Here is a 71,777-nt window from a genome sequence, read left to right as displayed (position 1 = left end):
GCCACCAGGGAAGTCCTCTAAGGAGCATTTCATGATTGCAGCCACCATTTGCAGTGATTTTGGAGCCCAAGAAAATAAAGTCTCTCACTGTTGCCATTGTTTCCCCATCTATTTGCCATGAAGTGATGGGACCAGATGCTAAGATCTTAGTGTTTTGAAAGCTGAGTTTTAAGCCAGCTTTTTCACTCTCCTCTTTCACTTTTATCAAGAGGCTCTTCAGTTCTCTTCACTTTCTGCCATAAAGGTGGCATAGTCAACAAAAGCATCCAAAATGCAGTACTTGGGTGCAATCTCAAAAATGACAGAATGATCTCTGTTGGCTTCCAAGGCAAACCATTCAATATCACAGTAATCCAAGTATATGCCCCAATCAGTAATGCTGAAGAAGCTGAAGTTGAACAGTTCTATGAAGACCTAAAAGACCTTTTAGAACTAATACCAAAAAAAGATGTCCTTTTCATTATAGGGGACTGGAATGCAAAAGTAGGAAGTCAAGAGATACCTGGAGTAACAGGCAAATTTGGCCTTGGAGTACAAAATGAAGCAGGGCAAAGGCTAACAGACTTTTGCCAAGAGGATGCACTGGTCATAGCAAACACCCCCTTCCCACAACACAAGAGAAAACTCTATGTATGAACATCACCAGATGGTCAAAACTGAAATCAGATTGATTACATCCTTTGCAGCTGAAGCTGGAGAAGCTCTATACAGTCAGCAAAAACAAGACCAGGAGCTGACTGTGGCTCAGATCATGAACTCCTTATTCCCAAATTCAGACTTAAATTGAAGAAAGTAGGGAAAATCATTAGACCATTCAGGTATGACCTAAATCAAATCCAGTGGAAGTGACAAATAGATTCAAGGGATTAGACCTGATAGAGTGCCTGAAGAACTATGGACGGGGCTTCCTGACATTGTGTAGGAGGCAGTAATCAAGACCATCCCCAAGAGAAAGAAATGCAAAAAGGCAAAATGGTTGTCTGAGGATACCTTACAAATAACTGAGAAAAGAAGAGAAGCAAAAGGCGAAAGAGGAAAGGAAAGACATATCTCTATTCAGTTCAGTTCATTTCAGTTGCTCAGTCGTGTCCGACTCTTTGCGACCCCATGAATCGCAGCACACCAGGCCTCCCTGTCCATCACCAATTCCCGGAGTTCACTCAGACTCACATCCATCAAGTCAGTGATGCCATCCAACCATCTCATCCTCTGTCTTCCCCTTCTGTTCCTGCCCCCAATCCCTCCCAGCATCAGGGTATTTTCCAGTGAGTCAACTCTTCACATGAGGTGGCCAAAGTATTGGAGTTTCAGCCTCAGCATCAGTCCTTCCAATGAACACCCAGGACTGGTCTCCTTTAGAATGGACTGGTTATAGAGTTGTTTTGTTTTGTTTTGTTTTTTAATCTTCCATCATCTACTCCTTCTGCTCCTCCAACACCAATGCACATTCAAATAAGATAGAGTCTCTCTTTTTATTTATTTATTTTTGGCTGCGCTGGGTCTTCATTGCCATGTGCAGACTTCTCTAGTCGTGGAGAGTGGAGGTTACTCTCAAGTTGAGGTGCATGAGCTTCTCACTGCAATGATTTCTCTTGTTGGCTTTAGGGCACGTGAGCTCAGTAGTTGTGGTTTGTTGGCTTAGTTGCCCCAAAGCATGTGGGACATTCCTGGACCAGGGATCAGACACATGTCCCCTGCACTGCTAAGCAGGTTCTTAACCACTGGGCCCCTAAGGAAAGCCCAAGATACAATCTCCTATTGGTTTCTGACCAGGATGACTTTCTCTTCCCAAGTCACTATATTTTTAAGGTGCTCTGAAGAAAAGCAAATTTTCACAAATGTAGCAGCTTAAAACAGTACCTAGTTACTATCTCCCAGTCTCTGTGGGTGGGGAGTCTAGGCATGGGTTAGCTGGGTCCCCCACTCAAGGTCCCATGAGGCTATAGTCGAGGTGTCCACTGCGGTTGGGATCTCATCTGAGTTTCGTAGTCCTATTCCAAGCTCATGTGGCAAGATTCATTTCTTTGCAGCCATAGTGCTCATGACAACTTGCTCCTTCCAGGCCAGCAGGAGAGAACCTCTCTCCTCAACATCCTCCTGGCCCACCCAGGATAATCTCCCTTTTGATGAACACATAGTCAACAGCTGCAAAATCCCTTTACCCTTTGGCCTTATAATGTAACCTAATCTCACAAATGCAATCTCATCATTTTCTCAGTCCCACCCACACACTCAAGAGGCAGGGGTGATATAGGGTTTGCACACACCAAGGGGTGGGAATCCTGAAGACTAGAGTCTAGGTGGGAATCTAAACTATCAGGATTCTGCCTACTGCTATCCTATGTACACAAGTAAACAAGTAAATAAGATGCACTTCAGAGACAAGGGCAAAGCAACCTGGAGTCATAATGGGGTGGCACCTTCAACCTCTTGCTTGTTTTTACTACCTTCTTGGCTAAGAGTTCTACAGAGATTATTGTATTAAAGGACCTCCCATCATTTGTGGACCCTAGGCCACTCAGCTGGCTTGTAGTGGACCCTGGGGATCCCCACTAAGACAGGAAATGGGAGGATGTGGGGAGCAGATTGAAGCTGAAATAACACTGGAGACTGAGATCTCATTTCTGGGGAGCAATGAATGTAAATGTCAGATTTTGAGCAGCCAGAGTGTGACTTCAGTTCACAAATAAGGAGTCTTGAGTTTGGAGCCAGGGAAATAAGACCAAGAAGCCCAGTTTAGGTTCAAAAAATGTGATCATGGGTAAGAAAGAGTTGGGTAGGAGGCTGCATAATGGCCCCTATAACTTGTTAACTCGATCTGCCTTTTTTTTTCAGTTTAGGCAAAATTCACTTAACATAAAATTAATCACTAAAAGTTAATTCAGTGGCATTGGGACGTCCCTGATAGTCCAGTGGTTTGGACCTCACCTTCCAATGCAGAGGGTACAGGTTCAATTCCTGGTCAGGGAGTTAAGATCCCACATTCCTCTCAGCCAAACAGAACAGAATAGAACAGAAACAACACTGAAACGAATTAAATAAAGATTTTTTAAAGTGAATTCAGTGGTGTTTAGTACCTTCACAGTGTGGGCAATCATCTAATCCCCCCAAAATTCCATCACCCCTAAAGGAAACCCCATACCCATTCTTGAGCTGCTCTTATATCCTGGGTGGAGGTTGGTGTTGCTTGAAAGTGAAAGTTTCATGTTAATCACTCAGTCATGTCCAGCTCTTTGTGATCCCATGAACTGTAGCTTGCCAGGTTCCTCTGTCCATGGACTTCTCCAGGCAATCTTTCCAACCCAGGGATCAAACTTGGATCTCTCACATTGCAGGCAGATTCTTTATGGTCTGAGCCACCAGGGTACTGTCCTAACTTGAAATCAGCCCAATTTAAGAGCCAGAACAGAGGCTCAGGAATGAGAGTCCACCCTTTGGTGATGGGGAAGGAACAGTCCATATCATACCTTCAAACTGGGTGCTGTATCCGGGGCTGGAAATGGCAGCTTCAATGACCTTTTGAATTACTGATTTAAATAAAGACATCTACCTGCCAAGGCCTGTGGACTTGTGTAAACCCCTCGTGGGAGAATCTAGATTGTACTTGACCATATTTATTCAAACTCAGAAAGGTAGGTTATGAGGAAAGAAAAGTGAAAGGGACGGGACAGGACTTAGAGTTGCACAGAGTTACATTCTTTGATCAGCTTTCCCATCCCAAGATGGTTTGAAGCAGCATCCTTGTCACTCATGAGGATCCAGGAGAATCAAGACTATGCCTCAAGAAGACAGAGATGTCCTCATGAAAGTCGCAACCAGGGTGCCATTTATGCCTATCTCTTTGGTTAGTCTGAGAAAATTCTCTCCTTACAGAGAAGTCCCTGAGTCCAACATATCAGAGTGGTTGGAAGACATTGGTTGGAACAGCAGGGCTGGGGATACCAAAGCCAGTGCTGCTCACAGTGGGGATCGTCTAGCCTGCCACCGTCCAGACAGACACTGACCAAGAGCACCTATCAGCACTGCCACCTGTAGCAAGCTGCCTGTTCCCTTAGCACCCCCACTGCTAAGAGCACCTGCTCCCCTAGGCTCTGCCCTAGATGGGGAAGGACTTTACAATACAAACATTAGTGCAAGTTCCTGTGCCAGATGCACAGTGAGGCCAAACACACTGCAACATCAGAGTGTGGAGCAGGGAAAGGTTTATTGCAGGGCCAGCCACGCATGCAGACAGGTGGCTCATGCCCTAAAACCAGGAGCTCCCTGAAGGGTTTCAGCAAAGCAGTTTTAAAAGCCAGATTGGAGAGGGGAGGGTTGCAGGGTACTTGATCATATTGTGCACAATTTCTTGATTGTCTGATGGTGAGGTAACAGAGTGATGTCACAGGGGTTAACGTTACCAGTCCTTAGGCTCCAGGGGGCATGGGGCTGGGCGTTTGTGGTCGTGAAGTAGTTAACATCTTCCATTTGCTGAAGAGTTTTTGCATTGGCAAAACAACTCAGGAAATGAACATCAAATAATATTATCTAGGTACTTCATAGAGGAACTGTAGCAGAGGATATGGGGGAAGGGCCTGTCCCTGGGAAAGCCCCATGGGGTCCTGCCTGGTTACACAGATATGACATTCAAGGAATTCCCAGTAACTGGCTACATGGCCTCGTTTCTGTCTAGCTGATGGGTGGCTAGGGAGCTCTTCCTCCTTCAGTTACCCTCTCATTATTTTCAGGCAGCTTGCTGTATGCTGGGGAGGCATCAGAAAGCCGAGATAGTCAGCGAATGTCAGGATCCTTCTGCTTTGCAGCATGTTAGCTAGTGTCACCATGCGCTTGCTCAAGAACTTTCAATGACTCCCTACTGCATTACATAAAGAGCCCCAACTCTCTGTCTGGCTTACAAGGACTCTATTGGGATGAAAGAGGGCTGCTAGTCACTCCCTAAGTGTTCTGAGGTTCCACGTGTTTCTCCAACTAAAAGGCTTTTGGAACCTACCACTGAGTTAGGACTTGATGGCAGTTCTGTGACCTCTGATAGGTTTGGCTCTGAGTCTCTTCCTTCAGGGACAGTGACTTGCTTCCTTCTTATATATCCTTGCTCCTTCCACTTGCCCCCCAACCCTAGGTCTTGAAGGAGCTTCTGCTTACAGCAATGAGAACAGAGAGACTCAGAGGGGACCACCTACATCTAGAGACAGTGATTGAGAGGAGACACAGTTATGAAGGGGAGGGAGATAAAGCAACATTGATGCATCCCCAGAAAAAGAATTGGATGCAATTTTCCTTTCCTTTGTCAACCACAAATTGGCACTTGCCGTGGATGCTTGTCATCTACCTCTATAAGGATTAAATCCTGTGCCGCTGGTAGCTGCTGACCTCCAACATCCCCTGAAAGAGTTCAGGGTGGAGGGTAGAAATGAGGCACTCTGTGCTCCAAGAAATTGGCAGGACTGGGATTTCTTTGGAAGGACTGCGGCCCGGGACATAGCATCTCAGATAGCTCTGAGAAACTGCTTCAAAGATTTAGGGGGGAAAGACAGCATATATTTGACTTTGGCAAAGGGCGAGTATAGGCAATCAAGTACATACTTTTTGCAGAAATTTTCTATTTGTCTCATGAAGCTTCTGCTAGTCATGAGAAACAATCATCACCATGAAGGATATTAGTGCTTTTCTAGATGTGGGGAGATATAAGAACTGGGCTCATAAAATCAGCTCCTGAGAGTATCTAACTATCTAAATAGCATATGGATATGCTAGATATCCTAGATAGCATATTGAAAAGCAGAGACATTACTTTGCCGACTAAGGTCCATCTAGTCAAGGTTATGGTTTTTCCTGTGGTCATGTATGGATGTGAGAGTTGGACTGTGAAGAAGGCTGAGTGCAGAAGAATTGATGCTTTTCAACTGTGGTGTTGGAGAAGACTCTTGAGAGTCCCTTGGACTGCAAGGAGATCCAACCAGTCCATTCTGAAGAAGATCAGCCCTGGGATTTCTTTGGAAGGAATGATGCTAAAGCTGAAACTCCAGTACTTTGGCCGCCTCATGTGAAGAGCTGACTCATTGGAAAAGACCCTGATGCTGGGAGGAATTGGGGGCAGGAGGAGAAGGGGACGACAGAGGATGAGATGGCCGTGAGTTTGAGTGAACTCTGGGAGTTGGTGATGGACAGGGAGGCCTGGTGTGCTGCAATTCATGGGGTCGCAAAGAGTCAGACACGACTGAGAGACTGAACTGAACTGAACTGAACTGAGGCTGAGAAATTCTACCCAAGAACACAGCTTCCCTCTCACCTGATAACAGGATGTCCAGAGGTGTTTGTTAATTAAAAAACACCCAACCTGGGCTTAATGAACCCAAGTTTCCAGGAATGGGACCTGATCCAGAATTTCAAAGCTTCTTCACATGATAGGGTTAACATCTATCTTTTTCCTGGTGACAGTTGTGAAGATCTAGTGGAAGAGAAGCAGAGAAGGCAATGGCACCCCACTCCAGTACTCTTGCCTGGAAAATCCCATGGATGGAGGAGTCTGGAAGGCTGCAGTCCATGAGGTCGCTGAGGGTCAGACACAACTGAGCGACTTCACTTTCACTTTTCACTTTCACTCATTGGAGAAGGAAATGGCAACCCATTCCAGTGTTCTTGCCTGGAGAATCCCAGGGACGGGGGAGCCTGGTGGGCTGCCATCTACGGGGTCGCACAGAGTCGGACACAACTGAAGTTACTTAGCAGCAGCTTAGCAGTGGAAGTGAAGGATCTTGTCCAGGGTTGTTGCCACAGAAAATCTTGGCTTTTTCTGCTCACCGATGCTGAATAAAAAGTACGGAGACTGAGTTTGGAGGAAATAGAAAGATGGGTTTAATCCTCAGATGGCCGAGGAGAGAACAGTAGGCTAGTTAGTGTCTCAACCACCTTGCTCCCTGCCTCTAAGGGAACTTAGAGACTTTATATAGGCTGGGTCTTGTGGTCTTAGGGTAAATGATAAGGCTCAAGTAGTGAAAGTATTGAATTTTTCTTCTTCCCACATTATTTCAAAACAGTCATACTTAGTGTCAGACAGTTTGATAATTGGGTCCCTTTGTCTCTGGGTTATTGGCCTGTGGCCTTCTCTCTGAAATGCAAACAGCTATAAGGGGTGATTTGCTACAAGAGTGTGCAGGAAAAGTAAATATCAAGTACAGGATGTAATTAGCATAGAGTTAAAGGATAATAGATGCAGGATATAACTCATACAGAGGACGAGATGGCTGGATGGGGGCAATAGGGGGCAATAGGTGTAGGGTGTAGTTTACAGAGTGTCAGGTTAACTTTGGGAAAAGCAAACCTAGTTACAAACTACAGATTAGGGTCAGTTAAAACTAGGAGCAGTTAGCTCTCTCAGGCCCCTTTATGGTGGCTCAGTGGTAAAGAATCTACCTGCCAATACAGGAGACTCAAGTTTGATCCCTGGGTCAAGATGATCCCCTGGAGAAGGAAGTGGGTTTCCTGGGAAATCCCATGGACTGAAGAGCCTGGTGGGCTACAGTCCATGGGGTCGCAAAAGAGTCAGATGTGACTCAGCGAATAAACAACAACAAACAATGAGTAATTAGCTCTTCCAGGCCCATTTATGTTTCTTCTCCAGCCTAGTGACTATTCTCTATTTTCTTGGTTCTCTAGGAAAAGGAAAGAAAATAATAAAACCTCATTCCTCTTTTTTCCTTTTCACTGCAAAAGGGTCAGCAGAGGAGGTAGGATCCAGATTTCCTGCTACCTAGCACAGGGCTGTGGTGGCCAGCCCACAAATGTCAGGAATGGCCATTACCTCCATCCCTCCACTCTCAGAAACAGGTGTGTGGAGGGCCACAGTTCGGGAGAGACCTTCCGCCCAACTTTAGGACAAAGTCTGGTCAGGGGAGGGCCGCTGCATGACAAAGCAGCTTGTCATGGGTTGGGGCCCCTAGAAACTGAGCCTGAGACCAGGGTCTGTGTGCCTGTGATTTATAGAGTGAGAGCCCTTGGAAGTGAGAAATGAAATATTTCCTGCTGTGTCTGTAAGCAAGGATATCACAGTCATCAGCAGTTGCAGCCCTCCCTTGTGAGCTGTTGAGCCCTGAGGGAACCAAGGAAGATGAAGAATACCTGACATCTAGCAGCCATCAGACTGCAGCCACTCCCGACACTGAGCCCTGAGGAAATGCAGGATGTGAAAACAGAGGATACTGGCCCCAGGTAGCTGAGGTGCAGGTTAAAGAAATGATTTCTTTCATCTTAATTTTCCATACTTGGAAAAGTACTAAATTCCTTAATTTGGCTTATCTGGTTTCTTTTAATTTACAAAAAAACTTTTGACATTCAGACTATTTGCCCTTTGTTGCAAAAACTCTGTATTACCTGGCTCCTCCCCTTTTCTCCTGGGAACAGTTCTCTCAGGGGTCACTTGAGACGACCAGGCTTGAAGTCCTAAAAACTCCCACCAAATAAAACATAACTCTCAACTTTTAGGTTATGATTATTTTTAAGTTGATGGAAGAAACCAGTAAGGGACAGAGGGAAGCGGAAGAGGAAGGGGAAGGAACCCAAGACTGGTTTCAGAAGTTTAGCTGGGGCACATCCACAGGGAGCCCTGAGCACAACCTATCCCCCTTCCCAGAACCCTTCCCACATGAGTCAAAGGAGGGGGGGCTTTTTTACCCTTGACTACCTCCTCCCCATCAGCCACTGGCCCTTAGCATGTGGGACCCTAGGAAGTAGAACAGTGATATACTAGTGCCAAATCCTGCCAGCTGGTGAGATCAACTGCACACCTCTTTCTAACTCCCAAGTTCAGTGGCATCACATTGGGAGCTTGAAATTGTCAAGGGGTGAATATTTACACTGGGAAATTGGAAAATGCTACACACATCGGGACTTTTTTCCATGAACCCTTGTTCCAGCATACCCCTGACGGGAGGGCTGTGTGACTCTGGGGTGGTGCCTTCAACAATACAACTGTAAGCACCAGAGAAGGATATAGCTGTTAGGCAAAGCCCCAGAAAGAATGTAAGGATGAACATGTCTAACTCCAAACTGCATCTAGCGAAACCACAGCAATGTTGGTGTGGACGAAGAAGAGCACCTGCCATTTCAGTAATCGAAATATGTTGAGGCCATCAAGCCACTAGCCTCTGAGGCCGCCCCAACAGTGCACCCTGAAAGGATTCAGGATGGAGAAAAACAGGATATTGGCTCTAGATAGGGAAGGTGCATATCAAAAGAATAATCTCAATAAGCCCAGACTCTTGCATCTTTCACAGAAAAGTGCTAAATGTATTAACTTGAGACATCTGGTTTTTTTTTAATTAACAGTAATCTTTTAATGTTCCAGCCTGGTTTTTTCTACAGAATATCTTATATGTCTGGCTCCTCCCTTACCTCTTTGGAACAGTCCCTCAGAGCTACCTGAGAGGCTGTCCTGGGCTAGAGTCCTCAGTAAATCTACCAAATAAAATATAATTCTCATCTTTTAGGTTGTGCTTTTTTTTTTTCCAGTTGACAATGGAGAATCTCCTTTTGCCAAAGGACTCTTTTGGGAGGAAAGTGTACAGCTTTCTAGCAGGGATGGTGAATTAAAAAGAGCATTTACTCCTACTCCTGCAGTTGGAGCCACATTCTAGCAAGAGGCTCTGCCATCTGGTGAGAGCAGAGAGGAGGGAAGGACAGCCCTGCGGGTGCTGGATGGTTTCCTTGCTTCTGGCCCTGAGGCCTGCTCTTCTGGAAACAATCCACTCCACCCTGTCGGGTCAGAGCTGGTGTTCTGAGCGCTTTTCTTTCTGTCCACTTTCAGGGTGCTGACCTCTCTTTAAGAGTATGGATTCTGCTCCCAAAGTCAGGTGTGACAGTGAGGACAGAAATGCTGCAGCTGATAGGGACAGAATAAACAAACAAAGTAGGTGATTAAATAGTTAATCTCACTCTGTGTGTGTGTGTGTGAGAGAGAGAGAGAGAGCTCAGCCAATCAGTTGTATCTGACTCTTTTGTGATCCCAGAGAATATAACCCACCACAATCCTCTGCCTATGGAATTTTCCAGGCAAGAATACTGGAATGGGTTGCCATTTCCTTCTCCAGAGATCTTTCCAACCCAAGGATTGAACTTGTGTCTTCTGCATTGGTAGGCAGATTCTTAACCACTGAGACACCTGGAAAGCCAGCTGGTGATAGGTACAGAATAAAGGGACAAAGCAGGTGATTAAACAGTGAATCCCACTAGGGGATTATAAGTAGGAAAAAAATATGGGAGACTCTTGTAAGTTAATGATTACTTGGAAAAGCAGGTTTGCTTAACCACAAAGTCAAGCACGCTTGATCAGCAGCAAAACCATGCAGCTGAAGCAGGAGACATGCCCTCAAACAGTAAAACAATGGTGGCTTGAGACCCACATCCTGCCCAGGGAGCTCAGTGAGTTAGTGATTCCTAGGACATGCTCTCAGCAAACTTAAAAAACAAGGATTTGTGGACCTAGCTTGATCATGTAGGGACAAGATGACTCCCCTCTCAACCTGGAGGAGTTGAAGATGGAAGTATAATGTCCACTCAAGAAAGACAAGGAAATACTCCCCCCCACCCCACTGTTGTTTTGATTGCAAATCTGTAGTCCAGTAAGTTCTCACGGCATAGCATTTCTCGCTGGCCTGCTTGCAAACCTCACAAGCATCTTATTCTAATAAATCACTTATCTATCCCTTTGCTCTCCCTGAATTCTGCTCTGCCTGAGACATAAGGAGCTATAATACCCGAGCTCTTCAGAGCTCCTGATATAAAGCCAAACAGTTTCACTGGGAGATTCTCTAGTTGAACCTCATCAAGCATATTTTCTGGAAAAGAACCTAGGCTCCCAGTCTCACTCGAGGGACGGTGGCCACTCTGGGCTTTTTGACCCTGTGAAGGATTTCCTCCAGGGTGACACAGAAAAGGGCAGGTTTACATCTGAGTCCTTGAGTCTGAAGCATTCTTACCTACCCCTGAGGGTTCCTCACCAGCCCCAGGAGGAACTAGAAGTGTGTTGGGTGCCACTCTGCAGGCAAAGCCAGAGTGAAAGAGGGTGAGTGAAATGACAAATAAGAAGTCATGAGCCATCTTTGGGAACTCATGTACACCCGTGGCGGATTCATGTCAATGTATGGCAAAACCAATACTGTACTGTAAAGTAAAATAAAGTAAAAAAAAAAAAGAAAAAGAAAAAGACAGACACATGGATGCAGCTAGAGGTTATCATTCTAAGTGAAATAGGTCAGAGGAAGACAAATGCCAGATGAACCTATCTCTGAAGCAGAAATAGACTCACAGACATAGAGAACAGAGTTGTGGTTGCCAAGGGGAGGGAGCAGAGGAGGGAAAGACTGGGAGTTTGGGGTTAGCAAATGTAAACTATTAAATATAGGATGGATTAACAAGGTCCTATTGTATAGCCCAGGGGACTATATTTAATATCCTGTGATCAAGCATAATGGAAAAGAAAATAAAAAAAGAATGTCTACATATGTATAATTGAGTCACTTTGCTCAGAGAGCAAAGACTGGCACAGCAGTCTCTGGTACAGCAGAGACTGGCACAACACTGTAAGTCAACTATATTTCAAAAAAAAAAAACAACAGACAGACAATAGCAAGTGTTACTGAAGATATGGAGCGGTTAGAACCCTTGCCAATTGACTGTAGGGTGGAAAATGGTGTGGTTGCTTTGGAAAACAGTCTGGCAGTTCCTCGAAAAGTTAAGCTGAGTTACCAGGTGATCCAGCAATTCCACTTCCATATCTATACCCCAAAGAATCAAAAACATATGTCCACAAAAAGCCATGGGTTTTCCAGGTGGCATTATTGGTAAAGAATCCACCTGCCAATGCAGGAGATAAGAGATTCAGTTTTGATCCCTGGGTCGGGAAGATTCCCTGGATGAGGGCTTGGCACCCATTCCAGTATTCCTGCCTGGAGAATACCAAGGACAGAGGAGCCTGGTGGACTACGGTCCATATGGTCACAAAGAGTTGAACACTAAGGCAATTTAGCACACGTGCACATAAGAAGCCATACGTACACGAATGTTCATAGCAGCATTACTCACAGTAGCTAAAAAGCAGAAACAACCCAGATGTCCATCAACAGATGAATAAACAAAATTCGGTATGCCCACACAATGGAATATTAGCCATGAAAAGGAAGTACTGAAACTGAGCCATGATACCACATGAATTAGGGGTCCCCAGTTCCCAGACCATGGAACCAGTATGGGTCCATGGCCTGTTAAGAACCAAACTGCACAGCAGGAGATGAGCAGTGGATGAAACCAAAACCACCCCCCAATTCTAGTCCGTGGAAAAATTGTCTTCCATTAAACTGGCCCCAGGTGCCAAAAACTATTGGAGACCAACAATATGGATGAAACTTGAAAGCATTTTGCTAAGTGAAAGAAGCCAGACACCAAAGGCCACATGTTGTATGATTCCACATATATGAAGTGTCAGACGAGGCAATTCCTCAGACACAGAAAGCAGATTAAAGGTTGCAGGGGCCAGGGGAAGGGGAAATGGGAAGTGATTGCTAACAGGTATGGGATTTCTCTTCCTGATGATGAAACATTCTGCAGTTAGACAGTAGTGATGGTTGTGCGTCCATGCTCAGTCGCTTCAGTGGTGTCTGACTCTTTGCAACCCTGTGGACTGTAGCTCGCCAGGCTCCTCAGTACATGGAGATTCTCTAGGCAAGAATACTGGAGTAGGTTGCCATGCCCTTCTCAAGGGTATCTTCCCAACCCAGGGATTGAACCTGAGTCTCTTGAATCTCCTGCATTGCAGGTGGATTCCTTACTGCTGAACCACCAGGGAAATCCCAGCTATGGTTGTACCACCTTGTAAATATACTAAAACCACTGTGTACTTTATAAAGCTAGACTACATGGTATGTGAATTTTATCTTGATTTTTTTTCAAGTTTTTTAAAAAATATGTATTTATTTGTTTGGCTGCACTGGGTCTTAGCTGCAGTGCTTGAGATCTTCTATCTTTCTGTGCCATGCAGGATCTTTTACCACAGTGGGGCATGTGAACTCTTAGTTGCAGCATGTGGGATTAAATTCCCTGACCAGGGGTCAAATGCGAGCCCCTGCGTTGGGAGCCAGAGTCTTAGCCACTGGACCACCAGAGAAGTCTCTCTTGATCTTTTTAATGGGGGGGAAAAAGAAGCCAGGAGGCAACAGCATCCTCTTGGTCCCCAGAGAGGGCGGGGCAGCCCTGAACCAGCCCATTGGGGATTTGACAGAGAAGGCTGCGTGCCAGCTGGGAAAAGCTGGCTGGGCAGAGGGAAGAAAGCTGGATGGATGTGGAAGAAACTTCAGCCAGGGTCTGCGTCTCTCACCATGGATGGATGGCTAGGCTGTGCCCACAAAGGGCTTGGGTGGCTGTGTGCTGGCAAGAACCAAACACCTCATGTTGCTTTCCCCCTCCAGTCTCTCAGTGCTCTTTTGGTTTCTCCCTTGTTCTCTGTTTTATCCCTCCCCCACCCCCTACCTACCTCCTGGTCCCAGACCCACACACTTAGCCTGCTAACTACTGCTCAACTTTCCAGCTTCAGATAAAATGTCCCTCCAACAGTGTCAATGACAAACACATTGGCACTGGAAGTGGAAGTGAGTGAAAGTGGTGAAAACAGATTGTATTCAGTCACTACCAACAGTGAGCGAAGGGCAGAGCTCCATTTCCGTTGTGCAGAGGTGGTGGGGCATGTTACAGGTGGACTGAAGGAGCAGCTGCAGTGGGGTGGGTGGTGCAGGGGCTCAGTACAGTCAGAGAAGCCAAGAGTCTCAATGGGTCAGTGGGTTGGTCAGTGCCCATGCAGTTAGGGCAGCTGTGCCTACTAGCTGGCATGTGGAGGTCAAGGTTTCATCCTCTCACAGAGACTGAGAGAGAAGAAAAGGGAGAGGAGCCCTATCTTCCGATGATGACTTCTCAAGGGGATGGTCCTCAGGCCCAAAGGAGGCACCCCTGAGATGTAGGAGATATGTATATATCTCAAGGGGACAGAGGAAGGATTCACAATGGTAAGTACTTTTTAATAGATCACTAAGAAACAGAAGTTTGGCTCAATGTCAGGTGTTGGCTAGAACTGCAGTGAATTCTCTTGGCAGCCTGGAGGTGTCCAGGCAGGCATTTGATGGGGATTGGGATCTTCCTAAGGACAAGGCCTTAAGCTCCTAGAAACCCGGCTAGGGTTCGGTCCTCTCCCAGTTGCAGGGGTTTGGACAGAGTCTTTAGTTCTCACCAGGGGCCTGTTGACTTAAAAAAAAAAAAAAAAAGTACAATGTGAAAGTTGCAAGATCAGTTTTATTCGGGGCAAAATGAGGACTGCAGCCCAGGAGACAGCATCTCAGATAGCTCTGAGAAACTGCTCCAAAGCGGGGAGGCGGCGAGGGAGTTCAATATATATGTGATTTTGATGAAAGGGAAATACATTAATTCGAGCACATACATATTTTTTGCAGAAGGTTTTTGCTAGTCACAAGAAGGAGTCGTCACCATGAAGGATTTTAGTGCTTTTCTAGATATCAGGAGATATAAGAACTGGGCTCATAAAGTCAGCTCCTGAAAATATCTACCTATCTGAAGACCTAATCAGACTCAACCAGCACAGAATTTCTGCTCTCCACTCTGAACTCCTTTCAGAGAGGTTGAGAGTCAGAAGCTGCAGCAGCACATGATTTGATCTTTGTGAAGGTAGATTAAAAAGTGAAAGTCACTCAGTCATGTCTGACTCTTTGCAGACACAGTTCATGAACACAGGCCAGAACACTGGAGTGGGTAGCCATTCCCTTCTCCAGGGGATCTTCCCAACCCAGGAATCGAACCCAGGTCTCCCACATTGTGGGTAGATTCTTTACCAGCTAAGCCACCAGGGAAGCCCATGGCAAGTGCCAATTAGTAGCTGAGAGGACCTTTTCCTGGCTGCTCACCCTGAACTGGCCCTGCTCTGGGGCTCCCAGGCAGCAGCATTCCCCAGCATAAGTCATCACATTATTGTGCATCACTTGTTTGACTTGTTTTCTCTGATGGAAAGCTGCTGGTGATGAGAACCTGTTTGTCCTGTGTCATTATATATCCAGTGCCTGGCCCAGGGGATACATTTAACAAATGTTGAAGAAAGGAATGAGTGAGTGAATCTTAAGTCAGAAGCATCTAAGACAAGGAGGACTTGAGCAGGACAAATGGAGGCAAATGAGGGGAAAGTACAAAGCCAGGCAACCTGGGAGCTCGTCACACTCTCCCTAGAACTAGAGAGGAGTGGGGGTTGACAATGAGCAAGGCGGTGGCTTGAGGGGCTTGGGAGCTGCAGGCTTTTAATGCCCCACTTGGACTTCTGTCCCAGCCTGGCCTTTCCCTGGACATGGAAGTAAGAATGGGGACCAGAAATCACTGAACCAGTTAATTGCACATTGCAGCAGCTCTCCCCTCCCTTCACACTTGTTTCCCTCCAACAAGCAATCAAGCACTTTAGAAGATGCAGGATTAGTGAGAGAAAAAGCTCTTAGAGGGAACTCTGATCTGAGTGACAGACTGATCTCCATTGAGAGCAAATCTCCAGAAAATTAAGTAACCTGAATGCCACATAGCCTCCTCCCTCCAGAGGCAGATGGTGGACAAGGACAGGTGAAGAGCATCCCCTTCTCCCTCCACCCCTGGGTTTAAGGCTTTTTTTGCAAGGGAATCTGTCCAAGTAATTAATGGACGTAATTAGGGTCAGATGGTCATGAAAGGAAATCTTTCAATACCAAGCTGCCAATACCAAGGCTAGCTATGCCAAGGAGAGGAGAACACGAGGGAGGAGGACCCCAAATGAAAAAGAGTCAGTCGCTGCCCCCACCCACAGGACATGGTGATCCAAGGAGGGCTTGTTCTCCTGGCTCTCAGACGAAAGGCAGGGTACAAGGTCTAGGGGTTTTCATCCCATAATCAGCAGGCCACAAAGAGCAGAGGGGAAGGTTTCAAGCTGCAACAGAGATGGGCAACTGCTAAAGAAGGAAACACCACAAGTGGCTCCTGACATTACCGCAGCCCAAGGCTCAGAACTGTGCCCTCTGCAAGGTGAAGAAACACTTCCTTTTAATGTAGTCAGTATATCTTATGAATCCTTCCTTGATTATATTCCTCACACGTTATGTGTGGCTTTCAAGTCTTTGAAAGGGTGGAAATTTTTCCATCCACTCATTTATCCATCCATCCTTCCATTCATCAGTCCACCCACTCATCCATCCATCTGCTCACTTACTCACCCATCCATTCACCCACCCATTTATCTATCCATCCACCCACCCACCTTATCCATCTACTTCACAGATATTTATCAGATTTCTGCCAAGCCCTGGGCCTACAAGGCAAGCAAGGACCTTGCTCTTGCCATTAACAATTCAGGAAAGAGGAAACTGTACACAAGCAAGCAAACAAAACCCAAGAAGCCCACACATGAGTGCTGTGAAGAGAATGAAACAGGGTGTAGCCTTAAAACATATTCACAACATCAAAGTTGAGAACTGTATTTTATTTGTGAGGATCATTAGGACTTCCAGCCTGGGAAGCAGTCCATGTCCTATATGTAAAAAGCACTTAATTTTGTAACTTGAGATATCTGGTTTTCATTTACTTAATAATCTTTTGATAGACAGATTACAGTTGTTGCAAAGCTTGTATAAAGCCTGGCTGCTCCAATTGCTTCTTTGGAGCAGTTCTCTCAGGGTTACCTGAGATGCAGCTTCCCAGGCTGGAAGTCCTAAAAATGCCCACCAAATAAAACATAATTCTCAACTTTGAGGTTGTGAATATGTTTTAAGGCTACACCCTGTTTCATTCTCTTCACAACAATCATGTGTGGGCTTCTTGGGTTTTGTTTGCTTGCTTGTATACCCTTTCCTCCTCTCTGAATTGTTAATGGCAAGAGCAAGGTCCTTGCTCACCTTGTAGGCCCAGGGCTTGGCAGAAATCTGATAAATATCTGTGAAGTAGATGGATAAGGTGGGTGAGTGTGAAGAACTGACTCATTGGAAAAGGCCCTGATGCTGGGGAAGATTAAAGGCAGGAGGAGAAGGGAATGACAGAGAATGAGACAGTTGGTTGGCATCACTGACTTGATAGACATGAGTGTGAGTAAGCTCTGGGAGTTGGTGATGGACAGGGAAGCCTGGCCTGCTGCAGTCCATGGGTCACAAAGAGTCGGGCCTGACTGAGCAACTGAACTGAACTATGTATGGGAAGATGCAAGAGTCTAAACTCACAGAAACTGCTCCTTTGATACATGATACACCCCACAGTTATCTGGGACCAGTATCCTGCATTTTCACATCCTGAGTTTCCTCAGGGCTCACCTTAGGCTGCAGGGAACGGCTGCAAGGTAGCAAGTATTCTTTTCCTCCCTGAGTGCCCTCAGGGCTCACTGGTTCAATTGCTGATGATTTTGACATCCTTTATTTACTGATATAGCAGGAAATATTGCTTTTCCCAAGGGTGACAAGGCATTAGAGGGTGACAGGTGAGGTTTTCTTCAGCTGGGATTGGCAGAAAGACCTTTGTGAGATAGTGACCTTTGAGCTGAGGCTTAAACGCCAAGGAGAAGCAGAGGCCTAGAGGAAGAGCATTTTGGGCTGAGGGGAGAGCCCTTGATTGAAGGGGTGCCAAGTGGCTGAGAGGAGTGAGTGATGAGGACAGGGCTGGGGGAGGGGAGCAGTCAGCAAAGTCCAGGACCACTCACTGCAGCATCATACAATCTGAGGGCCTGCTGGTTACCCTCCCAGTACTCAGGCAGAGTGTGAACACCCTGGTACTCATATATCAGTAAGTTTTATTACTCTGCTATTTCAATGCTCCAACAATACTTCTTCCAGATACTCTGTTAGGACCATATCAGTGGTGGTAGGTCAAGTGCAATAAGCTGGCATGAACCCCAGCCTGCTCCTGCCTACTCCCTCTCTTGGACTCCCTTAAGGTAGACCACATGGTGTGAACCTCTTCAGATGGAAGAGTGTGCGTTTTCCCCTGTTTGTGCAACAATCGAGGTCTCGCATCTGCCAAACTAGTCAAAGATTGGTGCTTAGTGAAGGTGACCCACTGGCTCTGACTTTGTATGGAGCATCTTTGGGGACAGAGAATTCCATAGTGCCAACTCAGAGTCCCCTAGTAGGGATATCTTGTCCCTGCATTTCTTGCTATCCCAAGCAGCTTTCAGGATGTGGAGAGTCCAGGGCTCCCCTCAGTCTCAGCAGAACCTGCAGCCTCCCCCATCAATTAGGAAGGATGTCTGTATCCATGTCCCACCCTAGCTGCCTCTGGCTCAGAAGCTGGCTAATGGCCATGGCTGCAGGTAGGGGCAGCCCTGCCCAGGGAATCTATTTGTTCTTGTTGATAAACTGGAGTGGAAAACTGAGGGAGGAAGCCAGAGAGGTGGGGAAATTGGGAATTTCTTAGGGGGTCTGGTTCTAAGCCTGGCCTAGGGTCTAATCTAACCTAACCCTATGGAGGGGGTTGTCCCCACATCTGTGGGAAACACCCCAGGGATGTGAAAGAGGGAATGGCAGTCTGAGATCATACACCTGGACAGGGCAGGGATGGTGTGGGGAGGTGAAAAGTGAAATATTTCCTGCCATATCAGTAAACAAAGGATGTCATAGTCATCATCAGCTATCACAGCCCTTCAGTGTGAGCCAGTGAGCCCTAGTGGCGCTCAGAAAGAAGAATACCTGCAACCTATCAGACATCAGATTACAGCCATTCCCTACTCTGAGCCCCAAGGGAGCTAAGGATGTGAAAAACACAGGATACTGTCCCCTTAGCTGAGATGCATATGAAGGGAATGATTTCAGTGAGCCCAGACTCTTGCATCTTCCCATGCATAGAAACGCCCTAAACTCCTTAACTTGAGATATTTGGTTTTCTTTCATTAATAATCACCTTTTGACGTTCAACGGGCTTCCCTGATAGCCCAGTTGGTAAAGAATCTGCTTGCAATGCAGAAGACCTCAGTTCAATTCCTGGGTTGGGAAGATCCTCTGGAGAAGAAATAGGCTACCCACTCCAGTATTCTTGGGCTTCCTTTGTGGCTCAGCTGGTAAAGAATCCACCTGCAATGTGGGAGGTTTGATCCCTAGGTTGGGAAGATCCCCTGAAGAAGGAAAAGGCTACCCACTCCAGTATCCTGGCCTGGAGAATTTCATAGACTGTATAGTCCATGAGATCACAAAGAATCGGACATCACTGAGCGACTTTCCCTTTAACATTCAGACTACCTCCCCTTTGTTGCAAAATTTCTATATAACCTGACTCCTCCCCTTGCCTCTTTGGAGCAGTTCTCTCAGAGCTACTTGAGATGTTGCCTCCCAGACAAGAAGTCCTAAAAATTCCCACCAAATAAAACATAACTCTTAAACTTTTAGGTTGTGACTATTTTTTAAATCGACAGAGTGGTCCCCAAGGAGCCACAGTATGGCTGGTGGAGGCCATGCTGCCCAGGGCAAGCATGAATCCTGAGCAGAAATGACAGATGCTTGCTGGAAGCCAGTTCATGCTAGATTTCAAGCCTGAGAGACACTCCCCATCCCCATAAATATGTAGTGTCTGTAGGGCGGGGGTGGGGTATCATTGCTGCCATCAGACAGGCAGGATCCACCAGGACAATATAGTCTGAGTATTGATGTGGCCTCATTTGTATTCCTGATGAGTGGACCCCAGGGATATGCATGCGAAAGTGGCCTCTGACATTTATGCAGACTCGAGCCCCACATGCAGCTGGGTTTGACAGGCCACTGGCAGTGAGGCTGGGCACTGATTACAACATGTAGAAATGAGAACTGAGCTCCTATGATTACCCACTGGGGTTGTCAGACTGCTGGCTCTTGGGGCCTATTATCTGATGCTGGGATTCAAACTCTGGTCTTGATCTCTTGAAATGGCACCCTTTTCTATGGATGCCCAAGGATTCTGGAGAAGGAGGGAAGGGACCACCTTTGGTCGGGGGTGTGCGGTGAGCATACCTCCCATTGTTTCATTGTGTTCTTTCTCATCAATTCTGCCAAAAAGTCAGTGTCTCTCTAGGACTTGAGGCTCCCAGAGGGTCCCTGGCACAGCCCAAGGCATGAGCTATGGGCACAGGCCTTCGCTCCACTGGAGGCTGACCCTCCACCCCTGAGGGCTCCTTTTGACGCTGACTGACATCTGATTGCTTCATTCCAATTATGAATACATAATCAAAGGCTTGAATAGGGATGGTGGGTCTGTACTGGAAAAAACACTCCAACTCAGGCACCAAAGGCTCTCCAGAGAGCAACTGAGCTCATGACTAACCGCCCTGTGCATGGAAGTGAGGTTTCACCAGAAAAGCACATTGTATTTTTCCCAAGGCCAAAATATAACTCATTTACTCCCTGGAAAGTTATGTTTTCAGAAAATGGATCACATTTGCAAACAGCAGAGAACCCTGTTTATTTTTATTTCTAAAAATTATTTGGTATGGAAAACAATGTAAAGTTTGGATGTGTGTTTATTAGCCTGGAGTCTTAAAAAATCAGGCTACCTTGTTGGTTGCCGAAAGACAAAATCCACAGATGTCTGCTTTGGGGCAGTTTCAGTAGAGAACAGACCATTTGCAAAATATAAATCACTAATCTTAAAGGCCACTAGAGATCATTTTAAAAAATTTAATGGCAGAGGCCCAAGGCTCAGCGTCTGAGGTTGGCCAGTTGGTGGTGGTGGGATGTTAAGGAAACAGAGTCTTGATGTGTTCCAGGGTCCAGTTAAATGTAATAAAGGTGGAAAAACCACCTACCTCCAGCCACTGACATACCTTAAGTTTAGGCCTATAACACTGGTGTGGGGAGGAGAAAGAAGAGGAGGAGGGGAAGTCAGAGGGGGAGGTTCAGGATGAAGAAGAAGAGGGGAAGTAATGGAGAAGGGAAGGGAAAACATGAATATTCAATGCAAACCTCTCCATCACTGGTGATAGCAATCAGTGTGTGTGCCCTTTTTAGCCTTGGTGTATAAAGGCTCCTGTGGACCAGCCAAATAGGGAAGAAGCAGCGTGTATGCTCAGTCATTCAGTTGTGTCCAGCTCTTTGTGACCCCATGGACTCTAGCTTGCCACGCTCTCCTGTCCATGGAATTTTCCAGGCAAGAATACTGGAGTTGGTTGCCATTTCCTACTCCAGGGGATCTTCCCGACTCAGGGATAGAACCCACACCTCTTGCATCTCCTGCATTGGCAGGCAGATTCTTTACCACTAATGCCACCTGGGAAGCCCTTGGGAAGAAGTGGTGTCCAGTCCTAGGGCCACAGCCAGGGTGCGTGTCTGCCCTTCTGTCTCTGCTGTGGTACCCAGGCTTACCTGTAACATCTGTGAAACCTGGACAAGAATACAGATACACTCCACACACCCATACCTACACATTCATAAGTCATAAAGAAAGATAAACTGCTAAGGCAACATTCCACCCAGCTATCTTGACAAAAATACCTTCTTAATGACTTGGAAGATGTTTAAATGATGATTCTTGAATTCTTGGAAATTTGGTCACAGCACCTGTTGCCAAATCCTAGTCCATCAGAATATGGGAATGTGGGGAGAGCTAAGTCATCTAAGACCTCTCCCTTTCTCTTCCCAGCCCCTGCTCCATCTTGACCTCCTGGGGTCTTGTATACCTATACTGGATGCCCCAGCATGAAAATCCAGCCTCTGTTCACATGCCCTGCCAACATCCACTGCCTGGCCTTCAGTCCACCCTGTAGGAGGAATGCTTGGAAGGGTCCACCACCCCCTCTTCCCCCCACCCCTACCCCCAAGTTTGGAGTCATTTATCCAGGAAATTTTGATGTCTTGAGAATGTGCTAGAAGAGGGCACTGGTTCTGGGTGGATGTATATATGCCCTTGGTCCTTCAGATTCTTTACCCTGGCTTCTCTGTCCATGGGATTTATCAGGCAAGAATACTGGAGTGGTTGTCATTTCCTTCTCCAGGGAATCTTCCCAATACAGGGATTGAAACTGCCTCTCCTGCATTGGCAGGTGGATTCTTTACTGCTGAGTCAGCAGGGAAGTCCTGTACTTGTGGTATCCACTATCTTTACAATAAGATGAAATAATTTGTGATGTTGCTGGAATCCTCTGGTCATTAGATCTTAAGGAGGGCAAGGTGGTAAGATAAGATATTTTGATGGTTTTGACTGTCACAAATGGGTCTGCGATATTGAATTTGAGGCTCAAAATAAACTCATCCTGGTTGCACCCAGCAAATGCAGGCTGCTTTTCCTGAAGTACAACACACAGCCTCTAGAAATGTGCCACTCTGTGCTGTCCCTGCCAGGCCAGCCCCTGCTGACCTGAGACAGGAATGCAGTTGGGTAGAGAGAGGGTATGCAGCAGTCACAGCATCCTTTGCCAAATCCTACTCCATCACTTATCAACTATGTCCAACCGGGTAATTTATTCACAGGACCAAATCCCATCTCTCAATGACCACATAGAGGCAATGAACCCACAAAGGAGAAATGACAGTGGTACCTAACTATGATGATTTATTTTATGTGTCAAGTTGGCTGGGCCCTGGTTCCCAGATATGAGGTCAAACATTATCCTGGATGTTTCTATGAGAGTGTTTTTAGATGAAATTAACGTTTCAATCAGTGGACTTTGAGGAAAGCAGATTGCCCACCATAATGTGGTGGGCCTCGCCATATAAGTTGAAGGCCTTAACAGAACAAAAGACTGACCACCCCCAAGTAAGAGGGGATATGCAGCAGATGCCACCATACTTGAACTGATACACTAGCTTTTCCCTGGATCTCCAGCCTTCTGCAGATGTGAACTTCTTAGCCTCCACAATCACACAAGACAATTCCTTAAAATAAATCTGTTCATATATATATATATATATATATATATATATATATATATACATGCATTCTATTGGTTCTGTTTCTCTGGAGAACCCTGATGAATATACTGCCTTATGGGGGTGAGTTGCACAAAGGTCTTAGTCCAGCATCTAGCCCAGAGAATGCTCTCAATACACATAAACTTTTAACCAAGAACATAGCTTTGGAGCCCAACAGCCACAAATCTGTCCTGGCTCTGTTGTGTCCTATAATCTACCACCTTCTCTGAGCCTCAGTTTCCTCATCTATGAAATTGAGAAATGGAATATTTTCTGCCATATCAGTAAACAAAGGACATCACAGTCATCACTGATTGCAGCCACAGCCAATGGTGAGCTGGTGAGCCCCAAGAGAACTCATACCAAAGAAATGATTTCAGTGAGCCCAGACTCTTATATCTTCCCATAGATAGAAAAATGCTAAACTCCTTAACTTGAGATACCTGGCCTTCTTTAATTAAAATAATCATTTAACATTCAGACTACTTGCTCTTTGTTACAAAACTCCTATATAATCTGGCTCACCCCCTCACTTCCTTGGAGCAGTTCTCAGGGTTACTTGAGATGCTGCCTACCAAGCTTGAAGTCCTAAAAATCCCCACTGAATAAAACATAACTCTCGACTTTTATAAGGCACATCTTTTTTCAATTAGTCTTGTACAGATGTGAGAGTTGGACCATAAAGAAGGCTGAGTGCCAAAGAATTGATGCTTTTGGATTCTGGTGCTAGAGAAGACTTTTGAGAGTTCCTAGACTGCAAGGAGGTCAAAACAGTCAATCTTAAAGGAAATCAGTCCTGAATATTCATTGGAAGGACTAATGCTACAGCTGAAGTTCCAATACTTTGGCCACCTGATGTGAAGAGCCAACTCATTGGAAAAGACCCTGATGCTGGGAAAGATTGAAGGGAGGAGGAGAATCAGATGGCAGAGGATGAGATGGCTAGATTGTATCACCAACTCAGTGGACATGAATTTGAGCAAACTGTGGAAGCAGTGGTGGACATAGGAGCCTGGCGTGCTGCAGTCCATGGGATTGCAAAGAGTCAGATATGACTTAGCAACTGAACAACAACGAGAAGCTCACTCCTGGAGTTGCAAGGTGTTTTAGCAGCACTCAAGTTGGTAAAGTTTATAGTTCATGGTGCCTGGGATTCATTTGTTTGCACTTTCACCCCATATGCATATTGGTTGTGCCACTACTGTTCAAATGCTGGAGACACAAAGAGCCTGAGTTCCTGCCCTTGAGGAGCTCATGCTTTAGTCCAGAAAGGTAGACAATATACATGTAAATAAATATGTGGGATAATTTCAGACCATAGTATATGCTGTGCAAAAAATAATACAGGGTAATGTTGTCAATGTAAAAAAATGCACACCATGAGAATTGTGAGTCAAGTTTTACTTGGGAGCAAAAGGAGGACTATAGCCCAGGAGACAGCATACACATAGCCCTGAGAAACTGCTCCAAAAAAGGTAGGGGGGAAGGTCAGTATGTCTGTGATTTGGGTGAAGAGGGAGTTCATGCAATGAAGCACATATTTTTTTGCAGAAGTTTTCTGCCAGTCGTGAGGAGCAGTCATCACCATGAAGAATTTTAGTGCTTTTCTAGACATGAGGAGATACAATAACTGAGCTCATAAAATCAGCTCCTGAAAATATCTATCCAAAGAACTCTTCTGCCAGTTTTTCTCAGAGCACAGAGTGCCTCATTTCTGCTCTCCATCCTGAGCTCCTTTCAGGAGGTATTGAAAATCAGCAGCAGTGGTAGCACATGATTTAATCCTTGTAGAGGTAGATGGCAAGGGCCACTTTGTAGTTGACAGTGTGTTGAAAGTGACTCTGAGGAGGTAGCGTTTGAGACCCAAATGACACTTGTGGAGACTTGGGAGAGGGACATTCCTGGTGCACAGGAGGCCCTCGACTGGTATGCAGAATTATCACTATTGCTAATAATATCTTGAGACATAACAGCAAGTCAGGGAGCACTAAGTCATCACCTACTGTTTGTGCAATGTCACTTCTCAAAAGGTGTTTCCCTAGTTGAGCTAAGCTCCTGGTCAGCATGTTTCCCTGGGTTTGACCACAGATGTCCCTAGGTCCCCCATGGTGTCCCCACTGCTTCAAGGGAACTTTATATCCAGGAGATGACTGTTCCAACAGGCAATACTTTAAAACTCTTCTTCTTCCCTAGAATCATATTCTTTCCAAAACTCTGGGTGGCGGCTGGCAAAAATGATGGTTGGTGGGTACCCAGCAAGCCAGGGAGCCTCTCCCCCACTCACCTGTTCATTCAGTATATGACCCCTGGCTTCTGTACTCTGCAGGGCTTTTGTATTTGAGCAAACAACTGAGTCTGCTGACCACAGTGAACCACTGGAGGTGGGATAAAGGAATAAAGTAGACTCATTAAGAGGGAACTCATCTACCAGTACCTATTACAATGAGGGTGTAATGCTGTTTCCACAGCTTGGGGCACCACCTCACTAGGATTCTGGGAGAAACACACCATGACTTTGGTAGAGGTCCAGTTGGATTGGGCTACCGAGATGGCACAGTGGTAAAGAGTCCACCTGCCAATGCAGGAGATGCAGGTTCAATCCTTGGGTCAGGAAGATCCCCTGGAGAAGGAAATGGCAACCCGCTCCAGTATTCTTGCCTGGGGAAAAAAATCTCATGAACCAGGAAGCCTGGTGGGCTACCCCTCCTGGGGTTGCAAAGAATTGGACACAACAACTAAATAACAACAAAAATAACAGTTGGATCCGGGGCCTTCAGTTATGTCCCTGGTAGGATACTCCCGGGAGTGGGGATTAGAGATTGTGATGACAGCAAGTCCAATACCACATAAGTCTCATCTGAGTCTGTGGCTAGGCTGGAGTGGTGCTGGTGATAGACTGTTCTGTGTCTCAAACTCCCATCCTCTGAGCCCTCAGCCCCCTCCTCCATGAACTTCTCTATCTTCCCTACAATGGCCGAACATCAGTGGAGTTCTCTCCCTTGATCAAAAACCATCTCCAGATACCTTCATTCGCAGTAAGGTACAAATAATGGCTGGAGCCTTTCAACAAGAATTTAAACAGTATCTGTTGGTTCAGGATGACCAGTGTGTTTGTCTATATTGTTTTCCCAGTGGAAGCATTACCTGCACTGAGCGTGGAGCCCACAGATGTTGCTATTAACTCTGGGAAGATGCTGGCACACTGCTCCACCTGTGCAGAGACTCTGAGAAGACAGCCCCTCTGAGCCAGGGGTCTCCTCCACTGGAGCCAACAATGCTGGTGGCTGAAAGGGTGACCAGGAGTCTCCTCAAGGATAAAGGAGAGAAAGAAGAGTAGGGACAGAGAGTGAAAGAGAAGGAAAGGGGGGATGAAGTGAGAGAGGCAAGGAGGTGGGAACAGGAGGCAGGATTTAGTGCTCAAAGCAACCCAATCTGAGGCCCCCGGGTGATGGCTGATTGTATGCATCAATTTGTCTAGGTCATAAGGGACCCAGATATTTGGTAAACATTATTTCTGCATGTGTCTGTGAGGGTATTTCTGGATTCAATTAGTACTTTAATCTGCAGACTGAGTAAACAGATCACCCTCTCCAAAGTGGGTGGGTAGCGTCCAATCCATCAAGGGCCTGAAGAGAACAGAAAGGTGGAGGAAAGAGGAATTTCTTTCTCTTTCTCTCCCTCTCTCTCTCTGCCTCTCTCCTTCTCCCTCGCCCTCTGCCTGACCACTTGATCTGAGTTCTTTCCTGCCCTCAAACTAGAACTTAACCTTTGGCTCTCCTGGTTCTCAGGCCTTTGGATTCAGACTAGAATCACATCACTAGCATTTTTCATGTCTCCAGCTGGCTGACTGCAGACCATGGGCCTTCTTGGTTTCCATAACTGCCTGAGCCAATTCCTTATAATCCAGACAGATGGACAGACAGATAGATGATTTCCTATTGGTGCTGTTTCCCTGCAGAGTCCCGGCTAATTCACCCAATCATCCACTCTCGACTGTCTCCAAGCAGCTACTCTGTCACAAGACCGCATTTATTTCCCTCACAGCACTTATCACTACCTGCAATTACTGTTTTGTTTACTTGTTTGTTTTCTGTTTCCCCCATAAGAATATGAGGACCAAGCCAGCAAGGGCTCTGTCTTCATCATGAAAGGCACACCCACAGGGCCTGGGCCAGAACACTTAGCAAGCACTCAGTAATTCTCTGTGGAGGCAAAGATGCAAGGGAGCTTCCATATACATGTGTTAATACATGGTATTTGTTTTTCTCTTTCTGACTTACTTCACTCTGTATGACAGAGTCTGCTTTCATCCACATCACTACAAATGACCCAATGTTGTTCCTTTTTATGGCTGAGTAATATTCCATTGTAGGTGCTGATGAGCCTATTTGCAGGGCAGGAATAGAGATGCAGAAATAGAGCATGGACTTGTGGGCACAGTGTGGGGAGGAGAGGGTGGGACGCACTGGGAGAGTAGCATCGACATACATATACTACCATGAAACAGACAGCTAGTGCGGAGCAGCTGGACAGTGCAGGGAGCCCAGCTCAGTGCTCTGTGATGACCTAGAGGGGCAGGATGGGGGTGTGGGTGGGAGGAGAGCTCGAGAGGGAGAGGGTATACGTATCAGTCAGTCACTTCGGTCGCTCAGTCATGTCCGACTCTTTGCGACCCCATAGACTACAGCACGCCAGCTGTCCCTGTCCATCACCAGCTCCCAGAGCTTCCTCAAACTCATGCCCATCGAGTTGGTGATACGTATACACATAGCTGATTCATGTTGTTGTACAGCAGAAAACTACACAACATTGTAAGGCAATTATACTCCAATTTTAAAAAAAATAAATGTCATTAAAAACTAAAAGTGAAAAAAGAAAATTCAAGGGGAGCAACAGAGAAAGAAACATAAGGAATATATTATGGGAAACAATGGAGAGATGATTCCCAGAAATATCCCAGGAGCTTCTCACCAGTCCCCTAAGTGTCAGTCCCCAGCAAGGTCCAATGATGCTAACATCCATTACCTTGCATCAACCTGCCGGGTGTGTGACATTGTTTCATACTATCTCTGAATCAAAGCACTGCATTCCACATCCTGGAAAACACTGCCTGTCACAGCCTATGCTCCAAAGAAATGTCACACACACCCTAAGGCCACTGATGTAGGCTTTTCAGAAGCCAAGTCCCAGGGTTCTGTTTTGTTTTGTTTTTTTTTTAACATTTTGTTGGTCCAAGGTAACCTGCTTTTTGGAATCCTGGCCTCCAGGAAAGTTAATTGCAAGTTCTGGAGATGAGAAGTCTGGAATGGTGCCAGCACAAAATGAACAGGTGATATTCAGCGGAAGTGGGACTCACGGTTGGGGGTGGTGTCAGGGCAAGTGGGAACCACCTGGCTGTACTTTAGAGGGAAGACTCTGAGCAGAGGCCATTGCAAAGGTATGAACTGACTGTCCTTCCTTTATGAATTGCTACCTTTTAGGATCAGAGGAGGATATGACAACCCACTCCAGTATTCTTCCCTAGGAAATCCCATAGACAGTGGAGGCTGGTGGGCTACAGTCCACAGGGTCACAAAGAGTTGGACACGACTAAGTGTCTAGACAACAACAGCAATCTCAGGATAACCATCAGGGTTTGAGTTCTGTCGACAAAGCTTTCCTGACCCACTCACCAAAACAGAATGATAAACACCCTTTGTCCAGGTCTTAGCTTTTTCCTCAGTGCCACTTTAGCCAGACATGGGTTGTTCTCTGCATAACATCTCAAGGTGGCCAAAGCCTATTTTAGGAACAGAAGTCCTGCTCCCAGGACTTGAATTCCAGTCCCCACCATCTGGGCTGCTGCCTCTGGGGATGAAGGAGAGGCTGCCTGGTCTCCCAGTCCAAGTAGGAGAAATGGATAGGACAAAGTCATCTTTGCAGGTCAGGCCTTCCAGTCTTCACATCCCCTATGCTGCTCTCAGCTGTCAGCTCCAAAGCCTGACTCAGCCACCTTCGCCCAGCGCACACATCTCAAGCCACGAGGCAGGCTCTTCTCTGGGAATCCTTCCTTGGCTCCTCCACTCCGTGAATTCTAAACTCCGAGATCGGAGGTCTCACCAGATGCACCCAGGGGCCAGGCTCAAAGCATGTGCTCCTCTGGGCACTGATGGTCAGTTCTCCTCCCTTTCAGCATTTCCCTCTCTTCTCAGAGGGGAGCCACCGGCTGGGGTTCAAGAGAGTGAGGAAGGGTTGGGGGTGGCTCAGTCGTCCTCATCCTCATCTTCGTCCTCGGTGTCTTTGTTGGGGGCACACCTCTGGAAGCACTGCACCACGGTGGCCAGGAAGAAGCTGGAGATGATGGCAGCGATGGACACGGCCACGCCAGAGAAGATGATGACAAACAGGTCTGTGAGCGAGAGGCTGAACTTGCACTCACTGAAGCTGGCCTCCGACAGCTCGTGCAGGAATATCCTCCTGTTCTCCATGGGCAGGGAGCACTGGATTTCGTCCAGGCCTGTGAAAAAGGCAGGAAGAATGAGAGAGAGGTTTAGACTGTGTCTCAGGATGGCCCAAAAGTCAGCAAGGTGAGTGCTGACCAAGTGCAAAGCAGGCGCATCACCCAAACACAAAAGGGGGACAAAGCAGACTTGAATGCAATTTAGACTGTTTCAAGAGGCCTCACAGTAATCACATGGCAGAATCCAGAATGTGCTGGTCTCTCTTGACCCGCTTCAGGACAGGGGTTCCCCAGCATCCAGGTCATGAACATGTACCTCCTATCAGATCAGCAGCAATATCAGATTAGAAGTGAAGTACACAGTGAATATAATGCACTTGAATCACCCCCAAACCATCCATCCATCCCTTTGCCCACCCCCCGCCATCAGCCTGTGGAAAATTAGTCTTCCATGAAATCAGGCCCTAGGAACCACCACTTTAAGGCATGGCACTCTTGATTTTGAATCTCTAAGAGTGGTTGATGGAAGAGAATATCATCTTTCTAGGGTTTAGAAGCTCAGTAGACTCTAATCCAGACCTGATAATATCTGGCCTTGCAGGTGGACAGAGGTAGTGGGATGTATAGGGCCAGTGCCAACCAATGATGGCACACTCCAGTCGGTAGGGTAGCTTTCCAAGAAGAATGCCAGCCTCCTTTTCACTGCTACCCAGGCGAAACTGAACAAAGAAATCAGTGTAGCATCACAGACTGTACTCACTACCCTAGAAGAGTAGTGGGGAAAATAAGCCAAAGCTGACCTTCAGTATATAGTTAGGAAGCTGGCATGAAGCTCCTGTGTGCTTCAGAAGCACCTGAAGACTATACTGAAATTCAGATTTTCAGGCTCCACCTTCTGCAGAATCCAATTCAGCAGGTTTGGAGTGGGACCCTAGGCTCTGCATTTTTAATAACAATGAGATTCTGATGCTGCTGGTCCCCAAGGCACACTTGAGAAACATTATCTTCTAGTTGATGAGGAAGAATGTGAGGGGTTTTTAGAGAGAGTTCCTGGGACACCCACCCCACTACAACCAGAGAAGTCCTTGCAATCTCTGTCTCATATATTGGGTTCCCTTTAAGATCTCACTTGAAAAGTGAGATTAAAAAGAAGTTCTAATCTTGCTTGTTAATTTAAAAAGAAGTTTCAAACCCACAGTCCCCCCAAAATATTACACCTGGATATGGGCTAAGAAAGTGCTTCATCAGTTCAGTCACTCAGTCATGTCTGACTCTTTGAGACCCCATGGACTGCAACATGCCAGGCCTCCCTGTCCATCACCAACTCCTGGAGTTTACTCAAACTCATGTCCATTGAGTCGGTATTGCCATCGAGCCATCTCATCCTCTGTCATCCCTTTCTCCTCCTACCTTCAATCTTTCCCAGCATCAGGGTCTTTTCAAATGAGTCAGTTCTTCACATCAGGTGACCAAAGTATTAGAGTTTCAGCTTCAACATCAGTCCTTCCAGTGAATATTCAGGACTGATTTCCTTTAGGATGGACAGCACAGCAGTGACAATAAATGCAATCTAGAGCTTACCATTGGCTTCCCTGGTGGCTTAGACAGTAGAGAATCTGCCTGCAATGCGGGAGACCCAGGTTCTATCCCTGGGTTGCGAAGGTCCCCTGGAGAAGGAAATGGCAACTCATTCCAGTATTCTTGCCTAGAGGATTCCATGGACAGAGGAGCCTGGTGAGTTACAGTCCATGGGGACACAAACAGCCAGACATAACTAAGCAATTCACACACACACACACACACACACACACACACAAAGCTTACCATAGGCCAGGCACTGTTCTAAGCACCTCACACATAACAAATCATTTTATACTCACAACTCCATGAGACAGGTCCTGCTATCATCCCCATTTTAAAGATGAGAAAACAATTTCAGAGAGGTAAAGTAATTTGTCCAAAGCAGCACAGCTAGTAAGTGGCCTAGCTTTAACTCTAACTCAAATAATCTGCCTCCAGTAGACTTGGCCTATAGCCACTGTGCCTCCAAAAGGAACAGAAAAGGGATGTGGGGCTGGAAAAGATAGACAAGAAGACACGGGCCAGGGGGCACAGGAAGCCAATGCTGCCTTCCCATGACTGCCACCAAGAGGAATGGTGGCGACAGAAGTTGTCAGTCACCTGGGGGTGAGGGACACGTTCCTAGAGTAATGGGTTTATGACATTTAGATACCTCTGGAGGACTGCTCTCCCATCAGTAAACTGTTCCTCCTGGGGTACCCTATCTGCCATCAAGCAAAGTTGGAGGGCAGCTAGAGAACTGCAGGTTGGTGAATTTTACCCCTTCCACTTACTTGTAGGAGCCTAAAGCTGAGACTTGTCTGGGACAAAGGACCATCTTTAGAAGGGGTGGTCAGTTAAAGTCTAAAGGCTGAGAAGGAACCAGCCATGGAATAAGAGTCCAGACAGAGAAGGAAGCTGGTAAAGAACTCAAGATATGGGAAAAAAGTTCACCTGGGGCTGCAGAGTGAGCCAAGGGGAATTTAGCAAGAGCTGGGGTAGGAGAGATGGACATGGGCTGAGCCCCTGAGAACCCGGGTCTCCAAATAAATACTATGAACTGAGGCCCACCTCCACCAGCAATCCTGTTATGGACTGGACTTTGAAGCCCTAACATGACTATATTGGGACACCAGATCCTTTAAGGTCTTTATGAAGGTAATTACGGTTAAATGGGGTCATAAGGGTGGTGCTCTGATCAGTAGGACGGGTGTCCTTATAAGAAGAAGAGACAGCAGAGAGCTCTCTCTCTCTCTCTGCACATGCAAAGTCCATGTGAAGACACAGCGAGAAGGTGGCCATCTGCAAGTCAGGAAGAAAGATCTCAGCAGAAACCAACTCCACCCACACCTTGATCTGGACTCCTAGTCTCTGGAACTGTGATAAAATAAATTGTTTAAGCCCTGCAATCTGTGGTATTTTGTTACGGCAACCCTAGTAGACTAATAACAATCCTCACTGAACACAAATAAAAGATATAGACTTGTGTTAGTATTAAACAATAAAAATTGTTCATTACCAAGCATAATCTATACATCCTGATGTATATACAATACGAACTATATATTAATACAAAGTCAAATTACTGCCATAATTTCACAAACTTCAAATATAAGGAAATGCATAACAGTAAAATGCATGATATTAAATGAATAAAAAGGTCAGCTGTGTCTCTGATCTGGAAGAGGAGAGAAAAATAAGCTAGTAGTAACTAACATTCATACTGCGCTTACTACATGCAAACACTATTTTAAGTATTATGTGCATATTAACTCTGAATTCTCACAACAATTATTACTACGCCCATTTTATGGATGAAAAAACCAAAGCACAGAGAATCCATATAGCTTGCCTTCAACAACACAGTTTCACAGAGATGTGAAGACACTGTTTTCACATTAAGCTCACCTGCCTGCAATTTCTGTTTACCTTTGACTTCCTCTCTGTTCTCAGGAAAACTTCCATTATTCTCTTTTTCAGTGCCTCCTGGTTTCAGAAAGCTGCCTTCAACCCATCTCCATGGGGTACTTCCTCACACCTCACTGATTAGCTGGTCTTTACTGTGTATCTTTCCTTCTATCTCAGAAATGGAAGATGGAGGCGGACTGGCTGAGCCTCACCTTCCTTCTGCCCTCACTCACCTTTCATGCAGTCTATAGCCAACCCACTGATGTTCTTCCAATGGGAACCATTGCCTAGCGACCAGATTTACGTTCCCTCCTCTCCCTGAATCAGTGCCTACCTTAGATATCCAAGGAATTACCTGGATCAGAGCTCTGCAAGTTTGTCCAATTTACACTTGACAATGTTTCTGCCTATTTATTTTCTTAAGCCAAGCTTTTGCTTACCTCTAAGCCTTTTAAATGCAGTTAAACAAAACCAGAGAACTTTAAAAGAGAGTTTTAGTGAGGTTCCCTTGCAGACACTGTTTTCTTCAATGGAAAATAGAGAAAATCAATTGATTTGCCTCTTCTTAGCATCCACTCCACCCCTCCCCAAAGATATTACAAAAGTAAACAAGATGGATACCAATGGACTGCATGAAGCCCAGGCAGTTTCTAAAACCAAGGTAATATTTGCAATTTTCAAAGCCATAATAGGTCATCATGACCCAGAGAAAAGGTCCAGAAGTCCTTTTTTCAATGAGCTGTATTAACTGGCCAACAACCAACCCCCAAAACAACACAAGTCCACAAAGCCTGCCATTTAAATCCACCTTTGCCGATCACAACTCCTCAAGTCGATTCTGATTTCTCTAAGTTCTTTGTTCCTTGAGATTAGACTTGGCATTTTTACAAAGAGACACTTTTAGAAAATGTCATCTCCGATTTCTCTGTGGCTAGAGAAAACAGGCTTGCTTGAAAAACACCACACACAAGCCCACCAGGAGTGGGAGACTCTGGACGCACGCTTGATGGAGCCATCACGATAAGACATACTGACGTAATGGGTTTTTGTATTTCACAAAGGGCAGAGAAATGAGAGTCAGCAGGGCCCAGAGGAGGGGGGCAGGGCACCGCTGTCAGGCCGTCTAAGGACACATTCAAGGCTGGCTGCAGAGCTCAGGAGCTGGAGTCATCTTTCTCTGGGGTCACCTCTTCTCTCCAGCAGGAGTTACTCGACCAGGGTTTCTCAACCTCGGTACTACTGACATTCGGGCCTAGATAACTCTTTGGTGTAGGGGGCTGACCTACACGCTGCAGGATGTTTATCATTGCCCCTGCCCTCTGCCCACTAGATGCCAGCATCCTTACCCAGTGTGACAATCAATAATGTCTCCAGACAGTGCTACATGTCCCCGAGAGGAGGGCAGGGAAGGAAACAGAATTTCCTGGTTGAGAACTGCTGCTTTCAGCTGAAATGCTCAGCTAAATAGATAACTTTCTAAGGCAGGGCTACTGTTAGCTACTAGGCACACATTTAGTTGTTAAATGGCGTTTTAATTCGTGCATTAAACAAAACTGGTAAGGTTTTATGCTAGATACAAAAAAATATAAGAAAGGAGAAAAAGGCAGGAAGGAAGAAAAAGGAAGGAGTGCCATATTGCAAATGGCTGGTCCCAACTGAGTCTAACTGGGTGGAAAGCAGAACTAAGAAAGCCCAGGGGAGACCCGGAAGCACCCTGGGTAGATTTCTGAAAACAAAGACATTCACATCTGCCAATCCTGTGAGCCCTCACTCATTTCCCAGACTGCAAAGAGTGTGTGTGCAGGGGGTAGGTAGCACTTGTTGAGCACCTACTATGTTCTGATGCAGTGCACACCCCTTAACACATGACACTTATAACTGACCTCCCTTGGGGAGGTGAGTGGCATTACCATCAATTCATAGGCGAGGAAGCAGGCCTCAGAAATCCTGGCAATTCACGTACTATAATAAGGAAAGCCCGAATTCAACTTACCCTCTCAGCTCTGTTTTACTCCAAAGCCTGTGTTTTTCCTGTCACCTTATGTTGCCTGTAATGCTGAAGAAAGGGACACATTCAGCCTCCAGAAGCTTATAATCTGGCATGCCTGTGTGTTCAGTCGTTCAGTTGTGTCCTACTCTTTGCGATCCCATGGACTGTAGCCTGCCAGGCTCCTCTGTCCATGGGATTCCCCAGGCAAGAATACTGGAGTAGGTTGCCATTTCCTCCTCCAGGGGATCTTCCCAACCCAGGGATCAAAACCACGTCTCCTTTGTCTCCTGCATTGACAGGTGGATTCTTTACCACTAGGCCACCTGGGAAGCTATAGTCTGACAGAGGAGCCTAAACTTAAAAACAGCAAGCAGTGGAGAAGATGATGCATGATTGAGAATTGAGTATGGGCTTTACAAATTCAGAAAATAAAGAGCTGAATGTCTGGAAGATACGATAAGTATTCATCCATATTCATGGAATGAACAAGTTATCTTTGAGTTGGGGGATCACTGGAGAGGAATGAGAAATGTACTGCAGGTAAGAGGCCTGAGTAGAATCTGGTGAGAAGCAACATGAGGTATGTCCTCCTGGGCTAATATGTGCGTGCTTAGTCACTCAGTCATGTCCGACTCTTTGCAACCCCATGGACTGTAGCCCTCCAGGCTCCTCTGTCCATGGGGATTCTCCAGGCAAGAATACTGAAGTGGGTTGCCATGCCCTCCTCCAGGAGATCTTCCCAACCCAGGGCTGGAACCCAGGTCTCTCACATTGCAGGCAGATTCTTTACCATCTCAGCCACGAGGAAGCCCAGTACTGGAGGATCAAACCTGTGTCTCTAGGAGGATCAAACCTGTGTCTCTTAGGTTTCCTGCGTTGGCAGGCAGGTTCTTACCACTAGCACCACCTGGGACATCTGGGCTAGAATAGCACCCCCTAAATACAACATCTTCCCAAGTGACTCTTACTGGTTGATGTCAAGTGGCTGCGTGTGGAGTCATTGGAGCATCACTGCAAGGGATTGAGAATCTGGATTAAGGGATTAAAGGAAAGCAGCCCTGAGCCAGGATCAGGCTGCAATAGCTTTTTAAGCTTTTTTTTTTTTTTTTTTTTAATCAACTCAACAATTGTTTAGTCGCAAAATCATGTTGGACTCTTTTACAACCCCATGGACTGTAGCCCTCCAGGTTCCTCTGTCCGTGGGATTTCCCAGGCAAGTGTATTGGGATGGGTTGCCATTCTCTTCTCCAGGCGATCTTTTCAACCCGGGGATCAAACCTGTGTCTCCTGCATTGGCAGGTAGATCCTTTACCACTGAGCCATGTGGGAAACTCCAACTCAACAACAGTCGTTTTTTATTTTAAGCATCTTAAGAAACATTCAAATCAGGAGATAAGGCAATGCTGTCACACAGAGACAATGGTCAGGCTGCCCTAATGAGACAGGACACATGGCGTGAGCCTGCTCACTCATTCATGTCACCTGATGGCCCCTGTGCAGGCATGTGAGCTTGTAATCCCCTGGGCAGTGGTTTCTACATGTCCTGCATCCCAGAGGCAGCCAGGAAGTGCAAGGCATGGGCAGAAGTTGAGGGTAAAACCATCAGCCCGTGACTAAGATTGCTTGGAAGCCTAGAGTCTAGAGCTATGGTCCTCAGGCTTTTGAATTTTACATAGTAGTAAAAAATTTTAAAGTAAGAAATAGATGAGATTGACAGAGGACTGCAGCTGATAATTCTGTTCAGTTAGGACACCAAGCACACACATACACACGCACACTATCATCATTATATAAAAGATAAAATTTGTACATCTGTACACCATTAAAGTAGAGACATCATTTTGCTGACAAAGGTCTGTATAGTCAAAGCTATAGTTTTTCCAGTAGTCAGCTGTGGATGTGAGAGCTGGACCGAGCGCTGAAGAATTGATGCTTTTGAATTGCAGTGCTGGAGAGAAGACTCTTGAGGGTCCCTTGGACTGCAAGGAGATCAAACCAGTCAATCCTAAAGGAAATCAACCCTGAATACTCATCAGAAAGACTGATTCTAATGCTGAAGTTCCAATACTTTGGTCACGTGATGCAGAGAACCAACTCACTGGAAAAGACCCTGATGCTGGGAAAGATTGAAGGCAGGAGGAGAAGGGGGTGACAGGTTGAGATGGTTGGATGATCGTGGTGGATGGTCCATCACCAACTCGATGGACATGAGTTTGGGCAAACTCTGGGAGACAGTGAAGGACAGGGAAGTCTGGTGTGCTGCAATCCATGGGGTTGCCAAGAAGGGGACTTAGCAACTGAAAAACAACAACATGAATAAAGACAGGATTGGAGAGCATGGCTTACCTGTGTGGCCATAGGAGTTCCTAAACCGTCTCCCCAAAGGGACCAACTGTCCCACCTAATGGCCACTGGTGCTGGACAAGCACAGGCACCTCCTTTGCAGGACAAAAGTCCTCTTCCCTAAATTCATCGTCAGATACTTCGCAGCTGCCTGAAAAGAGGAAGACGTTTCTCCCATGCTTTTCCCTCTTGGGAGGTGGAAACATTCACTGCTCTTTGGAAACAGGTGGAACAGAACAGAGCACCCACAGAGAGTGAGGGCCCATCACTTCACCCCGCAGCCTTACAGGATAGTCTGCCAAGCACTGCATTGTCTGTGGGGGTATGTGTGTGTGCTCAGTCACTCAGTCATGTTCCACTCTCTGTGGCCCCATGGACTGCAAACCTCCAGGCTCCTCTGTCCATGGGATTCTCTAGGCAAGAATACTGGAGCAGGTTGTCACTTCCTTCTCCAGGGGACCTTCCCAACCCAAGGATCAAACCTGTGTCTCCTTCCTCTCCTGCACTGGCAGGCAGATTCTTTACCACTGAGCCACCTGGGAAGCCCCTGTTGCATTGTCTATGCTCCTATAATCTACAAAACAAGCTCCATAGATGGTACTGTAGTAACTCCAGTTTGCAGACAAATAAACAGAATACTATTTCTGTTACCTGCTTCCAATTCCCCAAAGGAGAAGTGATGGAGCCTGGATTTGGAGTCATTACCCTCCCCTATTGCCTTACAAATGCTTGAACAAGTGTCTGTAGGGATACTGAGACCCAGTAGGTCACAGACTTTAGCCAAAGCTGCACAGGAAACTTATAAACTCAATCTAGAACCCTCACTACCTCCAATGGAGGCCCAAGCCCAGAGTCCTCAGTGGGGAGAGGTCATTTCTGAAGAGTTTGGGTGTTGTCCTAACATCCTAGGGCTTCCATAAAAATTATCACAAACTGGGTGGCTTAAAACAAATTCATCCTCTCATAGTTGAGGCCAGAAGTCCAAAATTAAAGTGCCAGTAGGGCCAGGCTCCCACTGAGGGTTCTAGGGGAAAATTCTTTCTGGCCTTTTCCAGCTTCTGGTGACTCGTGGCATTCCATGGCTTGTGGCAGCATCACTCCAGTCTCCACAGCTGTCTTCACAAGACTTTCTGCTCTGTATCTCTTTCTGCCTTTCTGCTCTGTATTTGGTGGACCAAACCAGTCAATCCCAAAAGAAATTAACCCTGAATATTCATGGGAAGAACTGATGCTGAATCTGAAGCTTCAATACTTTGGCCACCTGATTCAAAGAACTGACTTATTGGATAAGACGCTGATGCTGGGAAAGATTGAGGGCAGGAGAAGTGGGCAACAGAGGATATGATGGTTGGATGGCATCACTGACTCAATGGACATGAGTGTGAACATAATTTATGAAGGACAGAGAAGCCTGGCTTGCTGCAGTCCACAGGGTTGCAAAGAGTTGGACACGACTTAGGGACTGAATAACAACAGTCTCTTTCACATCTCTCTTTCTCTTACAAGGATGCTTGTCATTGGATTTAGGGCCCATCCTAAATCCAGGATGATCTCATCTCAAGATCCTTAACTCAACTATATCTGCAAAGATTTTTTCCAAATAAGGTCACCTTCACAGGCTCTGGGTATTAGGGCTTAAACATATCCCTCTCAGTTCAGTTCAGCTGAGTCGCTCAGTCGTATCCGACTCTTTGAGACCCCATGAATCGCAGCACGCCAGGCCTCCCTGTCCATATCCCTCTAGGGGATGCAATTCACCCAATCGAGATGTCTAGCATGTAACAGTCATCCTTCAGCTTTTTACACTCCATCTCTACTCATATGGAGTCTGCTTTCAGATTTCATTTGGGGCAATCACCTCTTACCCCCTGGGTATGTCTTGTCCAGCTTTCTTTCTTCATTTATTTTTTGGCCATACTGCACAGCATGTAGGATCTTAATACCCTGAACGGGGATTGAACATGCAATACCACCATGCAGTGGTAGTGTGGAGTCTTATCAACCAGATTACCAGGACAGTCCCTTGATGTGACCTTCTTAAAATGCATGACCCCTTGCCCAAGTCTCTCTGCCCCAGCACACTGATCTTGTGTGGACTGACCAAAAGCATGGCCGGAGCCCACTCAATCCAGCAGCCCTGCCCTGCAGAACTCATCAACTGGTCTCTGCTTTCCAGACTCCCAGGGCTGCCCCATTCTCTCCTGAGTCTGCTTCCCAAGCCTCCTCTTCAGTTCTGTGAATTACCTGACATCCTTGCACTTTCCTTGCTTACATTAGCCAGGATTGGCTTTTTTTGTTTACACTTCAGAGGCCCAATTAACCAACAGATTATAGGAAAACTGAGTTCAAGGATGAGCCGGACACCTGTTACACTGTCACAAATCATCTCACTCTGCCCAGCTGTCCCATCAAATCACATGCTGTGGCTCCAGGCTCTTGGGGGAGCAGGGATGACTCTGTGCAGCTCATCTCCTGGCCTAGGGAGACAACTCGGGGAACAGGCACAATTGATGGAAATCTGAGTTCCTACCTTCTGTCTCCTTCCTCCAACCCAGATCCACCTTCCACTGAAACAAGGTGGGCACTGGCTCATCCAGGCCCAGGCAGAATGCAGCCCACTGCTCCTTCACTTCAGAACCACCTCCTCCTGCTCTGCCAGGCCCGCTCCAAAGAGATGGGCCAGTCCTCATGCAGGGCGGTTTGGCTCCCTGCCTGCTGCCACCCCTCCAGGCCCTCTCCTCTGACTGATGACTTCTCCCCAGCAACTGACACCTGAGCTGGAGAGGGTGAAGAGCTGCTACACTCCTGAAATAGATGGTGACACAGCGGAAGGCAGATTGAGATTAATCTCTCGCCCCTTTGCCAACAAACAGACCTGCAGCCAGCCAGAGGCTCGCAAGGGGCCCTTCCCCCGATTTGGCCTCTCTTGGGACCTGGCTAATGCCAGGCTCCTCTAAGTGCTTTTTGTCATTAAAAATATATTTTTGTCTTCCTAATTCCACTTATTATGCAAAGCCTGTGTATCCACCGAAACAACAGAACTAAAAAGAAGGAACTAAATACATGTTTAATACATTGGCTTACACCTGTCTAGAATTTTTTTCTTCTCTGTGTTCAGTTCAGTTCAATCATTCAGTCATGCCTGACTCTTTGCGACCCCATGGAATGCAGCACACCAGGCTTCCCTGTCCATCACCAACTCCCGGAGCTTGCTCAAATTCATGTTCATCCAGTTGGTGATGCCATCCAACCATCTCATCCTCTGTCATCCCCTTCTCCTCCTGCCTTCAATCTTTCCCAGAATCAGGGTCTTTTCCAATTAGTTGGCTCTTTGCATTAGGTACCCAAAGTATTGGAGCTTCAGCTTCAGCATCACTCCCTCCAATGAATATTCAGGACTGATTTCCTTTAGGATGGACTGGTTGAATCTCCTTGCAGTCCAAGGGACTCTCAAGAGTCTTCTCCAACACCACAGTTCAAAAGCATCAATTCTTCAGCACTCAGTTTTCTTTATGGTCCAATTCTCACATCCATACATGATTACCAAAAAAAACATAGCTTTAGGTAGACAGACATTTGTTAACAAAGTAATGTCTCTGCTTTTTAATATGCTGTCTAGGTTTGTCGTAGCTTTTCTTCCATGGAGCAAGCATCTTTTAATTCCATGGTTGCAGTCACCATAAGCAGTGATTTTAGAGCCCAAGAAAATAAAATCTGTCACTGTTTCAATTGTTTCCCCATCTATTTGCCATGAAGTAATGGGACCAGATGCCATGATCTTCATTTTTTGAATATTGAGTTTTAAGCCAGCTTTTTCACTCTCCTCTTTCGCTTTTATCAAGAAACTCTTTAGTTCCTCTTTGCTTTCTGCAATAAGGGTGGTGTCATCTGCATATCTGAGGTTATTGATATTTCTCCTGGCAATCTTGTTCAAACCTGTGCTTCATCCAGCCCAGCATTTCGCATGATGTACTCTCCTTTGTGCTTGGACACTTTTTTTGGTGGGATCCAGCATTCTCCTGTCAATGGTTGTTCAGCAGCAAGTTGTAATTTTGGAGTCCTCGCAAGAGAAGATGAGCTCACATTCCTCTCTGTGTGCATACACATAAAGCCCCAGAGCAGATCCACATTCCACCACTCTGGTAGATAAACATTCTGGGGACATCCTTCACTCCACCAACATAATCATCAAACATCACTTGAAATGGTTACATCCTTGGAATAAAAGCTATGACCAACCTAGAGAGCATATTATAAAGCAGAGACATCACCTTGCAGTCAAAGGTCCATACAGTCAAAGCTATGGCTTTTTCAGTAGTCAAATATGGATGTGAGAGTTGGACCAGAAAGAGGGCTGAATGCTAAAAATCTGATCCTTTTGAACTGTGGTGCTGGAGAAGCCTCCTGAGAGTCCCTTGGACAGCAAGGAGATCAAACCAATAAATCCTAAAGGAAATCCATCCTGAATATTCACTGGAAGGACTGATGCTGAATCTGAAGCTTCAATACTTTGGCCACCTGACGTGAAGAATCAACTGATTGGAAAAGACCCTAATGTTGGGAAAGATTGAAGGCAGGAGGAGAAGGCGAGGACAGAGGATGAGATGGTTAGATTGCACCACTGATTCAAGGTACTGAGCAAACTCTGGGAGATAGTGCAGGACAGGGAAGCCTGGCATGCTGCAGTCCATAGGGTCACAAAGAGGCAGATGCAACTTAGCAACTGAACGACTTGACTTATCTGCCCAATCCCAGAAAGCTTCCAGTTTTTTTCCTTCCTGAAGCAAAGCTGCTATGAGCACCATGTTGTTGCTGTTGTTTAGTCACTCAATCGTGTCCGATTCTTTGCGACTCCATGGACTGCAGCACACCAGGCCTCCCTGTCCATCACCAACTCTTGGAGCTTACTCAAACTCATGTCCATCGAGTCGGTGATGCCATCCAGCCATCTCATCCTCTGTCGTCCCCTTCTCCTCCCACCTTCAATCTTTCCCAGCACCATGTATATACATCCTTAATTATTTCCACAAGACACATCGCCCCCAAATTGCAGATTGTGTGAGAGTCCCTGAATTAATGCCAACAATGGATTTTGTCACCTTTTCATGTTTGCCAACCTGACAGGCCATAAAAGGGCACACTGGTAATTGAATTTGCATTTCTCTGATGACCAATAGAGCTAAATAAACCATGTGTGATGTGCTCACTGGCCACTGGGAGTTGTTTTTCTGTAAAGCGCCTGTCCAAGACCTATATGCTAATACATTCATAGGTCCTACCCAGGATGAGAAGGACCTGTGACAAGGAGCAGTGGGGAAAGAGTCAGGCTGAACTCCTCCACCCAACCCACTCTGGAGCAACAACTCCCAAGAAAGGAAGTCCCCTGTCCCATACCCAGGAGGAAGGGCATTCTCCAGGACCACCGGGTGTTGGTCCTGCTGCTCTTGGCCAGCGGTCATCACTGCTGTCACTCTTCTCTCCTGCTCATTGGAGTAAGAGGGCCTGGGCCAGTCAAACACCCTCCCTACCAGCCTCCTGGCACCCCAACTGAAAAGGCCAGGAAGCAGAAGCAGCTGTGGTTCTTTCACACGTATGGCCAGACTTTTGGCCTCCTGATTTCACAGCATCGTAGAGGGTGAAACCCAAAGGCACCTTTGACATCTAGTATCCCTCCCCAACCTCTCCCCTTTATTTTACAGCTGAGAGACCCAGAGAAGTTAGGCAACTTGCCTGAGGTCACACAGTCTGGATGGAACCCAGGTCTTCTGACCCCTCATTTAGTGCTCTTCTGGGGCATCAGGTTCTTAGTTCACTACAAGCACCTGGAGTTGCATGTACGTGGCCCCTGCTGCAGCTACTTTGTGCTACAAAGGAAGACTACAGGAGAGGGCATCGCAGATGGCAGGCAAGGTCTACTCCTTCTTCTGGGGAGTGGGCACTGGGGAACACCAGCTCTCATTTTTTATAGTGCTGACTTTTCTCCCCATCACCACTTTCATTAAATATCACCACATGGGGGAAGTTCCCAGTTGTCTTCACCATCTCAGCCAGGAGACACTCCATCTGATTAAGTAATCGGCTGATTTCTCCCTGAGGAAGATGCATCGGCAGCAGCAGGTCAAGGGCTCCTGCTTGGTCCTGGCTCCGCAGAGCACGTCCTATAGAAAGGGTGGATCCTGCACCAGGGCTGTGACTTGTGTCTGCTGCCCTCCACTCCAGCCTGAATCCCACCCCAAACCTCCAGACACCAACCTCAGTCACACACATAAGCATGGAAAACTGACTGCCTCCCAATGCAGTTTTCCTGGCCTGTCTTCCCCCTGGTAAGGAATGACAGAGATGGTCATTTCATGCAGAGATGGCTTGCAGTTTTATCCTCTGGGAAGCATGCAAGCATTTCCGCTACCACCACCACTGCTGTCATCTTGACCCATCACCACCATTGCTACACCCACCATCTCCACCCTGACGGCCATCTCGCCCATGTCCACCATCTCCACCCTCATACCCACCTCTCCCATGTCCACCCCCCCATGACTACCATCTCCACCCTGATGCCCACCTCCATCTACCACCACCACTGCTGCTGCCGCCTCCACTATCAATAACAGACATTTGCTACAAGTTGGACCTTGGGCTGAGTTCTGAGGTCACCAACCTGTGTCTACTTATGATAACTGATGAACTAGCTAGATCTTTCTGGCAAGACCAGCATGAGGAAAACTAAGACTGCCCCCAAGAGGCTGGTATCTCCCACCACCCATGGTGACGATGCTCCATGCTCCTCAGAGACACCAGCTGCAGCTCCCTTCCTGGACCCGCCCCTCTGATCACCCAGTGTCCCCAGTTAATATCTGCCGTTGGGCTCACTGGCCAGTTGGAAGAAGTGATGCTCGAGTGTTCTGAGGGTGATGAGAAGTGTGTGCATTAAGTGGGTACTTCAGATTACTTCTGTGGGGAAGTAATATTTATTGAAACTCTTACCATTTACCAGGAATCATGATAAGTACTGCACCACCATGTCCTTTAATCCTCTTCTCAGCAGCCCTATAGAAAAGTGGTTCTCATCTGGGGGTGATTTTGCCCCTCAGCAGGCATCTGACAATGGCTGGAGATGTTTTTGGTCCTCGAAACTGGGTGCAGTGCTAGTGGGTAGATGGTATGGCTGCTGCTAAACACTCAGTGCCCACGACGACCTCCGTAACGCCAGCATCACGTGCATGTGAGCTAAGTCGCTTCAGTCGTGTACAACTCTTTGCAGCCCCAAGGACTGCAGCTGGCCAGGCTCCTCTATCCATGAGATTCTCCAGGCAAAAATAATGGAATGGGTTGCCATTCCTTCCTCCAGGGGACCTTCCAGACCCAGGGATTGAACCACATCTGTTTTGTCTTCTGCATTGACAGGTGGGTTCTTTCCCATAATGTCAACAGGAGGGGCTTTCCTGATGGCTAAAGAATCCTGATGGTAAAGAATCCATCTGCAGTGCAGGAGACACAGAAGACACAGGCTCAATCCCTGGATCAGAAAGATCCCCTGGAGGAGGAAACCGCAACACACTTCAGTATCTTTGCCTGGGAAATCCCAAGGACAGAGGAGCCTGGCTGGCTACGGTCCACGGGGTCGCAAAGAGCTGGACACGACTGAGCGCATGGATGCTGTGCCAGCAGGATCGAGGCTGTGATGCCCTGCTTTGGGCTATTTTTTTTTCCTGTCCCATTTTTTAATTTAAATTTTGTGGTAAAATATACATAATCTGAAATGTACCATTTTAACCATGTTTAAGTGTACAATTCAGTGGCATAAAGTACATCTACAATGTGTACAACCCTCCCCACCATTCACCTCCAGAGCGCTGTTCATCTTGCAAAACTAAATCCCTCTTCCTGTTAAGCACGAGCCCTCCACCCCTCCCTCCTCTCAGCCCTTGGCAACCACCATTCTGTGTCTATGCAATCGACTATTCTAAGGTGCCTCAAGTAAGTGGATGATACAGTCTTTGTCCTTTTATGACTGGCCCTTCCAACGGGCATCATGTCCTCAAGGTTCATCCATGTTGTAGCATGTGGCAAAATTTCCTTCTGCTTTTTCAAAGATTAATTTTTAATGTGGACCATTTTTCATTGAGTTTGTTACAATATTGCTTCTGTCGTGTTTGTTCTGGCTTTTAGGCCAGTAAGGCATGCAGGATCTTAGCTCCCTGACCAGGGATTGAACCTGCACCCCCTGCATTGGACCGTGAAGTCTTAACCACTGGACCACCAGGGAAGTCCCATGAATTTCCGTCTTTGTGGTCCATTGTATGGATGGGCCACATCCTGTTTGTCCATTCATCCATCAGTGGACACCTGCGTCACTCCCACCCTTCAGTCATTTGAACAATGCTGCTACGAACATGGGTATAAATATGGGGTAGGTTCTAGATGCAATGACCGGGGCTCCAAGAAGCTGTATGATCTGCCTGAAGTCATACAACTCATCTGTGAGGGTCTGGACTTAAGGGCAGGCCTGGCCGTCACCAAAGCCCGTCTTCTTTCCATGACACCGTGGCAGACTGTTGTGACTGGCCTCGCTCGCATCACTGGTTGGACTTCACTTGCCTGTATCTCTCTGGAGTGACATGTGGCCATCCCCACCCATGCAGCTTGGGACATCTCCCCATGAGTGCTGGCACTTCCCTTTCAGGGAACATTCTTCCTATGCCCAAACCGCTCTGAAACAATTTACCAACACAGGAGCTCTGATTTTTCTAGGAAGTCGTGAACCAGACTGTTTTTGTTGTTGTTGTTAGATTTATGTTTCCTCTGACAGCAGAGGAAGGCTTTCCGGGTGGCTCAGATGGTAAAGCATCTGCCTGCAATGTGGGAGACCCGGGTTCGATCCCTGTGTCAGGAAGAGCCCCTGGAGAAGGAAATGGCAACCCACTCCATTACTCTTGCTTGGAAAATTCCATGGATGGAGGAGCCTGGTGGCTACAGTCCATGGGGTTGCAAAGAGTTGGACACAACTGAGCAACTTCGCTTTCACTTTCACTTTCCTCTGACAGCAGGGGCCACAGGGACCCCCAGGATCCAGCACCTGCAGTGATAGCCACGTCTGTGGCTCAGGGTGAGCCTCTGGAACTGCTCGTTCTTATGGCGGTAACACAGGCCTTCATCTATAGCTGATAATAGTAATAGCCGGCATTTATGAACAGCGTTCTGTTTGCCAGGCACTGTGCTAAGCTTGTCACAGGGGTTACTTGACCCATATGCTTTGACCCATTTGACAGACTTGTGAGTATTAGCTCAGCTGGTAAAGAAACCACCTGCAATGCAGAAGACTCCGGTTCGACTCCTGGGTCGGGAAGATCCCCTGGAAAAGAGATAGGCTACCCACTTCAGAGTTCTTGAGCTTCCCTGGTGACTCAGACAGTAAAGAATCCGCCTGCAATGCATGAGTCTGGGTTCGATCCCTGGGTTGGGAAGGTCCCCTGGAAGAGGGCATGGCAACCCACTCCAGTATTCTTGCCTGGAGAATCCCCATGGACAGTGGAGCCTGGTGGACTACAGTCCTTGGGGTCGCAAAGAGTTGGACACGACTGAGTGACTAAGCACATATTTTACACATGAGAAAGCTGAAGCACAGAAAGGTTAAGCAACCTGCCCAGGCTCACACAGCTAGTAAATAAAGGCTCAGGGTTCCAATCACAGCGGATCTAAATCCAAAACCCCCTCTAGTGCCTGCCCTACAAGGTGAGGGAATCACCCAGCCCAGGAAACAGGGGCTTTGGCACTTGTCTTAGATTTTCATTAGTTTGCTGTGTGACTTTGGACAAGTCACTCAGTGTCGCTGAGCCACAGTTTCCTATCTGAAAGAAAAGCAGACAAGATAACCCCATTATGTAAGCTTTTCTGAGTCTTCTGGAATGTTCCCTCCACGAGGTCCGAGCCCTTGTCAGGTGCACTATTATGTCCTCGAGACTGGGAGCTGAATTTGTCCTCATAGGCGTCTAGCTTCCTTTGGTTTCCACTAAGCTGTTCAAGTCATCATTGGTTTACACCCTTGAAGAGCAGGTTCTGGATCAGGGAAGCTCACTGACTAATTTAGAGGCTCTGGACCCAAGAGGATAGGCTTGTAACTAAGAGCCCTTGGCTTCGGATATGAGATTTGGGAAGCCACGTGATGGTTAGTGACAGAGCCCCTGGAGCCGGGCTCTCTGGAGCATAGAACAGAAGGATGACAAATATTCACAGATGAGTGAAGGGAAGAAGCTGGTGGCATATACAGGGGGCATTCCTGCTGCGTCTGGAAGCTCGGATTATGTGGGCTTGGGGGAGAGCCCCAAAAGACCAGTATCCTGGTTCAAAGGGAGCTGAACATGAATTGACATGGCGTTGTTGTTGTTGCTGCTGTTTAGTCACTAATTCATGTCCAGTTCTTTGTGACCCCATGGACTGTAGCCCTGCCAGGCTCCTCTGTCCATGGGATTTTCCAGGCAAGAATATTGCAGTGGGTTGCCATTTCCTTCTCCAGGAGATCTTCCTGACCCATGGATCAAACTCATGTTTCCTGCATTGGCAGGTGGATTCTTTACCACTGAGCCACCTGAACTGGACACACATGATACATTTTAGAAACCAGTTCTGATAGTTGGCAAGTGATCTGGTTTCCTACAGTGACTGGCATGAGCAGAGCCAGACCTGCAATAAGCAAGGGGCTAGGGGCTCTGAATTTCTCTCCAGCTGCACGACTTAAAAACTTTGTCTATTTAGGTTCAGAAAGAAGCATGGGCAAGGAAGGGGAAAAAAGAAAGGTGGAGCAACTGGTCCAGCCATCAAGACAGACAGTCACTGGACTTCCAGCATGCTGGAGCTTCCTTCAAGACATGCTTCTCTAGCCAGAGAACCAGGAGAAAATGAAAACAACCTCAGAAAGCCAGATTCAGAGGACTGAAGCACCGTGGGCAGAAATCTCACCCATTCCTTAATGCTCCCTTTAGCACCACCGACAAGTGGTCATTTGGTCTCTGCTTGAATGCCTCTAAGGATGGCAACTTCACTCTCTACCCAGGCAGCCCATTTGCAGAGCCCTAACAGCTAGCTCTTCCTCCTTACAGTGCATCAAAATCAGTCTCCTTGTAGTTTGAAGCCACAGGTCCATCTTCTGAGGCCAAAACAAGTCTCCTACATTGCATGACAGCTCCTCAAACATCTGACAACAGGGATTATGTCCTTCCACATCTCTCCTTAGTTAAATATCCATTTCCCTATGTCAACATGGTCTTGCTGTCCAAATACAAAGAATATCTGGCATCTTGTAAGAGACAGGAAGCCCAGGTAACTGCTCAGAAGCGGTAATTTGATGAGGCCTGGGGCTCTGACCTTCCCATCAGGCCTCCTCCACCTGAGCATCCCCGTGTCTGGAATTCTATGCAGACTATGCCTCCGTGGTAAGCAGAGGTCCCTTCCTTCTGCCTTTACTGTGTCTATTCCTGGTTAACTCACAAATCACTAATATGTTGATGAGAATCAGTTTACCAAACTAGTTCATCTAAATAAGAGGGTGATCCTAGAGACTGCCTCCTCTCTGCTCTTCTCCCCTTTGCCTGGTGTTAGCACCCATCAATGAGCCATTCATTCATTCAGCAAACACATACTGAAGGGAACTTTCCAGGTGATCCAGCGGTTATGACTCCACACTCCCAATGCAGAGGGCACGAGTTTGATCCCTGGTCAGGGAACTAAGATTCCACATGTCGCACAGCACAGCCAAAAAAATAAAAAACATATTGAGTACCTAATACATGCCAGCCTTGGAGTAAAAACAGTGGAAAAAATAATTTGTGACTACAATTTAGTGAGGGGAAATGGACAGACCACAAGTTAATCAGTAAGATGTGTTATGCAGCAGGAGGTGACAGGTGTAATAAAGAAAAAGGAGAGTAGGGAGAGAAAGATAGCTGGAGGTGGCAGGTCTCAGAGCTCACTGGGGCTGGGAGGAAAGGCTCCATGAGCATTTGAGCAAGCAGCTAAAAGGAGCCAGGGCGAACGTCATGTGGACATCAGGACAAGGGCGGTCCAGGTGGAGGGAACAGCAAGGCTTTGAGGTAGGAATATGCCTGTGACGTTTGGGAAACAACATGGGGCCTGGGTGCCTGGACTAGAGTGAATGAAAGAGAGTAGTAGGAAATGAGGCCAGAAAGAAAGGAGGTCAGATTGCAGAGAGGGTGGGGAAGCCCTTGGAAGAAACTTGGCTTCTAATCTCAGCAACATGGGAGTTACTGGAGAGTTCTGAGCGGAGGAAAGACACAACTTGATATCTGTCTGGCAAGCAGGGAGGTGTCATTGTTCCAGATAAAGTCTCAGAAGAGCCTAAAATAGGAGGTGAACTTGTTTTCAACAGGGTTTCAATTAGGAAAAGGAGTACGTCAAGGCTGTATATTGTCACCCTGCTTATTTAACTTATATGCAGAGTACATCATGAGAAACGCTGGACTAGAAGAAACACAAGCTGGAATCAAGATTGCTGGGAGAAATATCAATAACCTCAGATATGCAGATGACACCACCCTTATGACAGAAAGTGAAGAGGAACTAAAAAGCCTCCTGATGAAAGTGAAGGAGGAGAGTAAAAAAGTTGGCTTAAAGTTCAACATTCAGAAAACTAAGATCATGGCATCCAGTCCCATCACTTCATGGGAAATAGATAGGGAAACAGCAGAAACAGTGTCAGATTTTTATTTTGGGGGGCTCCAAAATCACTGCAGATGGTGACTGCAGCCATGAAATTAAAAGACACTTACTCCTTGGAAGAAAAGTTATGACCAACCTAGACAGCATATTCAAAAGCAGAGACATTACTTTGCTGACTAAGGTCCGTCTAGTCAAGGCTATGGTTTTCCTGTGGTCATGTATGGATGTGAGAGTTGGACTGTGAAGAAGGCTGAGTGCTGAAGAATTGATGCTTTTGAACTGTGGTGTTGGAGAAGACTCTTGAGAGTCCCTTGGACTGCAAGGAGATCCAACCAATCCATTCTGAAGGAGATCAGCCCTGGGATTTCTTTGGAAGGAATGATGTTAAAGCTGAAACTCCAGTACTTTGGCCACCTCATATGAAGAGCTGACTCACTGGAAAAGACTCTGATGCTGGGAGGGATTGGGGGCAGGAGGAGAAGGGGTCGACAAAGGATGAGATGGCTGGACGGCATCACTGACTCGATGGACGTGAGTCTGAGTAAACTCCTGGAGTTGGTGATGGACAGGGAGGCCTGGCATGCTGCAATTCATGGGGTGGCAAAGAGTCGGACACGACTGAGTGACTGAACTAACTGAACTCTGACTTCCACTAATACACTCAAGTCACCTTTGATTCAGCCAAGGTAAGATTCTGAGTTAGCGAGGCTCACTGAGTTTGGTTCTAAGCTAAAGCAGGAGCTGTGGACAAGAGAGTGGGTTTGTGCCTAAGGGACCTGGTTCTGACATGAGATTTGAGAAGCCATGGAATGTTTAGTGACAAAGACCCCTGCTCATCTCTCCCTCTGTCATTTCTTGGCTGGTGACCTCAGCCAAGTTACATTAACCCATCTGTGCCTTGATGTTCTCATCTGTAAAATGGGGTAAGCCTGACACTGACCTCTTTGAAAGACACTAGTATACTTAGAGCTATGCTATCCACTACAGTGGCCACCAGCCACGTGTTGAGAAATTGATCGCAGCTAGTCTGGGATGCTAGACTGAGATGTGCTGTAAGTATAAAACACACCCAGATTTTAAAGACTTTGTGTGAAATAAAGAATGGGAAAATAGCTCATGAATGAGTTTTCTTTTGATTACAAGTTGAAAGTATAACATTTTGGATATGTTGGATTAAATAAAATACCACTCAATTATATCTGCAATGACCCTTGTATTCATCATGATTTTTACATTCTATATTTTATTTAGCTTTGGCATCTTGGGGCCTTGCCACTTGGGGAAGGACTGTCGCTCCCAGTGCTGGCCAGTTCCTAAATCCTTGCCAATGAGCACACCCTTGATAGGCAAACCTACCAACCCCAGTTGATATCCCACCCATCTCTTTTGATCAGATTCTTGCAATCCCAGACTCTTATCTTCCTGCCCTCAAACACTGCAGGGCCAGGTACTAGATAGCTAGGGATCATCCTTTTAATGAGAGTTTCCTGAAATTACTCAAACTAGCCAACCTTAAACCTGCCTCCTCTGCTTACCCCCCTTCACCCATTCCTTCCTGCAAAAACCACTATAAAGACCCTCATCTGTCTTTCTTTTTACCTCATCTGCCTCCTGACCATCCCTGCTGCTTCGCTGTGTGGCCCTGTAAGGCTTCCATTTCTCCTGTTTCTAGACATCTGTGAGTATAAAACTTCATCCTTAGAGACAGTCATTTCAGGGGTCTTTCATGGCAAGGCAGTGGTTAAGATTCTGTTCTTCCAATGCCAGGAGCATAGGCTCAATCCCTGGTTGGGGAAGTAAGATTCCACATGCCGCACAGACAAAATAAATAAATAGCACCTAATTCTGGTTTTAAGACTCAAACAAAAAAATCTAAGTAGCTTTCCATGAGTAATTTTAAGACTATCAGGCTCCTCCATCCATGGGATTTTCCAGGCAAGAGTGCTGGAGTGGATTGCCATTTCCTTCTCCAATACATAATATAGCACATGGGGAAAAAGCAAAGTAAAAAAAAAAAAAAAAGACAGTCATATCCATGTCTGCACATCCCCATTTTTTCCTAAAGCCCTTTTACATTAGGATTTCCCTGATGTTCCTGACAAACCTCAGGGTTACAGATGAAGGAACCACATACCAGACAAGTTAGATGACCTGCCCAGGTCAGCAGGTGTCCTGACCTTCAGCTCTAAGTCCTCAGGCCCTGAACAGGACCATGTGACATCTTCGTTTCTGATGCAGATAATCATTCATGATTCTCTGTGCTTAGTTGCTCAGTTGTGTCCAACTCTTTGCAACCCCACAGACTGTAGCCTGCCAGGCTCCTCTGTCCATGGGGATTCTCCAGCCAAGAATACTGGAGTGGGTTGCCACACCCTTCTCCAGGGGATCTTCCCAACCCAGGGATCGAACCCAGGGCTCACTCACTGCAGGTGGACTCTTTACCATCTGAGCCACCAGGGAAGCTTATGTTAAAAAGAGAAATCATCCCCTTGGTGTTTTGTGAAAAAGCAATGCCATTCTTTCTAATAATGTGGTGGGGGCAGAAGAGAACATACTCTTGTACCTGCTGATTTGAAAGAGAGCTGCCAGGGTGGTGGGGCCAGTGTCAAGGGAGCCCGCCCAGGAGACCTTTGCTGGATGCTGGGGACAAGGGGCTGTCGGACCTTCTCATTCCATGACCTGGAGGAGGCTGGCTGGAGAGGGTGCAGAGGCAGCCAGAATCAGAGCTAGAAGAAGCCTTCCAGGTCATCCAGCCCCCGGGTGTGCAGCTGACAGAGGAACTCAGACACCACTACGTTCTGGGGAGTCTAGTCAGTGCAGAGCTCCAAGCTCTTTCTAATGTGCTTGTGGTTCTCCTTGTATCCCACCTCCTCTGAGGACTCCCACCCACAGCCCCCGGGGGCATCTGGGGTCACTGTTCATTATCGAGAGCAACTGAGAAAGAGGATGCGACTCAGGTCGACTGCTGGCCAACAAAGCAGTAGGGACAGGAACCAAATTCCTAGATCTCTGGTTTGGGTTCATGTCTGAGAAGCTGCCCCTTAATCCTGAGTGGCCCGCAGCTCCTCTGAGGTCCTGACTCCTGCCTCTGGCATTTATCCCCATGGCCAACCTGGAGGATGAAGGAGATAAGGCACTGGGGGCTCTTTGTTGGGCACCTTCTGAAGCAGAGGAGACAGGCTGAGAGCCCCTGGGAGGACGTGCTGTGAACACACGGCTAATGCCCGTCTGCATGGATTGTGGACATCTGGGATTTAACAGGCAATGCTTAAATCCAGGGGGATTTGTAAGCCTGTTTGTCCACATTTCTATGAACTGGATAAGGAAGAAAACAACGGCTTCTATGTGCGGTGCTGGAGGAAGCTGTACTCTGAGCATCTTCATATGATGTCACTTGAGGTCAAAGGGCAGATGCTATCACCTGCATTTGACAGAGGGGACACCAGGGCCCAGGATCAGCTCACAGGAAGCCCGGCCAGAGTCATGCATGCCTAGCTCCATGCCTAGAGGGTGGTCTGCCCAGCCCCCATCCCTAAGCTCCGCCCCCCAGAGCCTCCTCTCAGATCTGGAAATTGGAACCAGGACAGCACATCTCGCCTGGCCTCAGCTGGTCCCATGAATGGAGCAGCGTATTATTTTGTCACATGCATGGAAAAAACTGAGAAAGCCTATTAATATATGAAGAGGAGACTAAAAGACGATGTGCGCACAGGGACCTCTGCTCAATGTTACATGCCAGTCTGGATGGGAGGGGAGTTTGGGGGAGAATGGATACACATATGTATGGCTGAGTCTCTTTGCTGTCACCTGAAATTATCACAACATTGTTAATCGGCCATGTGTGCATGTGTGCTAAGTCACTTCAGTCGTGTCCAATTCTTTGAGACCCTATGGACTGTAGCCCCCCAGGTTCCTCTGTCCATGGGACTCTCCAGAGTGGGTTGCCATGCTCTCCCCCAGAGGATCTTCCCAATCCAGGGATCAAACCTGTATCTCCTGCAGCTCCTGCACTGCAGGCAGACTCTTTACCTCTGAGCCACCAGGGAAGCTCTGAATCAGCTACACGTGACTATAAAATAGAAAGTTAAAGAGAGATGGTGTGAGAAGCAGAGAGTGAAAGAGGGAGGCGCTGTGTTCCCTGCAGCCTCCTAGGTCTCACCCGCCAGCTCCCTGGGCCTAACTGTTTAGGACTTTGGGCTCCTGGCGACACACCCACATCTTTACAAGACACCTTTCTGTTTGCTTGCGCCAGATGAAGCAGGTTTCCGATTCAGCAGGGTAAACGGATCTGTGGTCTCGGCGTCCTGAACCCTCTCCCCCAGCCACTCACACTGCACCTCGCCAGGGCAGAGGCTCACAGACTCCCCGGACGAAGGCGGCTCCACTCTCTTGCCAGCACTGCTCTCACAGATGGGGTAGGTGCAGCTGGCCCCTCCCTCCTTCACAGCAACCACCTGAGGGTTTGAGCAGGATCTGCTAATGGAGCCCAGAGAACCCCCACTCCAGGCCTCTGCCCCTGCTGAAAGGTGATCTGGGTGTCTTTGGCTGACCACAGGCGGGCAGGGGGGGTTGTGGGGGTAAAAGCCAAGGGCAGTGATGTTGGCCTGTCCCCTGATGGCCCTTGTGACAGAGGCCCCAGGAGTGTGCGTTCGTCCACTCACACATGCCCGCGGCCCCTCAGAGACCCTTCTATGCTGGGCAAGGCCCAGTTCCTGAGGACACTGCAGGGAACGTACGACTCTGGAGCTCATGCTTCTAGAGCAACAAGACTTGTGACCAAGATAATGTGGACTCTACGAGCGCGATGCCACAGACACAAGGAGATACGACAACAGTGAGTGGGGTGGGGATGGTACTGTTTGGGTGGGGTGATCAGGGAAGGCCTCTCTGAGAAGGGAACATCTCATGGGGACCTGATAATGAGGGAGACACAGCCATGGGGAGGTAGGACCATCTCAGCAGGCAAGAAAGCCATAATTTAGGAGGTCCTGGTTGGTCACAAGCACCTGCTCTGTTCCCAGGACAGAGGAAGGCTGGTGTGGCTGGGCTGTGGATGGACCCTCTCAGGACACAGGAAGGAGCTGGTTTGTTCCAAGTGCAATGCAAGCCATCAGGTTTCCAAACACGTCATTTAGTGCACCAACTGCTGGGGGTTCAAGGAGAAAAAGAAACACTTTGTGCCCTCAAAACCGGCCAGACCTGCAAACTGGCAGGTCGAGCAGTGATCGTAGAGGTAACACAGGATCCAATCAGGTTGCACAGGCCAGCCTCCCAATGCAGCCTCGAGGCCCAGAGGGTTGGAGGATGGAAGGTTAAGTAGGAACCAGAAAGGCAGAGAAGTAGAGATGAGGATGGGAAGGTGGGGGGTGGGGTTGGGGGGAGAATTGGGGAAGTGGCTGGCACAGCTTGGCGAAGACCTGAGGGCAGGAGCCCAGAACAGTCCCAGGACTGGAGTGATACACTCTGCTGTGATCTTACAGTGACGGTGTTCAGGATACAATTTGACTCAAGTAACCACGAACACACCCGATTCCAGGTCTTCATGACAACCAGCCTACATGGAGGTCCTTCTGGGCCACCATCACACCGCCAGCCTGATGGTGACAAGACCGGCCAAGCACCTCATTCTCAGCTACATCGGGGACCACAGGATTCTGGGACAGAGGGCAATGGACAGCCACTTGGCTGAAAGGCCTAAATCTTGCGGGATCTGAGACAGCTGGCAGCTGGCCAGCTTCAGGTGACAGTGCCACTGGCCTCTCCAGAACAGACTGCCAACTGCTCCTAGGGCTGTCCATGCCAGACAGAGAGGCAGGTCCTCTGACCCACTGGCCCAGCAATGAGGTTGCCCTTTGAGTTAATTGATAGAGCACCCCAACTTCCCAGGTGGCTCAGAAGTAAAGAATCAGCCTGTGATGCAGGAGGCGCAAGGTCAATCCCTGGGGCGGGAAGATTCCCCGGGAAGAGAATGGCAACCGACTCCAGTATTCTTGCCTGGAAAATCCCATGGACAGAGGAGCCTGGCGGGCTACAGTCCATGGGCTCACAAAGACTCAGACACGACTTAGTAACTAAAGAGCAACAGCAGCAGGATGAAGGTGTCATTTCCAGAAAGATCCAGCATTTGGGACAGAGTATCAGGACTGGGTGGGGCACTCCAGCAAGAAAAGAGACAAGGGGTTGTCTTGGGTCATGTCTACAGCCGACTCTCCCTGGAACTCCAGAGCACAGTGCCCATAAAAGCTGACACCCAGCCAGGACACTGGGGATGCTGAAAGGTGACACTGAGGACTCAACTCTAATTAAGAGACAAGTTAGAAATACAAGCGCCTGTGGCACCAGGACACGTACAGACCTGTCAACAGCGGGAGGCAGGCCACTTGAAAGAGCGAGTGAGACCTCGATCTACGTCTGCCAGGAACGTGGTTCTCTTAGGTGTATAAGCACAAGGAAAATATGCACTCTGTGTGTGTCTGCTAAGTCGTTTCAGTCGCGTCCAACTCTTTGCCACCCCATGGCCTATAGCCCGCCAGGCTCCTCTGTCCATGGGATTCTGCAGAGTGGGTTGCCATGCCCTCCTCCAGGGGATCTTCCCAACCAGGGATCAAACCTGCGTCTCATGCCTCCTGCATTGGCAGGCAGGTTCTTAACAACTAGCATCACTTGGGAAACCCCAGTAAGATGTGTGTATGTATGCTTAGTCTCAGTTGTGTCCGACTCTTTGCGACCCCATAGACTGTAGCCCAGCAGGCTCCTCTGTCCATGGGACTTCCCAGGTAAGATTATTGAAGTGGGTTGCTTTTCCTACTCCAGATGATCTTCCCAACCCAGGGATCAAAGCTGCATCTCCTGTGTCTCCTGCACTGGCATACAGATTCTTTATCACTGAGCCATGATTCCTCATACCCAGTGGCCTTTCCTGCCCAAGGCTCCAGGAGCAAGGCTGGGTCACATGGGGTGAACTGTGAGCCCAGAACCCCAGGCTTCCTAGGTGCTCTTACCCCCTCCCTACCACACAGAGACTGCGGCCCCTGTATTCTAGCAGTGAGGTCTCTGGAGGGGCCTGATCTTCCCAGGCCTCCGCTTCCTAACCTTTAAGACACTGACCATCTTCCCTTCCCTTGAAACCATAGAATTTTAGAGTTGGAAGGAACCTTAAAATCCTCCCACTCACATGCCTTTGTTTATAAAAGAAAAATCTGAGGCACAGAGAGACAGGAAAGTCCTACAACGTCACACAGCATTTCCACAGCAGCCGCACAAAGCCTGCTCCCTCCAGCAGCGTTTTTCAAGCTTAGAGAGCGTGTACACTGCAAGCCCCTTTCAGGGAATGTTGTTGTTTAGTCACTAAGTCATGTCCAATTCTTCTGCAACCTCATATACTGTAGCCTGCCAAGCTTCTCTGTCCATGGGGATTATCCAGGCAAGAATACTGGAGTGGGTTGCCATTTCCTTCTCCAGGGGATCTTCCTGACCCTGTAATCAAACCCAGTTCTCCAACACTGCAGGGTGATTCTTTACCACTGAGCCACCTGGTAAGCCCTTCAGGAGGTGGCAGCACCTAAAATGCAGACGCCCAGGCCTCATGCACCAGGCCAACATTCAGTGGGTCTGGGGGCCCAGGAATCTGCATGTCAAACAAACTCCCCAGGGATCAGCACACAGAGGCTCCTCACCACCTGTGTGTTTTCATTTCCAACCACCTCGTTGGGCTGCTGTGAACAGAAGACAAGGAGAGGGACCGAAGGGCTTTAAAGATCACCATCTCCCAAGAAGGGTGCTGTCCTGCCACTTCCCTGTCTCCCAGACCCTCCCCTTCTCTCCCTCTCTACCCCACTGTCACCTGAGTTCCCATGTCTGTATCTTCCAGGTTCGGAGCTCCTTTGAGTCTGCAGGTAGACTCAAAGAAGGATGGTCACTGTTCCCTTGAGGGCACAGTGTCCTACCTGGCCCAGAACCTACTGGCTCCTGGGAGAACCACCAGACCTGGAGCGGAATCTGGGGCTGGAAGGGCAGCCAGCTGTCCCCCAGGGGAGTCAGGGATGGTAGAATAGAGCAGGCGCTCTTCCTGCCCTCCTGTTCTAGGCCATCACAAAGAGTTAGGAGTGGAGTCAGACACCCCTAAGTGCATGCTTATATCAGCCACTAACAACGTGAACTTGTGCAAACCACTTCTTTTCTTTGCACCTCACACCCAGTGGCCAGTTGAGGGTAAAGGTAACTTGCCAGGCACGGGTATTTTATTTAAAAAAAGACAGCCCTGGTAAACCACAAACTGCTACCAGAAGGTAGTGAAAGTGAAAGTTGCTCAGTCATGTCTGTCTCTTTGCCACTCCACGGACTATACAGTCCATGGGATTCTCCAGGCCAGAATACGGAGTGGGTAACCTTTCCCTTCTCCAGGGGATCTTCCCAACCCAGGGATCAAACCCAGGTCTCCCCTCATTGCAGGCGGATTCTTTACCAGCTGAGCCACAAGGGAAGCCCAAGAATACTGGAGAGGGTAGCCTATCCCTTCTCCAGGGAATCTTCCCAACCCAGGTATCAAACCGGGGTCTCCTGCATTGCAGGTGAATTCTTTACCAGCTAAGCTATCAGGGAAGCCAATTGATAAAACACAGGATGGCCAGTGACGTGAATTTCAAAAACAACAAATAATTCTATGTGTGCGAATATCCCAAATGTTGCACAGGATATACTTATACTAAAATGTTATGCATTGTTTACCTGAAATTCAGAGTGAATTAGCATCCTGGGACTTTGTTTGTTTTCTTGCTTGGGGTTTGTTTGCTTGCTTGTTGTTGCCAAGTTGGCCGGTGAGCCTTCCTTCAGATCCAGCCCCAGCAGGCCGGCTCCCCCAGACCCCTCTGCCCCTGAAAGCAGAGCCCTGCAGGAGTCTGCACAGAGGGGACTGGCCGACCCTGTGGTGTTCCACCAGTAAACAAGCGCTCCCATCCGCGCAGAGGTTCACCTGGCAGGCATCATGTTTTTGCGCTGTCAGAGCTTGTCAAGGTCACTGGTTCTGCCTGGTTTGTTTTTCTGGAGGAGGAAGGGGCAGAGGAGGTAATGGCAAGGGCTTTGCTGGGAAGGGGGCAGGTCTCTGCTGTTTCCTCTGAATTCTCCTACTTAGGCCCTACCTAGAAACCCCTAGAGCCTGTGCCCCAAGGAGCCTAGTTTCCTTGGCAGGAAGTTGATGGACTCCAACTTCCAGGAGGCCAGGAGCCAAGAGGTCCTGATCCACCCACCTTCATCTGTATTTAACTCTCTGTATGACCTTGGGCAAGTCACTCCCATCAGCTCTCCAGGCCTTCTGGACAAAACAGGGTAATAACAGTATTAATGCTTATTGGTAGTTCCCATGTATCCGGCACTGTTCTAAGTACCTTGTAGATCCATAGTTCCCAATCTTTTTTTGGTTTTTTTTTTTCATAGTTCCCAATCTTTTTGACACCAGGGACCAGTTTCACGGAAGACAATTTATACACAGACCAGAGGGCAGGGGATGGGGTGGTTTGGGGATGATTCAAGCGCATTTACATTTATTGTGCGCTTTATTTCTATTATTATGACATCAGTTCCACCTCAGATCATCAGGCATTAGATCCCCGAGGCTGGGGACCCTGTTATAGAGGCTACCTTTCTCACCCTCCCCACAGCCCTGCGAGGTGGGAGCTAGCATGATTCGCATTTTACAGGAGAGGAAACTAGAAGGCAGAAGCGCACACAGCTAGCAAGAGGGAGAGACAGCGTCTGAGCCAAGCAGGTCTGGGCTGGAGCCTGCACTCTCAGCCCCTCACCAGACGCCTCTGTGAAATGTGAGAGGCCCGAATGCATGAGGAGAAGGGAAAGGAGCGATTCGTGCCTGACCATCACCTACTCCTTGCTAAAATCACTGTGCCCTTGACAGAGAGGACCTCACACAACCCTCACCGCAAACCTGCTCTCGGATTCTGTTCTTCAGCCTGAAGTTAGGGCAGGGAAACGGAGGCACAGAGAGATCTGGGACTTGCCGAGGGTCACAATCAGAGTCCACATCAGAACCCAGCTCTCTCACCTCGAGGCCTAGACTAGGTGCTCCACACTCACCCACCCACCCCACCCCCTGCCCCGCTCTGGTTCACAGAGCTGAAGACTCTGCTCTGGCCACAGGCCACAGGCAGTGAGGTCACAGATGTTCTCGTACTTCACCCCATGAGACGCCGGGAGCCCCCAAGCTGTCCTCCTGCCGCCTCCATCTTCCCTCCCTGAAGGAGACCAACCCTCCACCGGGGCCTAGACATTCTTCCTTGCTCTGGACCCATCCATCCTTAACCCCCAGGTCTCCATCTGGTGGCTCTTTGCTTTCCTATATTATGGACAAGAGGAAGAATAACATTTGCTATTCTTGCATGCTCATGGGTGCTCAGATGCCTCATCGTGTCTGACTCTGCAACCCCATGGACGTCAGCCCTCCAGGCTCCTCTGTCCATGGAATTTTCCAGGCAAGAATACTAGAGGGGGTTGCCATTTCCTACTCCAGGGGATTTTCCCTACCCAGGGATTGAACCCACTTCTCCCATGTAGCCTGCATTGGCAAGCAGATTCTCTACCTCTGAGCCACCTGGAAAGCCCTTTCTATTTTTACTGCTCATTCATTTACCCACATTAAATCACTCTGATACTGACAATCACCAGTCAGACATATTGGTCAGCATTCCTGTGTGTCAATTTCACCCAGAAGAAAGAGGAGGGAGGCTCAAAGAACTTAAGTGACCTGCCCAGAGTCACTCAGCTTTTAAGCCAGATCTCCAATCTATGCCTTCCAAATTCAGGGCTCTATAGAGACCTAGGAGGTCAATTAAAGTACTTTAGAAATGAAAAAACTGAGACCCAGACAGGACACATGTCCTGGTCAAGGTCACAGCCATCCATGGCAGAAATGAGACTGAAATTCACAGCTCCTGACCCATAACACCAAGTCCTCATGTGAATAACAGTGGGAACCAATTATACGCCCTCAGCTGACAATGGGGGTTCATGATGCCAACACCACCAAGAAGCAAAGGCAGAAGCTATTAAAACCAGGGTGAACCCCCATTCCACAATGAGGTCTGCACCTGGACCTCCCTGTCTCCAGGACAGTCTTCTGGTGGGGAGGGTCTGGGGAGCGAGATAGTAAATGAAGGCAAAGTGTAAAGCTGGGGGACTCTGCACCTTGCACGTCAGGTCTTTTTAGAACTTGCTGGTGTGGGAGAGCCAGCCTAGGCTGAAAGTGTCAGCTCAGGAGAGAAATGATTGCCTGGGATGTGTGTTTAGTGACAGTACGGAATGAATAAGTGAGCACAGGAATTCAGGACATAGATGAGCAGCATCCTTGAATTCTCAATAAATGGAAATACATATATATATATATATTTCTCAAAGATAAATTCACATCAATGTCACCTTTTTTACTGTAGGTCTTAGCTCTGCTTCCTATTCTGCCAAGCCCCCAGGGGCAAGGTGGGAGGCGGAGTCTGGCTCTGAGGGCTCGCTGCTGGGACCACACTCACATGCTCACCAGTGCTCACATGCTCGCCTGGAATCCACTGAAGGTAAGGACAGTCCACTGGCTCTGGGCTCATCCTTATGGATGCTGGGGTCTCCTCTTCTCAGTTCTGCCTTTGCCTCCTTCCTCCTGGCCTTCACAGGGCCCCTTACCTACTGTGCCCTTATGTTCCTATCTGCCAGCTGGGCACGTATGTCTATGTCACCAACAGAAAAAGTGCACCAGGCAAGCAAAAAGGTGTCCCAGCCCAGGAGATTTTTGTTCAGCAATTTCACATCTGGGTGAAAAGCTACTGCAAATCTTTACTGCACCACTGGCTCTTTGCAGGCTGCTCTTATTCCTCACCAGGAATATTCCTTACCCCTTTTAGACAGAAGAGCAAATTGGCAGCTGAGAAATCAAAACCAGCTCAGGCTCCAGAAGCTATTAGAGAGCTCTTAGAACTGGTGAGCTCTCTCTCCATGTTCAGGGTACTGAGAACGGTGCTGAGTCGCTGCTCACACAGTAGGGAGTCTTCCACTTAGGAGGGGCCCAGAAATAAGGCACATCCATCATTGATACTGCTGTCGTTTGGTCCTGTCCAACTCTTTTGCGACCCCACTGACTCCTCTGTCCATGGGATTTCCCAGAAAAGAATACTGGAGTGGGTTGCCATTTTCTTCTCCAGGGCATCTTTCCCATCCAGAGATCAAACTTGGATTCTTTACCACTGAGCCACCTAGGCAGCCCTACATCCACCAGTGCTAGGAGCCAAAGCCCCATGAGACGATCTGGCAAACCCAGGTTCCAAACATTGTTGGAGGTAAACAAAGGGAAAAGCACAGCAACAAGGCCCAGAAAGTCCAGAGAATTCCAAATGTGTCCCTCCCCACTCTCCTTCTCTAGGAGAGTCCCAGGAAAAGTTCAGGCTGGGAACGTGCGAGGATTACACCCGAAGCAGCTCTCATTCAGGGCAGTGGCCATGAGCGACCAGGTCTCTGATGCCGGTCTCTGCCCCAGAGGGCTGCGCCGAGGCTACCCGGCCGTCGCAGCCTCTCCCCAAGCTGTCCCTCCGTACCCGCCCCCCACCCCCAGCTCCCCCGCGCAGACTCACCTTTGGGCAGCTTGGACACGTTCTCCTGGATCCAGGAGAAGAGGTGGGCGAAATCGCAGTCGCAGAGCCAGGGGTTCCCGTCCAGGCGCAGGGTGCGCAGCGCGGGGAGCGCGGTCAGGGCGGCCACGTTGAGGCTGCGCAGGTTGTTGTCATTGAGCTCCAGCACCTGCAGCGACTCCAGGGTCTCGAAGGCGGCCTCGTGTACACCAGCCAGGTTGTTGTTGGCCAGGCTTAGCTTGACCAGCCTCCCGGCCGAGCGGAAGGCGCCGGCGCCCAGCTGGGTCAGGTTGTTGTAGCTGAGGTCGAGGAACGCGAGCTTGGCCGAGCCGCTGAACGTACCTTCCTCCAGCGAGCGCAGCGAGTTGTTCCTGAAGTCCAGGTAGACCAGGTCGCCGTAGAAGATGAAGAAGTCCTCGGGGATGTGCTGGATGCGGTTACCAGCCACCAGCAGTTTGCGCACGTCCAGGGGGAAGGGATCAGGCACGCTGGGCAGTCCACGGTCGCGGCAGTCCACGGTGTGCGGGTCGGTGCAGGCGCAGCCCGCGGGGCACCCGTGTCCGGGCCGGAGCAGCAGCAGGAAGCTAAAGAGCCCCAGCGCCGCCGCGGCGGCGCCGGTGGGGGCGCGGGCGGCGGCGCGGGGGCTCATGGCCTGGACCCGCGCGAACGGCGGCGGCGCGGACGCGACTCTGGGGCTGAGCCCTGGCGCGGGGCGGCTCGCGGGACCCCGGAGGCCGGGCGCGGGGAGGGCGTGCGCCCGGGAGCGCGGGGGCGACGGAGCGCAGCGCGGACCTACCCGGGGAGCCCGAGTGGCCGGGGCGGAGGTGGGGGAACGGGGGACCAGGGAGGGAGGGGCGACGGACTCGCGAAGGATTTACCCGAACAGGAAATTAACCCGCTGGAAAATCCCGGAGGAGAGGCGGGAGTGCTAAGGGTAGCGGAGTGGCCGTCGCCAAACGCGGCCCCGCCCGGGCAGCTTCTTTCCGTCACCGGGAGATAAGACCTGTCGCGCAGGCTTGGCGCGGGACACTCGACGACCAAGTTCAATTCCCACGCGCCCCCAAGCCCAGTGGATTTCTGAGGGCGTGTCGGGAGCGTGCCCCCACCCCCCGCCCCGAGCCCGCCAGGTGCCAAAGCGCGCTCCCCGCGCGCCACCCCTGCTGCAAACGGGAGCGCAACCTGGGTCCCTCTGGCACCGCGCCGGGTGCAATTCTGGCAGGCTCTCGCGGGGCCGTGCCCGGGTCTGCCGAGCCGGCACTGGGCGGGGCTCCAGCGGGCTCCAGGGAGCTTCAGGGTGGCTGACCTTCCTACCTCTTTTCCTCCGCCGGCACTTAACCCCTCTCACGGAGGCTGGGGGGGTCAACCGAGGCGGGCGCTGCCAGGGCCCCCGCTGTGGCCCGAAGGAAAGCCAGGGCCAGTCAGCAGTTTCCACGCTGGCCCGAGTGTGTAGGGGACCTGGCAGCCACCGGGCGCGGATCCTCTGCTGGTCTAACCAAGGCCTAACCGAGAGGCCGCCTGGCTGGGCTCAGAGGCCCGGGTTTCCAGTTGTGTTGACCCAGTACCTGTAACTTCCTCCTCTCTGGACCCCGTGCACCCCGTCTGTCAAATGGGAGACAGTAATATGTATGACTCCACCTTGGGGGGAGGAAGACAGAGTCAAGAGAAAGAGTTTAAGGATGAGCTCTTCCCTGGTAATTTCTACCCTCTCCCCAGCAAAACCCCAGCTTTTGTCCCCAAGGAAGGTGGTCAGAGAGGACAGCAAGTAGTATGTGAGTCTAGCCCTCATCACTTCACCCACCCCTCAAATCAAACTCTCTTCCCTCTCCAGCCCCATTTTAGAAACATTTCTAAGGAGAAGTCCTCACAGAGCCACCAAGAGATGGTTCTGCTGTTGGCTATTTTGGTCCAAATGTCCTGTAATTGATAAGCTCCCACTGGACCAAAATAACCTAGCAACAGCTGTTGGGCAGCAGGCCCCCAATACCCTGCCCTGGGCCCTGGCCCCTGGCCCCACGTAGATTGGTGGAGGCTTGAATTCTGAAGCAGCAAAGCTAAGCCCTCGGCCTTTTTCCAAAGGTATGTGAGGCCCGATGCTTTCCGATGGATCAAAACCCTGAGCCTCTGGGACTGAGCCAAGGGCTCAACAGAGAATGAGTGTTTGCAGGAGCCCTGGGAAAGGAGGGGTACAGAGCCCTGGGGGAAGTTTTGAGGCACTTGGGGTCCTGTTTACAGCCCCAGCCTCCATGCCAGACCTCCTGAGTTTCCTGTCTGTCCCCACCCTCTTGGGGTCCCCAGTTTGTCTTTGTTATCCCCAGCTCTAAGAGCTCAGCCCCCACTCTGGTCTCTGGCTGCATTAATGATGCATTATTGCAGTGTGAAAGCAAAGGCTAATGACAGAACAAACAGGTCTCCCCATTGCAACTATCCAGGAGCACTCTGGAAGCATCTGCTACACCCTCCACTCCTCGAACCTCAAGCTCAGCTCTGATTCCTCACTCCAGTATAGAGGGGAACCTATTTCTTCCTGGTTTGAGCCCCCAGCATCACTGCTACAGGGCACCTGCATTTGACTAGCTGCCATTTTGCATGCATGCACTCATGCGCCTGTGTGTCTGAGTGTGTATCAACCTTCCCTGCCAATTGATCTGGTTGGCTGGAGCCCTGGCCTGAATGTCAAAGCTCCTGGACTTGGTCCTGGCCCCACTACTGGCTATAGAACTTTCCACAGGCTGCTTGATCTCTCTGGGGAAATACTACCCAGCCTGGGATCCCTGAAGATCAACTCTGCAGAATTTCAAAAACTCTGGTGAAAATTGAGCCTTTATCTATGAAGAGGTCACCCAGAGCAAATGCCACAGTTCTTGGCAATGAAGTCAGTGATAGCCCTAGTTCTTTTGCACTGAGCAGAAACTGGTGACTTTGATTAATGGAAACAGATGAATTTCTACCTAATAAATGCAGAGCCTTTAGCAAGGGCCTGCAAAACGGGGATGTGCGGTGGTAAGATAATAAAAGGGTCCTCGATAAGGAGAATGTTGAGAAATGACACTCTTGGCCTTGACTGCCTCCTCTTGAAACTGGAGAGAAAATACCTTCCCTCTCCCCTTTCACAGCCGATGTGAAGGCCACTTGGGGAGATATTGGTTTGGAACGTGAGCTGGAAAGTGTTTGGAGAGACAGTGCATATAAAAATGGCCATAAGTCTTGCTGTGGCAGGAACTCCTTGCTTCTTGCTTTGAGTGTCCCCCAAGGTGCCTTGAATTTAAATCAAAAGCCATTTTTCATGAATAACAGCAGGAATAGACATGACTAGATTTCGTGGGGTGCAGGGAGCCCCTCCCCATGTTCCAGGACTGTCTTTCCTTGGGAAAATGCAAGGTTTGCCACCTCTGATGTTCCCCCAGCAAGGAAAACATAGCTGTGACCTCAGCAAGGTCACACCATGAGTCGGTGATAGTTGTTGGAAATAGAACACAGGCAGCCAACTCCCCAGCTGCCTCCCCTTGAAGGGGGCCTCTTACAACTCCAGGAAAAAGCACTGCAAGTGATGTGGACAGACCTTCAGAGACTCAGTTTGTCAACTCCCTTTTTATATTTATTCCCAGAGTCAACACACTTTGTGATTTCTGATCAAGAGGTTCAAAACGGGGACAAATACCCAAGGTATCTCTCATGTTTTCAAAACTTGACGCCGCACATTCCCCAAGTCACCAAGCAGAAACCCTGGCTCCTCTTCTGAGCTCCCCAAGCTACAGAACACTTCCTATAAGTGGCCCCTGGTCCAACTGCCCCTGAGATTGGGCCTTGGGAGCTATGTAAGTGGGCTTTCCTGGTGGCTCAGGCAGTAAAGAATCTGCCTGCAATGCAGGAGACCTAGGTTCAGTCCCTGGGTTGGGAAAATACCGTGGAGAAGGGAATGGCAACCCACTCCAGTATTCTTGCCTGGAGAATTCCATGGACAGAGGAGCCTGGCACGCTACAGTTCATGGGGTCAGAAAACAGTCAGACACAACTGAGCAACTATAATGTGGGTGGGGTCCCAAGGAAATCCCCCACATGGTATCTTGTCCCTAAGCAAAAACCATCTGGTTGTGTGTCTAGTCAAGGCTATGGTTTTTCCAGTGGTCATGTATGGATGTGAGAGTTGGACTGTAAAGAAAGCTGAGTGCTGAAGAATTGATGCTTTTGAACTGTGGTGTTGGAGAAGACTCTTGAGAGTCCCTTGGACTGCAAGGAGATCCAACCAGTCCATTCTGAAGGAGATCAGCCCTGGGATTTCTTTGGAAGGAATGATGCTAAAGCTGAAACTCCAGTACTTTGGCCACCTCATGCGAAGAGTTGACTCATTGGAAGAGACTCTGATGCTGGGAGGGATTGGGGGCAGGAGAAGAAGGGGACGACAGAGGATGAGATGGCTGGGTGGCATCACTGACTGGATGGACGCGAGTCTGAGTGAACTCCGGGAGTTGATGATGGACAGCGAGGCCTGGCGTGCTGCAGTTCATGGGATCGCAAAGAGTCGGACACGACTGAGCGACTGAACTGACTGTCTGACTGACTGACTGTGTGATCAGCCCTCTTGGTTGCCAGACTGACCTCTACATTAGTCTAAATCCTAGGCCCTAAATTGTAAACAAGATGATCCCAGTATGGTATGTGCTGGAGTCTGAATTTGGGTACAGGTGCTGGGTTTGATGGCACCCCACTCCAGTACTCTTGCCTGGAAAATTCCATGGAGGGAGGAGCCTGGTGGGCTGCAGTCCATGGGGTCACGAAGAGTCGGACAGGACAGAGCGACTTCCCTTTCACTTTTCACTTTCACACATTGGAGAAGGAAATGGCAACCCACTCCAGTATTCTTGCCTGGAGAATCCCAGGGACAGGGAAGCCTGGTGGGCTGCAGTCTATGGGGTCGCACAGAGTCGGACACAACTGAAGTGACTTAGCAGCAGCAGCAGCAGCAGCTAGGTTTGAATGATAAGAGCGTGGCTGCTGTTTGGTGATGTCATTTGAGTTACTAGCATGTATCATCTCTGATGAACGCCTGGCTGACCTGGCACCCCATAGACCCCAAGAACGGAGATGTGCCCTGGCCCTTTGCCTGGGGGCAGGCTGACTCCAGGGAACTGACTTTCTGCCCCAGGACATCGCGTTGTATCTGTGCCCCCATTAAGGGTCTAACACCAAGCTCTTCTTTGTTCCCACCCGCTGTCCTTCCCAGCTATCACCACCAGGGGGCTCCATCCACCGCTCGTATAGGTGAGAACCCTTCCTCTCTCAAGGCACCAGCTGTGTCCTCGGTTAGTTTGGGGTGGTGAGAGGAACAGTAAGACTTGCTTTTGTTTTGCTCCTCTCTGGCAAGGCTGGACCCACTTTTTGGAAGAAAAGCTTTTGCCCCTGTTTCACCCCTGGAACTGGGAAACGGATCCTTAACCAGCCGCAGTGGGAGGCAGATGGTGCTTGTGGTGGTTGTGATTTAGTCGCTAAGTCATGTCCCACTCTTTGCTATCCCTGGGTCTGGACGATCCCCAGGAGAAGGAATTGGCAACCCACCTCAGTCTTCTCGCCTGAGAAATCCCACAGACAGGGATGGCTGTGGTTAATAACATGGATTTGGAGTCACACAGTCGGCTCAAACTTGGCTGTCTTGTACTCTGGCTCGGTCACCTCTGGCAAGTTGCTTCATTTTTCTAAGCCTCAGTTTTCCCATCAATGAAATGGGATAACACTAGTGCCTACTTCACTGGGTTGCTATGAGGATTAAATGGCATATCTGTGGAGTGCTTAGCAGTGAGTTTGGCATGACAAATGGCCACTTAATTATCTATTTATTTTTTCACCGAGAGCACATAAATATTTAATGGAGGTGGTATTCTTTAGTTAAAGAATAAAAGTGTTTGTCTGAAATATATTTGCTTCTGTGTGTGTGTGTGCACGTGCAGTTGTGTCCAACTCTTGACGACACCATGGACCCTGCCAGACTCCTCTGTCCATGAGATTCTCCAGGCAAGAATACTGGAGTGGGTTACGTTTTCCTACTCCAAGGGATCTTCCTGACCCTGCATCTCTTGAGTCTCCTGCATTGGCAGGCGAGTTCTTTACCACCGACCCACCTGGGAAACTCATATTTGCTGTGGGTATATATGTATATTTGTCCTAACATTCTAGAATCAGTTTTAATAACTCTCCCTGCCCTGAACCTTATTCCAAATGTAGCATCTCTCAGACACACACACACACACACACACACACTCCTTTAGCCCTCTCCAGCTCTGGCTGACTTTGTGAGCCCAGTTGTAGGTGAGCAGCTTCCAGCATCCTGGCTTGGTTGGCCTGAGCGTGGGCAGACTAATGAGACCAAGGACACGGGGTCAGTCCCTCAGCCCGGCACAAGGAGACATCTGTTCTCTGCTCACGGCCGGTGCTCCTAGTGCCGGCCAGCCATCCAGCAAATGTGTGACCTTGGTTAAAGAGGATGGAGATGGTGCCACCCTGTCTCCCGCAGGAGAAAAACACGGGGCACACATCCCATGAGTCAAGGGCACCATCACCCCACAGGCAGGAGGCTCAGGTCGCAGGAAGCTCGGGACTCATCCCAGCTTCCTCTCCCCTCACACTCACCTCCTGTCCACTGACAAGGCCCCTTGGTGCTACGTCTCTGCCTCCACTGGGACCTTCTTCGCCCAGACAGGCATCGTCTTTTACAGAAGCCCCCGCTGGCTTTCCTACTTCCAGCCTTGCCCAATCCCCACTCACTCTCCAGAAAGCCAAGGTAAGCCTTTGAAAATATACACTGGACACATCACCTTCCTGTCCAGACACCCCCGTTGCTTCCTGTGAGTGGTAGGCAGACTTCTAAGAGAACCCCCAGTGATCCCCACTGATCCCTGAATGAGGGCATGACCTGAACTTGCTTCTTTTTTTAAATTTGTATTTTATATTGAAGTATAGCTGATTAAGGGCTTCCTGGTAGCTCAGCTGGTAAAGAATACGCCTGCAATGTGGGAGGCCTGGGTTCGATCCCTGGGTTGGGAAGATCCCCTGGAGAAGGGAAAGGCTACCCACTCCAGTATTCTGGCCTGGAGAATTCCATGAACTGTATAGTCCATGGGGTTGCAAAGAGTCAGGCAGGACTGAGCGGCTTTCACTTTCACATAGCCGATTAACAATGTTGTGATAATCTCAGATGGACAGCAAAGGGACTCAGCCATACACATACGTGTATCCATTCTTCCCCAAGCTCCTCTCCCTCCCAGGCTGCCACATAACATTGAGCAGAATTCCCTGTGCTCTACAGCAGGTCCTTGTTTGTTAACCATTTTAAATAGAGCAGTGTGTGCATGTCCGTCCCAAACTCCCTAACTCTCCCCCCACCCCCATAACTTGCTCCTAACATGTTTGGCCAAGGTGAGGGACGCCATTTCTGTGACTCAATCACGAGAGACAGTGACTTCCACCTTGCTATAAGATCCTCTCTGCCGTCACTTTGGCTCGTGTGGTCTGATGAAGCGGGCTGCCGTGTTGGGAGTGTCCCGCACAGCAAGGAGCTAAAGGTGGCTCAGGTCTACCAGCCCACAAGGAACTGAGTCCTACCAACAACCACATAAACCCAGCAAACATTTTCGCTGCAGCCTGTCAACAAGACTAAGCAGAGGACCCAGCGAAGGCCTGTCAGACTCCTAACCCACAGAAACCATCAGATTAAAATGTTTGGGGGATCCGTTTGTTTTGGCCGCATCATGCAGTGTGTGTGATCTTAGTTCCCCGGCCAGGGATCGAACCCACACCCGCTACATTGGAATCATGGAGTCTTAACCACTGGATTGTCAGGAAAGTCCTTGGTTTTTGTTTTATTTTTATTGTTTAATTCTGTCTTCGGCTGTGCTGGGTCTTTGTTGCTGGACAGACTTCTTTCTCTAGTTGTTGAGTTGAGGGGCTACTCTCCAGTTGCAGTGCTTGGGCCTCTCATTGCAGTGGCTTCTCTAATTGGGGAGCATGGGCTCTAGGGTGCTAAGGCTTCAGTAGTTGCAACTCCCAGGCTCTAGAGCACAGGCTCAATAGTTGTGGCTCATGGGCTTAGTTGGAGAAGGCAGTGGCACCCCACTCCAGTATTCTTGCCTGGAAAATCCCATGGACAGAGGAGCCTGGTGGGCTGCAGTCCATGGGGTCTCAAAGAGACAGACACGACTGAGCGACTTCACTTTCACTTTTCACTTTCACTTTTCACTTTCATGCATTGGAGACGGAAATGGCAACCCACTCCAGGGTTCTTGCCTGGAGAATCCCAGGGACAGAGGAGCCTGGTGGGCTGCCATCTATGTGGTCTCACAGAGTCAGACACAACTTAGCAGCAGCAGCAGCAGCAGCATGGGCTTAGTTGCTTCACAGCATGTGGGATCTTCCCACATCAGGGATTGAACCCATGTCTCCTGCATTGGCAGACAGATTCTTTACGACTAAGCCACCAAAGAAGCCCTGCTCTTTTTGTTTTAAATTGCTAAATTTCTGGGGCATTTGTTACACAGCAATAGCTAGCTAATACACCTTGGCACTTGGAATAAAACTCTACCAGACCCTGCATGCTCTGGCCCCATGTGCCTCTCTCAGCATTTTGGACCCCTCTCCCCTTGGTTCACCACCCTCCAGCCACTCTAGTCTTTTTGTACATCTAATTTATCATGTTTGTTCCATCCCCAGGATATCTGAATGTGCTGTGCCCTTGGGCTGGAACGCTTCCTGCCCCACTCCACCCCCAGCTTTTGGCATGGTTGGTGCCATTTGGTCGTTCAGATTTTCTCAGCCCAAATGTCACCTCCTCTGACTGGCCTCCACTGAGCTTCTTCTCCCCGTGCATCACTTCTGTGCTACCACCTAGCTTTGTTTTCTTCAGAGCATTCTTTACCACTTGATATTACCTAGCCTGCTAGATAATTTGCTTATTCACTTTACCTCCTGCCACTAAAATAGAACTTCTAAGAGGACATTTTGTTGTTGTTGCTCAGTTGCTAAGTCATGCCCAACTCTTTGTGACTCCATGGACTGCAGCACGCCAGGCTCCTCTGTCCTCCACTATCTTCCAGAGTTTCCTCAGATTCATGTCCATTGAGTTGGTGATGCCATCCAACCATCTCATCCTCTGCCTCCTCCTTCTCCTCCTGACCTCTGTCTTCCCCAGCATCAGGGTCTTTTCCAGAGTCAGCTCTTCCCATCAGGTGGCCAAAATATTGGAGCTTCTGCTTTAGTATTCTTGCCTGGAGAACCCCATGGACACTACATTGCCCCAGTTCCTAGAATCAGCCCCAAAATATAATAGGCATTTGGAAAATGCTTAATTAATT

The 71,777-nt window shown here is 48.4% G+C and overlaps 1 protein-coding gene across 1 annotated transcript; it reads right to left on the bottom strand.

Moving 5' to 3' along the window:
• Nucleotides 1-24,294: 24,294 nt before the first annotated feature.
• On the bottom strand, nt 24,295-63,124 carry LRRC38 (leucine rich repeat containing 38). Its single transcript, XM_027975880.3, has 2 exons — nt 62,443-63,124; nt 24,295-29,406 (listed from the first exon to the last, which is right to left on the bottom strand). The coding sequence occupies exons 1-2, from the start codon at nt 63,086-63,088 to the stop codon at nt 29,153-29,155; spliced, it is 900 nt and encodes a 299-aa protein (XP_027831681.1). The 5' UTR covers nt 63,089-63,124; the 3' UTR covers nt 24,295-29,152.
• Between the last annotated feature and the right edge of the window lie 8,653 nt (nt 63,125-71,777).

The sequence above is a fragment of the Ovis aries genome, chromosome 12, assembly GCF_016772045.2.
Source record: "Ovis aries strain OAR_USU_Benz2616 breed Rambouillet chromosome 12, ARS-UI_Ramb_v3.0, whole genome shotgun sequence".
Classification (NCBI taxonomy): domain Eukaryota; kingdom Metazoa; phylum Chordata; class Mammalia; order Artiodactyla; family Bovidae; genus Ovis; species Ovis aries.
The sequence above is the reverse complement of the archived record's forward strand: the minus strand, read 5'-3'. Positions and strand labels throughout refer to the sequence as shown.

Excerpts from the sequence above, each read along its gene's own strand:
- LRRC38 (XM_027975880.3), bottom strand. The coding sequence starts at position 63,088 with ATGAGCCCCCGCGCCGCCGCCCGCGCCCCCACCGGCGCCGCCGCGGCG. Across the intron at positions 29,407-62,442 it reads CGTGTCCAAGCTGCCCAAAG|GCCTGGACGAAATCCAGTGC; the intron begins GTGAGTCTGCGC and ends CCTTTTTCACAG.